Here is a 65,093-nt window from a genome sequence, read left to right as displayed (position 1 = left end):
TGATATGAACAACTATAGGAACAGATAAACATATAAACTAAAATTGTTCTGTGCCTTAAAACAAACAAATCACTATTTTTAAGAATTTGAACTAGAAACTACTCTACGGAAGTAGATGAGGACTAACCAATAAATTGTTCTACATTAATAAAAATACTCTAATAGGAAAGGATGATCCAAAATATCACCCTCCAATTTCTGAAGTTCCACGATCCAAATTGGATTCCAATTCTCCATAGAAATTCTCAAGTATCAGGTTATGAGCAGTTAGTTGCAATGTTACAACATTGGCACAGCATGTGTTAGGTGATTTAGTTTTGGTTGATTTGTGGAAATCATAAAACAATTAAAATAAAACGAAATGGTAATCATTCAAATTCAAATTAACACAAGATTCATGTACATTCGTAAATTATACTATCTTATCATGAAATATGATCTGAAAATGTACCATTGTAATATCATAAAAATAACTTATTTCCAATCATTAACTAGAAATAAGCTATGCCACACGTTTGGCACTATAAAAGCATGGAAATTTTCTTTCTTTATACATTCATGTAACTTTTTTCATATGCTGACAACAAATTTCCAACATTGCATAGAAGTATTAATATAGTTCAAAAGTCATATTATACCAATCCTATCAAATTGTTGCAACTCAGTAATTACACTGATTGAAGCAATAGGGATTTAAGCCTATGCAATAGTAATCCTATTGTTTCTGATAGTAATCCTATTATTACAACAAACTAGAGCCAAAAAAAAAAAATTAATATACTTGCGCTAGATTTGCCAACGTTTAAGATTTAATCACAGCCTTTCCTTCCAGGAGTTCAAGGGTAGAAAAATGCATTATCATTTCCTTCAAAATGTGTCTTGTGCTTTTCAAAGAGCTCCTCTAGCAACCATCACAACCAAGGCACCTTAAAAAAAGAAAAGAAAAAAAGGAGGATGATCACTTAAATTGCAAATATCATTATAGAGAGAGAGAGAGAGAGAGAGAGAGAGAGAGAGAGAGAGAGAATAGACGCATAAAAAAAAGGGTAAGAACAAATTAGTCACTGATCATCATTTGCATGATATGAAAAATATCCAGCATAGATACATCATTTAAAGAATTGATTGGAGATCTTTTACTTACTAGTTGCCAATTTAATGTACTGAATATCTTCATATTTGAAGACATCACCATTCGCTATAACGGGAATAGATAGTGCGGCTACAACATTAGCAATCTCACTCCATTTGGCAGGATCTCTTGGCCTATCTGCAACTCTTCTGCAATTCACTCATACAAAAAACATGCAGCAATTACTTAAGTAGTTAAAACAAAAGTCTTGATGAAAGTAAACTCTAGTCCGAAACTTATGCAATTCACTCAACAAAAAACATGCAGCCATCACAATATGCAATAACTATTGTGCATACCCATATCCAATTTTTGGATACATATCCCAATATTTTAAAATTTATTTAAGTTTATGAAGGTATGATATTTGGACATACACCTACACCTGATACTTGTACTCAAATCTATGTAACATAGAACTTTAAGTTGAAAAGTAAATATTATGTATTATGAGACATTTGAATGACCATATATATGCAATCCAACACATAGTTTCAGTTCATGGACTGTTTATTATTGTTACAATTTGTTATTAATACTCAACATGCACCTTAGAAGAGAACAATAGCTTATTTATTTCTATTTCCTAATACAACGAGCACAGGTAATAACATGAAATAATGAGGCAAAACAAAAACCAATAGCATGTAAATTAGTTGTAAAGTTGAGCGACTTACAGTGACTACTACACTAACCATAGGCTTGTATGGAACATTATTCACGTCTAGACAATAGAATCGTATCCTACATCAACACATACTATAAAATGGTTAATAATTATGGCGTCACCAAGTGAGATTTGAAAAATTTTAATGCTATACATCAAAATCTTAATGGAAGAATTAAATATGCCAAGAGAAAGAATGCACGTGGCAGTTCTAGAGATAAACTACCTTTTCATCACCCCTATAGGTAAAGTACTGATACATTACAACTACTTAAATAGAAAGACTCAAACGGCAAGTAATAACACGCTTTCTTGCATAAAGCTCACACAAGTTTTTGATAACCAGCATGAGAAAATTAGATCTCGGATGGTTATAAACAAAAATTCAATCTAACCTCGGATGCCAATTTTTCCAATTTTGGTTTTAAATATACACATTTCCTACACCAGCTTGCCATCCTACAAATCCAAGTAAATTCACATGACAACCCAACTCAATTCAATATAAGAGGAATCATAATCCTACGAATAAAAAGCATGGGAAAAAATTCCACAAAAAAATAAATAGTAAAGAAACAAAACAAAAACTGAAAAAAAAAAAAACTGTCATCACATCATAGCATGACCTTTCCACCAACAATCAATGGAACTTTTGTCTCAAATTTTTTTGCTGACCATACTTGTTATTCGTAGTTGACAATCAATAAAACTTTTGTCTCGTGGCATAACCTATCAACCCTAGTTGTTGTTCCATCAAATGTTCATATTTTATCTTTAAACCAATAAAAGAGAAATCCATTGCAAAAAAAAGAAAAAGAAAAAAAGTGGCCGCATGTCGGGATTTTGTTGATATTTCATCAAATTAAGAGGTAGCGCATATGACCATCGCCGAAACCCTAACCCTAGTTCTAGAAACCCTAACCCTCTCCCCCTCATCGTCTCTTTTGTCTTCTTCTTCTTCTTCTTCTTCTTCTTCTCCTGAAACCCTAACCTTAGATCTAGATATAACACTGTCGCAAACCCACATCACCGCCTACCACCCACCGCCACTGCCATCACCACCCACTATCCATTGTTGCCCTTCTCTCATCTTTATTTCCTTTTTCTCATTCTTCTTCTTCTTCCAAAACTTTAGATTGACCCACCACCATCGCCAAATTGCAACCCATTGCCGTTGCCATTACCTCTCACCTTTGCCACGAAATCGTGACCTACTGCCACCGCTCTTTGAAAACCCTAGATCTAGGGTTAGGGTTTTAGGAGAGGTAGAGAAAAAGAAGAAGGGACAGAGAGAGAGAGACAGACAAATAAGAAGAGGAGACGGAGACTAGAGAGGCGACCAGCGAGGATGGTTGTGATGGTGGGTGCCAATGATTGTGGCCAAAGAAGGAAAGAAAGTTGAGGCAGGCGGTAGGTGGTGGAGTCCAAAACAGTAATTTTCAAAGGGATATAAGTGTAATAAAAAAAATGGTAAATTACAAATACACCCCCTGAGGTTTATTAAATTACAACAAAACTAATTATTTACAGCTTCAACTTTACGGCATACATTAAATGCATGTCGTAATTAGTACATTCTACGACATTTTTTTTTTCTTTTGCAAGCCGTTAATGGTTTTTCAATAACGACATACATACCATGTAAGCCGTTAATTCATATATTTATGGCATACAAAAGTATGCTGTAAAAAATGTATATTTTCACAACTTAAAAAATATGTCCTAAAATATTTGCACTTAAGACGACATACATTTCATGTTGTAAAATATTATAACTTTACACGGCATGCATTAACATGTCGTGAAAACTTCTACAAAAAAATAAAAATAAATTCAATTCGACTTGTTTTATGACATGCAAAAGCATGTCATAAAAAATTGCATATTTTCACAGCATACAAAAATATGTCGTAAAATCTTTACACTTAAGACGACATACATTTCATGTCGTAAAATATTATAACTTTACATGGCATGCATTAGCATGTCGTGAAAACTTTTATTTAAAAAAATTTCAATCCGATTTTTTTTGTTTGATTTAAAAAAACTAACAATTTCCAAGCCAAGCTTCTCACATTAAATTTTCCTAATTGAGGACAATGTAAAAAATAATTTATACATTATTTTATAATTTAGAGTCTTCTTTTAAGGAATAATTGAACCCAGTGAAATTTTGGAAAAAAAATTATATATTCATGAAAAAGTTTATAATTATAATTATTAGTATTTATATTGCTTTTCACTAATTTGTAATTATTTTTTTTTATAAATTACCTTGATTTGATATTTTCCCTTCTTTTAATAGTTTATTTATTTTTTACTTTTTAGATATACCTAATCTGGATACAGCTAAAAATAAAAATATTTATAAAAAAATATAATACATATGAAATGTATTAAATTATATATATTTTTGAATTTAGTGCTTTTTAAAAAAATTAAAAAAATATTTTCTTTCTAAATATATGTAAATTATTTGAATTTAAAAATAAAAAAAATTATTTAAAATATTTAAAAACTTACAATAACTAAAAATAATAATAAAAAAAACCCAAAAACATTAATTTAAGCCCGTTCACTGCTCTCCATCCCATTCTATTTATACATGTTTTTGCCATCAACCCCCCGAATTAGGATCCTGCCCTTGCACTTCCTTTTTGAAGGGCTTTCGGACCCACTTTTAGACTCAATTTTGATAATTCTAATAGTTTATATTTTAAAATTTATTTAATATATCATATTTATAAAAAATCAAATTAATTAAATATCAAAAAACATATGTTCGAAAAATTATTTATTAAATTTTTTAAAATAATAATTTTTAATTCAATTTTTTCGAACATATATTTTTTAATATTCAATTAATTTAACTTTTTACAGATTATATACTGAATAAATCTTAAAATATAAACGAGCCCGAAGGCGAGTGCAAGGGGCTCCCCCCCCTATCTCTCTCTCTCACTCTCTCGGCGTGCGTGCTCTCGTGCTCTCTTCGTTCTAGTCTGTTTGAGGTATGTTCTGTGCGCATTGCCTTGATCGATCGGGCCTTTGAGGTAGGTTTTGATCAAAAGTCAGATATTTTTCTTCTTCTTATCTTCGGTTCTTCAAAGTTACAGTCAAATCTCTGTATATGCGTATATTTGTATATATTAGTCTTGATTGATCGATTTGTGATCGGTAGATCTGATGAGTTTTGAAGCATATGATCGATTCTTTGCTGTGGAAATGAATTTTGGACTGTTTGAATATGATCGAATCAGGATAAATATGTGCTTATATGTTGTGTTTATTGATGGATTTGTTTGAAGTTCATCATCAAAGCTGGTTATCAATTGGTCTGATTGTATATTCAGCAAAAAGGATCTCTGTTTTTGTAGTTTTTTTTTTCTCGAATTGTTACTTTTAATGCCTTCACGGTTTAGGTATGGATACACAATGGTGCACATCTGTTTAAGGTGTCTTTAGGAACTTTAACCAAATAACCAATTTTGTTTATTTCGCTGAGGTGCAACCCACCCTAACTTTTTTTTCCACCTCAGAATTTTTGAAGGCCAAGTGTTTGATGAATTGTGAAGTTTCGTTTTTTGCTTTAATTTATTGGAAAGTTCTTTCGTGATTTTCATATTAACTTTTAGATGAATTGGAGTGTTAAAAATGATCTGTTGGTAAAATTTCTTCTTGCATAAAACTCTGTTTTGGTCAAGTTGTTTGTAGTTCATTTGTTTTAGTTTTATTTTCTATTGTTTTCTTCTTCTTCTTCTTCCTTCATTTTTTTTTTTTTTTACACCCAAGATCAAATCTGTATCGCAACTTGTGTGATGCCATTTATTTCCTCAACACTTCTGTAACATATGCTGTAGGTAGTCAATCATTTACACGTAAATTCAAAGTGGAGAAGTTCAGTATGGGAAAAACTGGGAAGTTTGAGAAGCAGTAATTTCTTTATATTTAACGTCTTTAAACTCTTATTTTCAAATATTTTTCTTGTATTTGCCTTTGGCACACTTTCTAAAGGCCAAGGATGATAAAGTTTTTGTCCCTTGCATTTTTCAAGTTGTTATTTCACTTCTTTCAATTTAACAGCTATCCCGCATTGCCTATTTATATCTCTTTATGTTCATGCCCTTGTTCTTGGGTCTTTTTGTCTGCATTATTGTTTCTTTTTCTTTTTATTTTTCCCAACTCTTTATGTTAAACTTCCACTCTTTGTTCCTTTATATGTTTTATTGCTAAATATAATTATCTTTTGGTTCTGACTGACATCATCATTGAAATTCCCATTTGTAACCTCTTTCAAATTCAATGAGATATTGAGATCCAACTAGCACTTAGTGTTATCTCATTTTCGCCTGAACATTGATTGTTGTTGAAATTCATTTTCGATTTTTGTTTCCTTTAAATCCATTGGGAGTTTATATTCTGCTTAGGACATCATTCTCCACACAACTTGTGGCTTGGAAAATGGAATTGCATTATTTTCTGCAGATGGCATTGATGCTTATTTGTCATTTCAATTTTTTTCTGTCTGTCTTGGTTCTTCTAGTCCTGCCTTTTTATCCTCACTACAAGAGCCTTTTAGTTTTAAATTAGCTGCCTTGGTTATTTCCTCTCTGTAATTGATAATTCTAGATAGTTAGGAGTAGCACGCAGCTTATGTTTAACTCATAGATAATAACATGGTTTGAAGCTGTAGGTGCATTTATTGCTGTCATGTTTGTGATCTAAATGTGTCATTATCTTCATTTAGGGCATTTTCCCATTAAATTTTGTTGGATAGAAGAGGATATTTTCTCATATCTTCAAAGTATCTTGGCTTGACGTGCATGTCCCTTTTCAGGTGGTTCACTTTTTCTTTTTGATCGGAAGGTATTGAGATACTTCGGAAGGTATTGAGATACTTCGGAAAAGATGGCCATAACTGGAGGAAGAAGAAAGATGGAAAGACAGTGAAGGAAGCTCATGAGAGGCTCAAGGTTTGTGCGAAAGGATGATGCTTGTTGAAGGCAATTTTTATTTTTTAAGTTGATTTTGTCTACACCAGACAGAAGTTTGTGACTTTCAGGAATTTTGCACTATATGATATAATGAATAGTTCATGCTGTATATTTTTATTACACTTCCAAGGTAATTTGCTTGTATAATGTCCTTTCAGGCTGGGAGTGTTGATGTGCTGCATTGCTACTATGCCCATGGAGAAGAAAATGAAAATTTCCAAAGGCAAAGCTATTGGTTGCTTGAAGAGCTATGTTACATGGACTCGGGTACGGGTGTCGGGTGCGGGTATGTATCTAGAGGTCGGACTCATCAAATCATAAATTTAAGGATACGCGGACTCGGCAAAAAAATGTCATATTTTTATATTTTTAATCTAATGTGTGAGATAAAATAGTATTATATTTAACTTATAGTGTCAAAATGACATTTATAGCAATTATACAACAATATGTACATATAATAATAGTGTTATATACAATTATGTAAGAAGTATCCGTTGAAAAGTATCCGACACATATCTCATACCCTTGTCCGAGTGTCGGGTGTCCGACACGGGTATTTGATTTATTTTGAAGAGTCCATGTAACATAGTTGAAGAGTGAGTGTCTAAAAGTTTGCCTTGCTTTTATCAAAGTTTGTGTTTATTTTGTCAAATCTTTGCACTTCTCTCTCTCTCTCTCTCTCTCTCTCTATGTATATATATATATACACATATATATAAATCTGTCTGTATTATGGACCACCTCTGGGCAATTGCTTTTAATATGAAGTTTATCTGTTAATTAGTATTAGCATATAAAAGTTGATTGAATGTAAATGCCTACTTGCAGCTTCTTGTGCATGTACAGGCATAAGTCCAGTCCTCTGATACTATTTAGCATTGAACAGACATCAATTGCTGAGTAGAATCTGGTTCGTTAGTTATATCTGCTTCTGGAACAGTTTTGCTGCTTTGGAAATCCCATTACCTTTTTCTGTGAGGGAAAAAAGATGAAATATGGTTTAAAGTTTCACCCCTTTTCTTTGTCATACTAATCATTTTAATGTTTGGAATTACAGCCATGTCTATAGTTGTAAACTCATGTTAACTTGTATTAACTTCCATGAAATTGACTACACCTTGAAAATTGAATCAATTTATGGAAGTTACTGAAAATCTGACCATTTTTGTTTCCTTAGTTGTTATTTTGGAAGGGCTTTTGCTGCACATTCTCATTTGCTTCTTATTTGGATGACACCTGCTGCAGGGAGCGCTTGAACATTGTTCTTGTCCACTACTGCGAAGTAAAGGTTAGAAATTTATTCTATTATTCCTTTGTTTCTTCATTATTGAAGAAATTCACAATTGATAATTGTATACCGTATCAGATGATTCTTGAGCCAATATATATTATACATAATGCTGGCTATTTTAGAATAACATCGCTTTCTAACTTTACCACCACTTTTGTTTCAAGGTTTCTTGTGTATGTATAACTTCCACGTATTGGAATCTTGCTACAAAATATAATCTAATGTGTTTTGTTGCCCAACTTTTCACATCCGTGCTAGTTTCTTTTTGGACTAATGGTCATTACAATGTTCATGTTACTCGTAAGATTCCTGACTCAGTGGCACTTCTATGATCTGGAAAGCTCCTCCATGGGTTTTAGTACGTTACATTGTTTTGTTTCTTGTTGGTGCTTAATGGATATTGTTTTGGCCATGGCTATTCCCAGAGTACGTAACGTTACAAATTTTATTTATTTATTTATTTTTTATTTTTTAATTTTTTTTCGACAGTAACAAGATGGTCACTAATACATTGTAGGCATTTTTTGAACTGGATTGGAAGTGGGAGTCTTCCTTCTTCTAGCTCTTAGAATCAGTGTGCCAAAGGTTGATTCTTGGGATGTAGTTTTGGTGGTAAAACAAAAACCAAAATTCATGTTTTGTGTATTTAAGAATCTGATGCATCTATCTGCTTTTCTTTTCTTCTGTACTCTTTTTGTTTCCCATTCAAATTTTCTGGAGCAATGCATGTTTTCTTTGAAGGATGCAACTTTTTATTTTACTTGGTTTTGTGATCTATAAGTTTTTGAACCATTAAGAACAAAACTAACTATTTACGGCTTCAACTTTGCGGCACACATCAAATGCATGTTGTAATTAGTACATTCTATGACATTTTTTTTTTGCAAGCCATTAGTAGTTTTTCAATAATGACATACATACCATATAAGTCGTTAATTCATATATTTATGGCATGTAAAAGCATGCCGTAAAAAATCTATATTTTCACGACTTAAAAAATATGTTGTAAAATATTTGCATTTAAAACGACATACATTTTATGTTGTAAAATATTATAACTTTACACGGCATGCATTAACATGTTGTGAAAACTTTTGCAAAAAAAAAAAAAAAAATTCGATTTGAATTTTTTTTATGGCATGCCAAAATGCATATTTTCATGGCATACAAAAATATGATATAAAATATTTGCACTTAAAGACGACATACAATTCATGTTGTGAAATATTATAACTTTACACGGCATACATTAACATGTGAAAACTTTTATTAAAAAAAATTTCAAGCCAATTTTTTTTTCTTTTTTTATTATTTAAAAAAGCTAACAATTTCCAACCAAGCTTCTCACTTTAGATTTTCCTAATTGAGGACAACGTAAAAAATAATTTATACATTATTTTATAATTTAGGGTCTCTTTTAAGTGAGAATTGCACCCAGTGGGATTTTGAGAAAAAAATTACATATTCATGAAAAAGTTTGTAATTTTAATGATTAATATTTATATGGCTTCTCACTAATTTGTAATTATTATTTTTTTAAAATTACCTTGATTTGATATTTTCCCTTAATTTAATAATTTATTTATTTTTTACTTTTTAGATGTGCCTAATTTGAATACAACTAAAAAGTAAGGTATTTGTAAAAAAAATATAATATATATGAAATGTATTAAATTTTATATTTTTTTGAATTGAGTGATTTTTTTAAAAAATTAAAAAATATTTTTCTTTTGAATATATGTAAATTATTTGAATTTAAAAAGTTAAAAAAATTATTTAAAATATTTAAAAACTTACAATAACTATATAAAAAAAAAAAGACTCAAAAAAATTATTTTAGCCCTGTTCACCACTCTCACAAACTCCTCTCATTCTATCTGTACATGTTTTTGCCCCAAACCCTCTCTCTCTCTCTCGACGTGCGAGCTTTCGAGTGCGAGCTCTCGAGCTCTTTTCTAGCATTGCCTTGATTGATCGCGCGACTTCGCATGACCTCCCAATGTATGTCATTCACTTTCTCTCCCAATTGATAAATTTTTCTCTGTCTCTATCATATTTTCCCAAAAGCTTCGAATTCATCATTTTATTTGAAGTTAGGGTTTGGTGAGAGCCATGAAAACGTAGACTACAAGCCAAATGCATTCTCAATCAATTGATCTCAAACCCTAACTGATCTCTACAAGCTCCTTTGTATCGAACGATTCAGTGAGTTTGAAACTCGTCATACTTCGTATTTTTTCTTGTGCGTGTGTACTGGATCAATTGAAGTTTGTATTGATAATTCAGTTTTTTCGGAGGTCTGGCAGATCACTAGACAAGTCAATTTCAATGCTTCAGATGGAGCTGGCTGCTACTCGAAGTTCTCAAGAGATGAGGAGATCTGATGAGTTCACTCACATCTCGAATTGATGAGGGCTTGGCAAGGAAGAAGGCTTTCATAGTTATTGGAATTAATACTGCTTTTAGTAGTAGGAAGAGGCATGATTTGGTTAGACAAACTTGGATGCCTCAAGGTGATAATTTGATATTGTCTTTGTGTGTATGTCCTACTATATCTTAATTTCATGGCTTTCCTTGACTAGCTTTTTGGGTTTGATTAGGAGAGAGACTTCTTCAATTGGAACAAGAGAAGGGAATTATCATTTGGTTCATGATCGGCCATAGGTAAATCTCTTGTCTGCATTTTCTCAATAGTTGGTTAGTTTAGTATTATTTGAAAACAATAGGAATTCTTTAGGCAATATGATCTCATTATTAATTTTTTGAAGTTGGATCCATCGCTTTTCCTTGATGTAGATTTGTCAAAAGTCAGCTCCTGCTTGTGTAACAAAACACATTGTTAAGCAAATAACTGTATCATTATCACATGAATTGCCTTTAAAAATTAAAATAGAATATCCAGGAAGTTTTGAGATGTTCACTTGTTATGAGAATGAACAAGTTTTAGATTATTCTTTGTTTACTGTATTTCCATTCCATTGGTGGTCAACAACCATAGTCATGGCACAAGCACAAATAATCTTTACCACATGCTGCAGGGTAATTTACTTTTATGTGGTGTGATGTTCTTTGATGAGACTAGAAAAAGACAAACTAAATTACCATGAAGATGTTTGTTTGTATATCTAAGAACTGCAGAACTATTTGGCCAATGAATCAATTGGTCAGGTGAACTAAATCTTAATTGATCTGCATTCCACATTGGTGTTGGTGGACAAGTACAAGAAGCACTCTCCCGTGGATTTTGATGTCAAATTTATGTAAAGCTGCACTAGGAAGGAAACTTTGATCGCTGCTCCATATGGTTGAAATCACGGTTGGTTTGAATAAGGTGAGCTTGTAGTTCTAGGATTTAAGAAGGTTAGGGAAAGTTTGGAGGTTTTTGTAGACAGAAACGAGTTGGAATTAACTTGATTTTTAGAATTATAAGTTGTAGAAACTTAAAAGTGTAATAAAATTTATAGGCAGCAATTATTTTGTCTTATGTAGATGCTGTAAATTATAGTCCATGAAAATTAATTAAAACATACTTGACCAAACAAGGTTCCAAGGTTGCTTCGTTTAAAATTCTAAAGTTGTCTCCTCTCTTCTGGTTGTGTTCCGCATCTGTTTCTTAACTGGTATGTAGATGCAGTAAATTATTGTCTTAGGAGCCTTAGCATAATCATTTGTAAGAAGACAGTAGTTGAAGAGGATTTTCTCAAAGGGTATGAGGTGGACAATTAAAGTTTGATTTTGCACCTTAAGGGAGGATATTCCTCTGGATTTTAGGTGGATAGTTAAAGTTTGATTTTCACCTTAAGTGCTTTAATAATGATAAAAGCAGCAAATTTAAAGAGAATTATACTTACCAGAAAACAAGAAAATTTATGTTGAATAGTGACAGAATGACCTAAATGCCATAGAGCAAATGTTGGAAAGCCGAGAAACATTGGTGTTAGATGAGATATAATGAAATGAGTTGTAGCTGAAAGAGAATAAAAAATGGAAAAGAGTGAAAGGGATTTATGAGGATATTTGATCGAATGAGCATAAAAAATTGGAAAGACTAGAATCAACATGGGTATTTTTATAAAAATATTGGAGTAGCTTAATGGGTGATACATTGATTGAAATAATTCATGCATTATCATGCCCTATAGAAACTTTGATTATTGAACATAATTGATCATGTGACTTTCTGAGTAACTGCTATGAGAAAAGGACACAGTTGGGACCAATATATTCTTTTTATACAATGAAAGCTTCAATGTGTGAATAATAGACTACTATTGTCTTACTACCATGCTTTAAATAATGTTATTAGATCTTTTATAGAGTCGTTATTAGTTCTAAAATATTTTAGTTGGTTAAAAATTTTTACTTTCCAAATTTTGAAGTCATTGTTTTTTGTAGAATTTGGAGAATGTAGCATCCTATGGATTTGCAAATAATCTTCACTTTTTAGTGGAGAGTTGAGTTATGAGGATTTGAGGTTGTGGTTGTATGAATTTTACTAAACCTTGTGACGAGGGTGAGACACTTCTTCCCCCCTTCTTCTCCTCCACTGTCTGAATTACCCCAAGTACTATTTGCAGCCTATTGTTCATAATGCCCTCAAATTGTACATTTTAGCCCCAAAGCCTACCAATCTAAGTTTAAATTAACCTTAACCCTTTCTCCGACGTATTGGTTTTCAATCTAACCATTAATACCCAAAAATTATTTGTTTTCAAGATTTCAAAAAGTCTAATTCATTTGAGAAATAGAGGTCTTTTTAATTTGGGGTTTAGAAAAAGCAGGTCCTAACTCAAACCAACGCAGATCCATTCGAATAGGATAATATTACTAAATGGAAGATACATAACTTTTGCTCTTGCTACAATATATTTGCATCATATAGGGCACCTATGTGTATAATTGAGAATTATGCTGAATGCCAATTGTTTTGATTGGTGCAGTGCAACATCTAACAGCATACTAGATCGAGCTATTGATTCAAAAGATTCTCAGCATAAGGACTTCCTCAGGCTGGTGAGGATGCACAGAGCTTGTATGTACAAAAAATATTGTGGACAATTCACCAAATTTTCTCAATTTTTGGTGCTCATGAGTCATGTTGTCTTGCAGGAGCATGTTGAAGGGTATCATGAATTGCCTGCAAAAACCAAAATTTTCTTCTCCACTACTGTTGCAAAATGGGATGTTGATTTCTGTCAAAGTGGATGATGATGTCCATGTCAATTTCGGTACACACTGTCTCTTTTCATTTTCTTTTCTTGTTATATTCTTCATTTTTTCCTAATTTTGGGTAGCTTTTGTCAATTTTGAATTTGCTGAGTGATGCAGAGTGCATAAAACTGTTATGACCCTACCACTATTATATATTTTCCAAAAAAATTCATAAGTTTGCAAGCTTTGAAGTAGAGATTTCCTCTTAAGATGGATTTATTTTTCTACAGGTTGTTGAGTTTGCCGTGGCTTTGCAGGAAGCTGGGTGCTTTTCTGTTGTTCTGGAATGTGTGCTTTCGAATCCTTCCAATTGGTATTGGCATAGGGCCTTTCTGTATTGGCCAAGTTAATTGATTCTTTAGCTCTCTCTGTTGCTCCTAATAATGAATTAGACTTGACTGGCTTGTGTTGTGTATAATCTTTTTCCTTTCATTTGTACATATAATTTGCTATCTGATCTTGTAATTTGTTTTTCAAGTACTAAAGTGGGCATTTTAGTGATATCATGTGTTCAGATATTGAGTTTACTCATGTAATGAACTTTGAATTTGCTTTTCTTCTCTCTCTCTCTCTATATATATATATTAAAAATAACCTTTTACGACATACAAAATTATGCTGTGTAAAGTGTAATAATTTATGACATGTAAGAAAATACTGTAAAAGATTATATACGGCATATAGAGTATGCCAAAAATATACTAAAAATAACTTTTTACGACATACAAAATTATGTCGTGAAAAGTGTAATGATTTATGACATGCAAGAAAATGTCGTAAAAGATTATATACGGTATACATAGTATGCCATAAATATATTAAAACTAATCTTCTACGGCATGCAAAATTATGCCATGGAAAGTATGATGATTTATGGCATAACAAAAATGTCGTAAAAAATTATATTCGACATACAAAGTATGTCATTAATGTTTAATTTATTACTTTTTACAACTTTACTTGCATACCGTAAATGACACTCAACTTTCCACGGCATGTCATATAACGGCATTTGTGTGCATGCCGTGAAAGAGTTTTTACGGCATGCATTGCAAGTCGTAAAAATTCAATTTTGTTGTAGTGCAAACAACCTTTTTCCTTAATTTTTCCATCTTCTCCACCAATCACTCAGTGACTTAATTGATATAGGAGCCACTCATGACAAACCCCATCATCTTAGGATAGATGCCTAAACTTTCCAAACAGCATGGCAATCAATTAGGGGATGGTTTGATGTTTCCAGCTTATCATTACAGAAAAGACATAACCTAGAATTAGAAGCTATAGAGACACCAATCCTTAGGAGCCATTAACTCTTCAAAGCCAAGCTAGCCATCCAAAATATTGGACTTTAAAGAGGGAAACACTTGACCACCATTCAATTCAGCTAGGGAATAGAGGGATCGAACTGAAAATTTTCCTGAGGGTTCTGCCATCCAGCGCTTCAAGTCCTGTTTTTTTATTATTATCGGTTGAGAGAAGTTGGATAGAAGGCTATAAAAGACACCATCTTTTCCTTTTTTTGCTCGTTCAAAGACACCATTTTTGGGGGGGTCTAAGTTAATGACACAATAGCAATTTAATTGAAAATGACTCAAAAGAAGATGTTAGGTTGAACTAGTGTGTACTAGTCTTTGTAAAGTAATTATATATATATTTATATATAATTTGTATAGCATTATTCAACTACTAAGCTTAAGATTGACTGTAGCGTGGAGATAAAACTTGACACAAAATTCAACAGCCCAAAGGAGGGATGATACCTCCCCTTCTAACCAGAGAGAGAGAGAGAGTCCCAAGAGTGTCTCTATTTGCCTATTGATTTGTCTTTCTTGGCATAGTGTTATTTTTGATCATTCATTTTCCTAGTGCATTGGTTTAGATGATTTTTATTAGAGGCATATACTTGTACTGTGGCTGCAGCCCTTGGATGAGTCGCTTGGGCTTTAGTGGCTGTGGCTGTGGCTGCAGCTGTGTTTTCTGCTGGTGCTTCAGCTGTGATTGTTGTGTTTTCATGACACTTGGACACAGTTGGATGCATAGACTTGATACTCTTATTAGTTTTGTTAATATAAATTTTATTGGTGGCATTGACTAACAATTGCAGACACAAATGAAGGAGCTCGAAGCACAATCCAGTGCTACAGATGAGGAGATCTTCACACAGGTTCTAGGGCTTGATCAACCTGGTTGTGTTCGAACATATGGATTGGGTCCTTCTCTGACAAATGTCTTTGGAGGTGGATTTAGGCAGTCACAAGAGCAGGCTCATCTCATTGAGACGCAAGTCCAAGAGCAACTTAACCAACATAAAGTACAAATGGAGATGCAAGTGAAGGAGTGATGGATGCTATGTTTAGTCAGATGCAAGGTACAATCCAAGCTCAACAAGCACGAATAGAGTAGTTGGAGTCTCAACAGGCTATGGGTGGGCCTATTGCACCAACTACTACACGTGTGCATTCACAACAACAATCCCATGCATACCTCATCGTTTAATTGCCATCATTCATCCGAGGAAGCGAGTACATAGTTAATCATGAAATTTGCAATATGGCATTTTATTCATGTTATTTGTTCTTGTCAAATGCAGGTTCAAATATCAGAGGAAGAAGAAGAAGAAGAAGAAGAAGAAGAAGATAGGACAAACTCAATGTCGGAGGGACTCTTTTTCGTAGTAAGTTTGCTTATCTGTCTACTTGGCTATTTATTTACTAATATTGATACTAATATCTTCTGTATAGTTGCATAAGGCTTAGTTGCTAGAATTATGGTTTAAAAGTTGCATTGGTACTGATCATAGGGTTCTTACTGTTTGCTAGTTTAAAAGTAGTAACTCAAGAACATTACTTCATGTTTCATTTTTATCTATTATCAGTTTAGTTCAATAATATATTTCCCTTCTTGATTTGGACACCTATAGTCTATATGTATATTAGTCACATAGATAGAGTGAGTAATCTTAACTATGTAGATGAAGGCCTCTGGATGTCCAAAATCTAAATTCTCAAAGGCTTGTTTTTGCAGTCATTTTTTTGGAATAACTGTCTAGGTATCATGAATTCTCTTGCTGGAACCTTATTTAATTTCTAGTGTTCATGTAACATAGCCCATCTTTACCTCAAGTATATGCAATATCAATAGGCGAATCACGGTTATGATGCTCCATAGCTTAACATAAAGGTTAAATTCATAAGCAACAAGTAGAAAGGTGAATATGTCAGCTGATCACATCAGACAAGCATAGTTAACCTAGAACGTCATATCCTAAAGTAATGACGAGGAATAATTGGAAACTTTGATCATAAATATAAAGATTGGAGATTGAAAGCCTACTTTCAACCTAGGACATATAGGAACAATGAAATTTGGGGATGCTGCACAATTTTTTAAGTTTCTAAACCAGGTAACTTCAGATTTTTTTGCGGATCCAAATCCTAGGGTTTGGATTGTTCATTATTGAAAGTTGTATCTTTATTGAATTGGGTTGGTAGAATTAGTAGTTTTTTCATATCAGAGAGGTTAGGTAATTATTTTTTTTGGTGACTTCAAATTTTATTCCACACAAAACACAAAGAAAACAAGAAACAAGGACCTACTCCTGCACACTAGAAACAAAAAAACACAGATCAACACCAAAACAAAACAACAAAACAAAAAAAAAGCTAGAAAATCTATTTATCAGGTATGTAGAATGGAACAAGGCAGCCCCCAGTCCATACAGATTTGCCAATTTTGCAAAGAATTCTCAACTCTCTTGAAAGAACAAGCTCTAGCTCTAACTTCCTTAACTATTCCAGCCACTATCACTTGCTTGTGACTAACAGACTGAGTACAAATTCTCCTATTCCTCTCCAATCATACATGATATAAAGTGCAAGCCAAGGAAAGTTTGAACATAGTATTTCCCAGTAAAAGGACAAGAGCAGAACAAATGCTCATGAGATTCATTTACAGATCAACACAAACTGCACGCAGGATCCACCTCCATTCCCCAATGCAATAAACCATCATTGGTAGCTAATTTTTTTAAACAAATCGGCCAATTCACAAAAGCCCATTTAGACACATTTCCTTTAAACCAAACAATAGAACACCATGGGACCACTGCTCTAGATGGCCTTAGAGCTTCCCAAGCAGATTTAGAGGAGTAGCTACCACTCTTTGAAGGTAACCAAACAGCTTTATCAGATCTGTGCAGATTAGGAATATGGGTATGAGGTGTTAAAGCAATAACTTGCCGAATTGCTTTATTTCTTAATCTAGGCCAATGCCAGCATCTTACATTCACATAAAGAGCTCTACCAATATTCTGCATAATTCTACTTCCAAAATGTTGATAAAGAGGCCCCACGGGATGCCAGTTATCAAGCCATAAGAAGGTGAGACTGCCATCCCCTATTCTGTAATGAATAAGAGGCTGCCCAATCTCTCTAAAGCTTGAATATCTTCCTTATAGTCCATGAGGAATCATTTGGACATTAATAAACCAAAAGCATTGAACCTTTAAAATATAGGTATGTATCCATTCAACTCAAAGTGAATCAGCCTTCATACTTATATCCCAAAGGTGTTTAATCATATTGACTTTATTCCAAATTTTCAGCGATCTAAAACCTAACCCTCCTCCTTGTTTAGGAACACAAATACTCTCCCACTTAACTTTGGCCCCTGTTTGCTTGAGCTCAGAACCAGACCATAAAAAGGCTCTAATCAAACTTTCCACCTCCTTTAGAGTTCTTTGAGGTAAAATAAAAAGGGAACTCCAATAGATCTATACACTAAAGAATACTATTTGAATAAATTGCATGCTTCCCCCATATGACGAGCTTATTTGCCCACAATTGAATCCTAGAGCGTATTCTGTCCTTCAGTTGAAGATAATCCCCATACCTCAATCTTGTGGAAATAAGAGGCACACCCAAGTACTTGACAGTTAATAGACCCTCTGGAATTGGAAGAACAATCAGTAAATCAGCTTTTAAAACAGAAGAAATTCAGCAAAGAAGACAGCACTCTTCTGTAGATTAGGTTGAAGTCTAGACCATAAATGGAACTGATGTAAAATGTCATTTATAATTCTGAATAACTGAATATCAGCCCCACACAGAACAAAAAGATCATCCGCAAAGGCTAAGTGACTGATACCCAAAGATTGGCACCTAGGATGGAAAGTAAACTGACCGTGAGTCAAATTATACTTAAGAAGAGCACATAACTAAAAGAAAAGGGTAAGGGGAAATTGGATCCCTTTGCCTTAAACCTTTTTCTCCCTTGAAATAACCTTCCAATTCTCCATTCAACACAATGGAATAACTAACACACTGGAATAACTAACTGTGGACACACACTGAATAACCTGAGAAATAAACCTAATTGGAAACTCCATAGCAGCCATTATTTTGAACAAAAAATCCCACCTTACAGAGAGGTTAGGTTATCATTTGTATTTGCTTCTTCTATTCAATTGAACCATCAAATCTATATGTATTATGTTTTATGAATCCTTACATGTTTAGGTGTATTGCAAGTATTAGTTATTTGATTCTCCTTTTTGATACTGCCTTATCTACAGATCCTATTTTTGTTTCTGTCTATTGTAATAATCGTGACTATAATGCTTGTATTTATTGTTATGCGATCGTTACTTTGTTTTTCTTTTTATTTTAAAATTTTATTTACTGGCGCAGGAAACATTTGAATGAATCTTTGTTAGGGTACTAGTCTATCTCTGATCTTCCACGATGATGGCGAAAATCGGGCAGTGGTGACATCACTGATGCATTTTGCACTAATAGATGGGAATGTAATTTTTAATGGCACAATTTTGTTCTAGAATTGGGCCCTCTTGCAGATTTTTGAAAAGCAAAGTTCTAGGCTTGTTTCTTATTTTTGATTGCACATTTCTAAAGCAAGGATTGAATACACTATATATTTTTATTTTGATGAAGCACATAATAAAAACACCCATCAATTGTAAACAAACAGCACGAAACAAATTGGCCCTTTTTTTAATCAGCCAAAAGGAAATATATTGATTAATAAAAATGTACAAGTACAGTGAAATTACATCAATAACCTTACTAAGAAGGTACATGCAGTTGGCCTTATTATAGCAATAGTTGTGTGTGGTATTTTACTTAGTTATTGCACAGGAATAATGAAGTCATTTCTTATGTTTACATTTTTTACTGATCATCAGAGGGGTTGGTTTTGTAACTATTGACTATCATATATGTTTGGAGGAGTTTAGGAACAGAGGAAGTGTACAAGTGCTCCCATTTGCAAGCGTATTTATGACATTGAATATATCTAAGTCTAACTAACTTCTAGAAACTCGATGTCCTGACTATTGTTATAACTATTCAACATAGTGATTGGAAAGATGCCCTATGATTTACTTTGAGTAAGAAGCACAACTTAAGATAAATTAGGTGGCATGCTTTCCAATTCTTATGTTGCATAGTTATAACGGCAGTCAGGGCATTGAGTATTTCTAGTTAGCCAAGTCTGGATACAATCAATATGATAAATATGCCTGCAAGCAGGGAGCATTCGTACATTGTCTCCTTGGAGGAACTCCTCCAAGCATATGTGACAGTCAGTGATATCAAAACCAACCTCTCCATCAGTAGGAAAGGTAAGCACAGGAAATGACTCCACTATCTGTGGATCAAGTCCTTGTGCAATAACTGGTGATGTTATTCCTAAACCAGCTAAACCAGCTGCATGCACATGTCTTAACCAAATAATAAAAAAAACTACAACTAAAATTAAAACAATACATACAATAATTATTATTACAAGAGGACTATTTATTCCTTTTATTTTCCAAAAATCTTTTTCATCAAACGAATCAGGCTTTTGCAGTTTTGGATCTGTACCTTGGGCTGCTACGGACTTGAAACTTATGAAGATGATGATGACCCAAATAATAACCGTAGAAACTTCAACCTGATTTCAAAAATTGATAAAAAGAAAAAAGAGAAAAGAAATGAACAAATTAAATAAAAAATTGATAAAAAATAAAAAAATATTTATTTATAATATAAATAAATAATTAGAGTTATCTTTATAGGTTGTTATCTAACTATAATAGAAAACGAGTTGTCTTTTCATTATATGTTCACATGAAATTTAAGAACACCACACCCATACGCGACTTAATGTAAAATGATAAAATTTCATACGTGACTTAGGTGATGGCCCACTTACATTTAATTAATTTAGACCACACCCATACCACTCTCTCATTGCCGGCCCCTCTATTGTTAGTTTAGTACACTTCTATTGTTTGGTTCGGTTCGGTTTACGTTTCTAAAAATTTTTTGCAATAATAAATATGATATATATTTGATGTTACTAAATAAATTAATAATAATTAGTTTAGTTATGTTGGTTAAAGCTTATAAATTTCACAATGATAGCTAGTCTTCAAATCTTATAAGAAACATTTCATATTTTAAATTTTTTATATAAAAATATAAAAAATAATAAATGTGTTACAGTCCAATTCGGTTTGGAACCATAATCAAAGCCTTGGGAGCGGGAACTGTATCGATTTGAACGGTTCCACCATTTTCAAAACCAGAACCAACTTAACTAAACCGATGATTTAGACGAGATTGAATTGATTTATCGATTCTACCGATTTTTTTGAACACCTCTAACTAACAACTATTGACCACCATCACTACAACAAATATCAAACCCAAGAAACCTATTACCCCAAGATCGTGAATGCCTCCAAAAACCACCACAAACACCACCCAATTGTTGTCAACAAACCACTACAAATGAGAACTTGGTGTACTAAACTAACAAGGACAATCTCCTCACTTGGATTTATTGATATGGCTTGAAGAAGCCATTTGCCATTAAGCACAAGGGAGTGCTCCTCATCATCCAAGGTCGTGAGGCTGTCTTGATTTTATGGAGGCTCTAAGCAAAATTTAAGATGGAAACTTTTATTTTAAGTGTTTGAGTGATTTCAGTAATTTCATACTAATCAATTAAAGTGATTTTTTTGTCTAAGAGACTCTAAATGCTTGAAAACTTTAAACTCAATTTTTTAATTTTTTTGATTTTTATAGAATTTTAAAAACACCTATTGGCTATCCTTAGACATTAAAAATCAAAATTTAGAAATATTTAATGTAATTCAAAAGCTTGCATCAACACTTACAAAAGGGAAAAAAATGTGATGACTGGGTACGTAAACCACCTCGTTCCTCTTTGATTTATGTTGGGTTCACTTTTGTTAGAGTGACGGGTTTAACTTGAAGCCTTGTCAACTGTTTGGGTTTGTTGTTTTTGAAAACTTTTCTCAAAAATCTCGTTCTTATTTATTTTGGTGTCGAGTTTCACATGTTTCGGGAGAGATGATGTTGGATCTGGGAGTTTTCAGTTTAGCTGGTAAAATTTTTGGCTGAGAGGCAAAGTCGCACGTGCGGGGGCTTGGGCCGCACGTGCAGGAGGTGAGGCTGCAAGCGCAGAAAGTAGGGGTGGTCAGGGTGCAACATTGAAATAATTGCACGTGAAACTGCAGGTGTGGGTAAGGGAGGGCCACACGTGCGGGGGTGGAGGCTGCACGTGCGGGGAAAGGCACACACGTGTGGGAGTCGCTGAGTTCAAAAATTTCCTCATTTTCTTCTTCTTGGGCTATGTGTATATCACTTTTTCATCATCTCTCTCTCTAAAAATACATTTCTACTCCTCTCTACTTTTCCTACACCAAACCTCACTAAATCCTTGATTTCTCTAAATTTATTAACATTTTGACCTTAGTTCCTCTACCAAAGTTGGAGAACTCTTCGAGGGCTACATTGTGTACGATGGAGATCGAGTTTCGACACCGTTGATTTTGGAGCTTTCTTCTCTTTTTCCTTCAAGAACTTGAGGTAGAGATTTTTCTTTGAGTTATATATACATTTTTACAAATTATTTAGTTTTTGGGACTCCTTCTTGTGGTGTTAAACTCGGTTTTTGATTCATGAGTTGTGGGTGATTTTAAAAGTGGGTTTACATAATATTTTCTAAAAACCCTTGAGATTTTGGAGCTTTGTTGTTGTAGAGAAGTGTTATCTTGAAATGATTTCTTTCAAAATGAAGAGGAAACCTAGTTTATGGAAACCCTAGAAACTTGGAGATTTTTGAGAAAATGTGGTGATGTTATGAAATTGATATTTGACCAATAGTATGACAAATGTTGAAATGAGAAATTCCATGGTGCATGAGAATTAGTTGGTTTTGAAGTTGTTGTTCAAAATGGTGGTGTTTGGGAAGCAAGTTCCCAAATTAATCATTTTTTCCACTAAAAGACAAAAGTTTTGCAAAACCAAAAAAAACACATCCAAACAAAATATCACATCCAACCCTATAATCATTTCACTTTTTCTCTCACAAACATCACATCCAACCACATAAAAACCCAACTATCTTCCCAAACACCAAAAATTTTTTATCTCATAAAAACCTACATCTAATAAAATCTACATAAAAACTCACTTCCCAAACACCATCGATGTTAATATAGTCATGAAATGATAAAGTTGATGAAAATACATGAAATATGGAAATGTTGTTGCTTCTCGATAGAGATTGATAAGTATATGTTTATCCTGTGAAATTGCAATGGAAAGAGAAATGGGAATTGTGATCACAATGGAAAAATTGTGTGGAAGAATATTATAATGCATTGATATATGTTGCGTTGGCATCAATTCATTTGGTTATTATGAGTTTTGAATTAAAAATTGAAAAGTTTGCATTGAAAGGGGAAATGTTTGTGAAACAAGATTGTCATTCAGTTGTTTTGGGGTAAATACGTTGGTAAGTTCGGATAGGGGGTGTAGATGAAATTGATTAAGTTGGCCTGAGTGTTCAAGGTGAAAGACTGAAAACACGCACGGAGGAGGTACCACGTGCCTTCCGGTTAGCTACCGGTAAAGTAGGGATTTGGTAGTGCTAGTTATGCCTACTTGCAGACACCAACCTAGGGATTACCTGAGTTGTATTTATCGCCCTTTGAACTTGATTTAAGATTATTGAATTGTTGAAATTTCAAGATTTCATTGTGCATGATGGCTTTTAAAAGATGAAGATGCGACTTTTTTAAAAAAGCCATAGCATGCTATGTGCATTTCAGTTCATGAGACTTGTATAAAACGTATATACTTTGTTAAGAAGTTCCTACTGAGCTTTATGCTCACCCTATGGGATTTTGTGCAGGAAAAGATGTGGTGATTCCGCCAAACTAAGGGCGTGGATGTGTATGTTGAGAACACAAGACTCTTGTTTTGTTGTGATTATATTTTGCAAGCCAAGAGCTATATTTGTGTGGTTTCGAGCAACCATTTTGTGTAACCGGACTTAAACCTTGGACTTTGTAGCCTTTGAGGGCATTTATTTACTTCTGACTGGATGTTTTACATGTTATAGATTCTTGTACTAAAGTTGTTGAATGTATAGTTGCATGTAAAACTATTTTGTAAATCTCTTATGATTATTTATAGTGTTGGAGATTATTTCGGTTTATCGTAAGGAGTGAAAGTTGGTGTACTTCTATTGTGTATATTTTTTTGGGGCGTTACAAAAATAAATCCAGAGTCTATCCTAAAACAAAAATCTACACCTTTTAAAAAGGATATAAATACCATGAAATGATAGCTCGTTATTCCCTAAAATAAATCTAATAAAAAGTAAACATCTTCCATCTCACATAAATTTTTGTTAAAAAAAAAAAAAAACTCACATAAAATCTATATTATAAGAAATACATGGTAAAAAAAATACCATAAATATCATGATTCAATAAATTTTAATTGGTATAATAAAGATAATTAAGCTAATTCAACATCCTTTCTACAACTGATGAGTTACAACTTATGCCGAACATAAAATGAAAAATAAAACCTTATATTAGCTTCTCTCTACTCTATAATTAAGCATATTATCTCTTATTCAGGTTTAAGCATGTTTAATCACTCACTTCTATTCTCTTCCTTTTTATTACTGTTTTTCCAATCTTCTCAATTATTGTCTTTTTTCCTTTGAGTTTAAGCATGATTCAAAAGAGAGTTCTCTCACTAAGTTTAGTGCCAAGCATAAATCATACATTCATCAAATTGTAAGCAATGTTCTCTCACCTTCATACTTTGTTGGTTGTAATCTTATTTTGCTGTTTACGAAAATCACATGTTCATCAAACGTTTATCTATACTAAGTTTGGTTTGTTACAATGAAAGTAGAATGGAATCAAATGTTCATTTCTTAATCTCCGTATGAATTATTTCATTTGTATTATAGTTTTCATCATTTCTTTTGCTCAAAAATCTATGGACATTCTAATGAAATTATAATTTGATTCAAACCAAATTCAAATGAATCAAACAATACTTGAGAGAGGTTTGGGCTATTTCCATAAAACACATTGTTTGGCAAGCCTTTTTTTTTTTTTAAAAAATACTTCAATCATGTTATCTATATTGATTTGTGAGAACTGACAAATAAAAATATAATAAAAATAAATAAATAAAAATAGATGGGTGCCCAAACAACAAAACTTCAAATGCAACCTGGGGGTAGAACCAAAAAAAAGAAGTTATGTTATCTATATTGATTTGTGAGAATTGAAAAATAAGGATATAATAAAAATAAATAAATAAAAATAGATGGGTGTCCAAACAAAAGAATTTCAAATATTTATTCATAAATTCTCATAATTTTAAAACTCTCTCTTTCCTACGTGACAACCTTTTTTGATTGCCTTTCATGTTTTCTATTTTTCTTCATTTTCTATTTGTTTGATTTATCAAAATTAAAATTAACTTCATTGCTTATGGATAAAGATTTGAATTTCAAAATTCCTCTATATAGATAAACATATAAAAACTGAAAACTAATTTTTTAGTCTACAAACAAAGATAAAAATTAAACAATTAATTTAAAAAAATTAATTACATAACTTATAGATAATTTAAAATTTCTTCCCTTAAAAAAACATATAAAAGTTGATAAATAACTTATAAAAATTAATTTCATGGCCTACAAATAAAGATAAAGATTAAATAATTGATTTAAAAAAAAATGAAATTACATTCTCATAATTTTAAAACTCTCTTTCTTCTACGTAGCAACCTTCTTTGATTGCCTTTCATGTTTCTATTTCGCTTCATTTTCTATTTCTTTGATTAATTAAAATTAAAATTAATTTCTTATGGATAAAGATTTGAATTTCAAAATTCCTCCATATAGATAAACATATAAGAACTGAAAATTAATTTTATAGTCTACAGAAAAAGATAAAAATTAAACAATTAATTTAAAAAAATTAATTTCATAACTTATAGATAATTTAAAATTTCTTCTCATAAATAAACATATAAAAGTTGATAAATAACTTAGAAAAATTAATTTCATGGCCTACAAAGAAAGATAAAGATTAAATAATTGAATTTAAAAAAAAAAATGAAATTACTCCTTTTCCCCCTCTTCATTTTGTACTCTAATTAATTTTATTATAGATAAACATATAACAATTCATAAATAATTTATGAAAATTTATTTCATGACCTATAGATAAAGATAAAAATTAAAAAAAAAATTATTTAAAAACGTTAATTTCATGACTTATAGATAAATAAACATATAAAAATTGATAAATAATTTATAAAGATTAATTGCCTTTAGATAAATATAAAGATTAAATAATTGATTTACAAAAAATTAAAATAAAGATATGATTTGTTAATCTATATATCTAAATCTTTATTTTGATTTACTCATATTTTTTTCTCTTTCTATTACATATTATCTTTTTTTATTTTAATTTTTTCATTTTATAAAATGCTCTTATCTATAACTTCTTATCTCCTATTAAATTCTTAACCTTCTCTTGATAATTTTTATTCTTCATTATTATCTACCAAGTGATAAAGGTTAAAAAAAAATAAAAAATAAAAAATAAAAATTTATTGACTCTGAATGAAAAGAGTATTAATAATGAAATTAGTTCGCTTTGAATCAGAAGAGTATTAATAATGAAATAATGAAGGCTGCATAGGAGAAGGCAGCACAAAAATCTCACAAAATTAATTTTCGTCACTATATTTATCTAAGATAATAATTTAATATTCTTTCTATTAGTTATTAAAAATAGTTTTCATTAGATCATTGTTATATTTATTTATTTATTTATTATTATTTTTATAAGGTTGTCATTCGTTATAGTATGCAGTTGTTTTGTTAAAAGCCTCCAAATATTTATTTCTAAATTCTCATAATTTTAAAACTCTCTCTTTCCTACGTGGCAACCTTCTTTGATTACCGTTTTCTATTTTTCTTCATATTTTATTTGTTTGATTAATTAAAATTAAAATTAACTTCATTGCTTATGGATAAATATTTGAATTTCAAAATTCCTCCATGTAGATAAACATATAAAAACTGAAAATTAATTTTATAGTCTACAGATAAAGATAAAAATTAAACAATTAATTTAAAAAAATTAATTTAACAACTTGTAGATAATTTAAAATTTCTTCCCATAAATAAACATATAAAAGTTGATAAATAACTTATAAAAATTAATTTTATGGCCAACAAAGAAAGATAAAGATTAAATAATTGAATTTAAAAAAAAAACAAAATTACATTATCATAATTTTAAAAGTCTTTCTTTCCTACGTGGCAACCTTCTTTGATTGCCTTTCATGTTTTCTATTTTGCTTAATTTTCTATTTGTTTGATTAATTAAAATTAAAATTAATTTCATTGCTACGGATAAAGATTTGAATTTCAAAATTCCTCCATATAGATAAACATATAAAAATTAGAAATTAATTTTATAGTCTAAAGATAAAGATAAAAATTAAACAATTAATTTAAAAAAATTAATTTCATAACTTATAGATAATTTAAAATTTCTTCCAATAAATAAACATATAAAAATTAATTTCATGACCTACAAATAATGATAAAGATTAAATAATTGATTTAACAAAAAAATGAAATTACTCCTCCCCCCCTTCATTTTGTACTTTAATTAATTTTATTATAGATAAACGTATAAAAACTTATAAATAATTTATGAAAATTTATTTCATGACCTATAGATAAAGATAATTTTTTTTTTAAAAAAATAGTTAAAAAAATTAATTTCATAACTAATAGATAAATAAACATATAAAAATTGATAAATAATTTATAAAGATTAATTTCATGACCTATAGATAAAAATAAAGATTAAATAATTGGTTTACAAAAAAAATAAAATAATAAAATATAGATAAAGATATGATTTGTTAATCTATATATCTATCAAAAACATATATATTTAAATCTTTATTTTGACTTACTCATATTTTTTCTCCCCTTCTATCACATATTATCTTCTTTTTTTCTTTTTTTTTTAAATTTTTTTATTTTATGAAATGCCCTTATCTATAACTTCTTATCTCCTATTAAATTCTTAACCTTCTCTTGATATTTTTTATTATTCGTTATTATCTACCAAGTGATAAAAATAAAAATAAAAAAAATTTATTGGCTCTGAATGAGAAGATTACTAATAATGAAATAATGAAGGCTGCATGAGAGAAGGCAGCATAAAAATCTTACAAAATTAATTTTCGTCACTATATTTATCCAAGGTAATAATTTGATATTCTTTCTATTAGTTATTAAAAATAGTTTGTATTAGATCATTGTCGTGTTTTTTTTTGTAAGGCTGTCATTCGTTATAGTATTTCTTCAATCCCATCTCTAAATTCTCTCTTTGAAATTTTGTTTTTTCAATAATAAAGTTTAAAATCAATTACTTATCATTTTTGTTTTCTTAGTCCTTATTTTATTGAAGGATTGAGACGAGTAAAACTTTCATATGATATATGAAATTAATGAATGTAATACAAAGATGATAGAGAAGTACTACATATTTGTCAATATCTATATGTTATTATTAGCTGATTCACTAGATTATACTATCAATTTAGAGCCCATATGATTTAATTCATTGTCTATGACTTTATTTGTATTCGACCATTTTTTCGTTGAGTAACCTATATAATTTTTTTTTTGTTATATAATGATTAAAGCTATCATTTGTTATATTTCTTCAAGTGCAATTCAAATAATTTTTCATCATTTTTTTTTTATAAATAAAATGGATTAAAACTATTTTCTTATATAATTTTTATAATCCTACGAAATTCTTATTTTGATTAATTTTTTTTAAAATGATGTAGGAACTATACAAGTTTTATTCAAACTATGGAGAATGATTTATATTTTGATATGATATGCGTGTGTCATTAATAGAGGAAATCAAAGATAAAGATTTGCTAACATAATCAATTAATGATTTGTTTGAAAAGTTCTTTTTATGAGCAAGGCAACAAACTCAGATTAAATTTTTTTAAAAACTATTTATAAATTATAATTAAAAGTTGATATTTATTCATAATTTGATCCCACAATAATAATATACACCACTGATTTAAAAGTCTAAGTAAATTTATGATAATTTTTCTGAGTTTATAAAATTTCTCTCTTTTAATGTTTTGTTTAGTTTGATACAAGTTATTTATGTTATCAAGCAATTGTGATACTATTATTCTCAACAATTTTTATAATTAATAATTTTTTATGCATATCAAATTTTATTGTGAAATTTTGTGGCTTAATTATTGTTAACATCTACCTAGATGGCTTAACATCATGGCTTGTCACTATTAAGACATAATTTAAGATTAAAATGATTTATTTATCACACAAAATATATGTAGTCTATATATCTCTAATGTGTTCTGGATCCTTCTTATTTCTTTTGTCTTTACATGAAATCTATCATCTTCCATTATTATTAGGGTAAATTATATATTAAGAAAAATAAGGTTTTTAACTTTAAGAACTCTAAAAGCTTTAAATTTTCAATCCAATTATATTGATTTTTATTTATTTATTTATTTTTAAAAATCATTGGCTACTAAAAATCGAAATTTTAAGTTTAAAATTTAAAATTATAGTTAACAAAGAATTTATTCAATTCACATATCATTTAGGGGTTCAAATTTCAAAATACACATGATTTAAGGAATACTGAAAATTGAAATTTAAAGTTTAAAATTTAAATTATAGTCAACAAAGAATTTATTGACTTCTATCATTTAGGGATTTAAATTTCAAAATACACATGATTTAAGGAATTGTTTTCTATAATAAAAACATACTATATATTTTACCTAGCTAATTAGCATGAATTTACTATTAACAAAAAAAAACTAACACAAGAAACATCTTTCACTGCTTTCAAAATAAAAGGAAGTTTACACAAGAAACATCTTCATCTCTATCAGAATAAATATTCTTTACACCTCTCTCTCTCTCTCTCTCTCTCTCAAAATGGTGATTTTTAAGATTTCATTGTTTAAATTTTTTTTTTTTTGCCTTTTCTTCAAGTTTAATCTCCACGCCCATCCGGCCTCTGTTAATAACGGAACAACAATAAACCAGACTCATATGTGAACATGACCATGAATGCCTCTTTCAAATTCTGAAGCAACTACAAATAGTTGGTGGTCTCGGTGCTAATATTAGGTATGAGATTTTTTATATGTTTGTTATTTTTTAAGACATGTAATGGATCAATATATAATCTTTTTTAAATTGTTCATGTTATTAAAAAAATTAGAATTTGTGATTGATTATACCTCTATCATATAGATTACAAATTAAAAAAAAAGAAGAATTGTATCTTTTATTGATTTTATATATGTAGTCCTTAAAAGCCAATAATTATATTTTTCATAATTTTCAATTTCAATTCTACTAAGTGAATATTTAGTTTATCAATTAGTGTGTTTCTTAGGTGTAGAGTATACTCTGATCCATATCTATATGTATACTACTTCCGAGCAAAAGAAACTTTTGATCTAAGAGACTCTAAGAATTTCAAAACATTAATATAAAATTTTAAAAGTTAAGAAATATAAGTGACATACAACTATTGGTGGATTAAACCGTATCTATAATTTTAAATTTAAAAACAAAATATTTATATATAGAAAGTCAAATAAATAACTTTAATCGTATCTAAGCCACATCTAATTTGATATTTGAAAATCCTTAAAAGGAAATTCTAAATTTAAATTTATTATATAATTTAAAATTATAAAAATATATACTTCAAAATATTATTCATTTTTTAAAAAATATTTGAAACTAAAAAATAAATATAATTTAAAATTACTAACTTATCTGACCATATCTAATTTTCAAATTCAAATTCAATAAAAAAAAAATGGACATAAAATGTCAAAAAATAATTTTAGCTATATCTTTTTTTGTTAGATAGTAATATTTTTAGCTATGTCTAAACTATATTTAATTTTAAATTTAAAAAGAAAGACCAAAGAAAATTTGAATTATATATAATTTTAAAATATTTAAATTATTTTTAACTGTTAATCATAATTTATCAAATGGTCAATAATGTCAAGTAGGCATGTCATAATCTTATTGAAAAAATATTATATTGAATAGTTTAAAATTTTTAAGTATTAACTTCAAATTAATGAATTTGATATAAAATTTCACTTGACTACCAAACAAAATATTCAAAAAATGAAAACGATGGTTTACATCTATTGTGAGTGCAACCCACGTCTTACTAACTTTAAATTTATAGCATACACTCACTTACGGGATAAATTTTTATGATCCATTGCATTTTTAGGCTAAAACATAGTTCATGAGTTAGCCCAATCTAACCTTTGATAATTTTTTTTAAGATTTAAATATACTTTAATACTGATATAATGGACATTAGTCAATTTGAATTGATTATTATAAAATATTCTACTTATCAATGATATAATTTATACATAAATATTTAAATTTATAATTATCAGACGTTTTTACAAATTAACTTATCAATTTTATAGATTAAGTGTAAGATTAAGACTAGAATATGACCTATAATTTAATGTGATTCTATCTTAGATAACTTTTTATTTTTTATTTTTTTTATACATAAATATAAATAACTATTCATTTCATAGTGTTAACATAAATATATAATTTTTTACTTAAGTTCAAAATTTTTAATAAATATGCATAAAATATGTTCATATGATTTATTATAAAAAAATAATTACAAATATTTATTTACCAATTTAATAAATAAATAGGTCAAATGATTCATAAGTTAGATATAGATGAAAACAATTTTTAATAATTAGATGAATGTCACATTGACATAAATATTGAGTCAACTAACTTCTAACAATTTTGAGTAGAGAATTTTTTAGTCTTTACAAAATAAGAAAAAATTAGTATATTAACAAATGTAATTTACTATTATCATATGGCAAATTAAAATTACAGAACATTTAAAATAAAATGTATTTTTTATCATAAATATAACTTTTGTAATTTATTTTTGGATTTTTATTAATTAAATTATGACATGCATTTTTTATTAAGAATCTAGAACACAAAATTGTTGATATCAGAATAAAAACTCTCTTATGTGTAACTTTGATAAAAATAAATAAAATTTAATTGATTATGAACCATTTTACTACATATTTAGATAAATTTTATATTATTATTTAAATTTAAAAACTAATTTTTGATTATTTATTTATACTTGTTCATACGTGTAATATGTTAGACAAAATGTGACATTATGATTATGAGTTCTACAACAACAACAATATTGCTCTTCCTCTTAGCAAGAGGATTTCAAATTTTGATTTCACAAAATTTGAGATTTTATACAAATTAAACATTCTAGGTTCCAGTTCCGAGGTCGTAAATGTCAGCCCCTCAATAAAGTTTCAAATTCCGGAATTACAATATTCAAACATTCAACAAAGTCTTATTTTCTTTTTTTACAGAAAAGCAGTGAGCAACAATTAGCAGATCAAGATTCACACATACAAAAAAACAAAAAAAAAAAAAAAAGAAAAAGAAGGAAAAGAATGCTTACCCTCGGATTCATAGAAGAATGAAGAAGAATGGAAAGATGGGTAATGGCGGCTGAGGCCACACCGCGTGGGTTGAGAAGCCACGCGCGTAGGCAAGATCCGAGATAGGGAAACGGCGCCGGCCAAACACAGTGGTGGTTTGAAGACGCAAGAGCAAGAGCAATGGCTTTACACAGTGGTGGTTTCAAGTGAAGTGTGTGTTCTTCAATCGGCAACAGGTTTTGCCATGGATTTGCAGGAAGACACAGCAACGTGGACCCTCATTATAGATGGATCATGGCGGGCGAAGGGATTGCGAGCAGGTGCGGCATGGATCTGTTTCGATGCTAATGGCGGCTGAGGCCACACCGCGTGGGTTGAGAAGCCACGCGCGTAGGCCAGATCCGAGATAGGGAATCGGCGCCGGCCAAACACAGTGGTGGTTTGAAGACGCAAGAGCAAGAGCAATGGCTTTACACAGTGGTGGTTTCAAGTGAAGTGTGTGTTTTTCAATCGGCAACAGGTTTTGCCATGGATTTGCAGGAAGACACAGCAATGTGGACCCTCATTATAGACGGATCATGGCGGGCGAAGGGATTGCGAGCAGGTGCGGCATGGATCTGTTTCGATGCTAATGGCGGCTGAGGCCACACCGCGTGGGTTGAGAAGCCACGCGCGTAGGCCAGATCCGAGATAGGGAATCGGCGCCGGCCAAACACAGTGGTGGTTTGAAGACGCAAGAGCAAGAGCAATGGCTTTACACAGTGGTGGTTTCAAGTGAAGTGTGTGTTCTTCAATCGGCAACAGGATTTGCCATGGATTTGCAGGAAGACACAGCAACGTGGATCATGGCGGGCGAAGGGATTGCGAGCAGGTGCGGCATGGATCTGTTTCGATATTTGGTATACTTGTTGCCTTGTGTGTCTCTGTCTACTTGTTGCCATTGTAGATTCACAGAGATGTGAGCGTAGATGGCAAATTTCTACTTGTTGCTATTGTAGATTTACAGAGATGTCAGCGTAGAGGTCTATTATTCATAGAGATATCAGGTTTTTGGTTTTCTTATAGTATTATCAAGGTCGGGAAGGCATGTAATTTTCGCAACCCATATGCTACTTATTAATGATATTTGTTTGTTGCTTTCGTTCGTAAAAAAAAGGAAAAAAAAAATTTATGGCTCACCCACTTGATTATGATATGTTGCCTTGTAGGAAAGGTCAGGCACAGTTTGAATGGTAAAATGATAAAATTATACGGAAAAAAATGTAATTTAAATAGGTGTTGAAAAAGTTGATCTATTGACTAAAAAAATTATCTCTTTTTTTAAATTTTATCTTTAGACGGTTAAATTCAAATATAAATTTCGACCAAACACCATTAAATTTTTTTTTAAAACCAATAAACTGAAATATTAACATGTAAGTACTATCAAATAGAGCATATATATTATATAATATCATTTTATTTCTCTCACACACACATATATATATATATATATATATATATATTTGTGAACTCTTATTATTTGATTAATTAGAATGAGATGACTTGAACGATTATTTCTTAGGCGTTCAAACATAGGGTTTAAATTGACTAAATAAAAAATTCAAGATTTATTTTGTTTTAAAGTTTTTTTTGGGGGGGGGGGATAACTATATGCCTTTATTAGACTTTAATTATGCATTTGAATTCTCTAAAATAATTTTGGAGTTTTTTTTTTTAAAAGATGAATGGTATTTAATTATACAAAAATTGAAGATACAATAGTCAAAAGTTAAAGACATGTTTGATTAATAGAATTATAATATTGGATTGGGATGGTTAGTCTCTATGAACTCACAATCCCATGTTTGATTGCAAATTTTATTAACTAGATTATGTGGGTATTTGGGAAGTGAGTTTTTTTGTAGATTTTTTTAGTTGTAGGATATTATTGGAGAAATTTTTTTTTGTGTTTGGGAAGATAGTTGGGTTTTTTTGTAGTTGAATGTAATGTTTGTAAGAGAAAAAATGAAATGATTATGAGGTTTGATGTGATATTTTGTTTGAGTTGGTTTTTTTTGGTTTTGTAAAACATTTGTCTTGTAGTGAAAAAAAATCAAAAAAAAAAAAAAAAAAATCAAAAACCAAAAACCTAGTTGCCAAACACCACCATATGGCGAATATTCAATCCAACAAAATTGACAAAATTTTAATATTGAGAGAAGTTAGGAATCATAATTTCAAGTATGAAAGAAAAAAAAATGAATACACAATAAATAATTATCTCTCTAATTTAATTTGATAATTAATTGCAAACTAACTCATGAGATTATTAATCATTTCACTATTAATCATGTTAATCAAATAAGACCTAAGAGTATAGCAACCGTATAACATCACTACTGAAAAAAAAAAATTCCTCAAAAATCTCAACTTTTGGAGTATTAGGCTAATTACTCAAACCCAACTTTTGGGCTATTAATCAAATTCTACATTGTAGATTTGTCACAATTAACCCAATATTCTTACATAATTTTTAAATATTGTGTTATTATATAATCTTAAATACGGTGAATTTTCCATTATTAATGTGAAAAAAAGTTGTAGAAGTTCAAATTGATGGATTAAATTTCTAACTTCACTCATTATGCATAAATTTAAAATATGTTGCAATAATTAGTTGCTAATGTATGTACCTTTTTATCTTACAGTTAGAAATTATTCTACTAATAATATTTGAAAATTAAAAATTCATTTTTTAAAGTTTTGAGTAGTCTTGTCCTTATAATAATGCAGTGGTGTCAGTGTAATTTAATTATATATTAATAAAAAAAATTATAATTATAATTATTAATATTTATAATATTTTTCATTTAGTTGCAAATATTTTTTTAACTGACACATGTCAGTGTAATTCTCTAAAAACAAAAAAAAAAACTTGTCATTAATTTTTATTTTATAAATGTAATGATGTACTTTTGATTATTTCATCTGATTTTTATTTTTTATTTTTTTACCAACTCTAGTTTATTTCATTAATTTTTTTTTTCTTTACCAACTCTAGTTTGAAGACATTTGTTCATCCATTTTAGATAGGTCTTTCCTTTTTTATTTTTTATTTATGATTATTTAAAATTCACCTAAAGATAATTGTGAGATTTTTTGTGTATCGTTTGTAATTGTTTGTAAACTCTTAGTTAGTAGTAGAATCGGATAATCGTCTCATAGATGTACTGCACATTAAGGAAATCATGTAAAAAATTCTTGTGTCGTTGATTTAATTTTTTGCGTATTATTATTATTTTTATTTCCTTTGATTGATTTACAGTACTTGTACGAAAACCATATTTTTCCCTAATGCATCCATGCAATCCGTTTTGTTGTTAATTTGATCTTGAACAATGTTGAAATGTACAATTCTCCAATTATAAATTATGATCATTGAAAAAAGGGTCTGCGAAAATGCTTCATATTTTTCCCTAACACATCAATGCAATCCATTTTATTGTTAATTTGATCTTGAACAATGTTGAAATGTACAATTCTCCAATTATAAATTATGATCTTTGAAAAAGGGTTTGTGAAAATGCTTAAGTAAATCCAATAATGATGAAAAAACATAGAATAGCAAGAGGTATAGTTAGTGAGATTAATAGCGAAACATAATAACAAAAATTTTACTATTTTTTTCTTTACCACTATTATTTCTTTTCATTTTGTTATTTTTTTTTTCCTCCCAAAGTCCAACTAACAAATTAATTTTTTTGTTTGTTTGTTTGTCTTTTAGGGTTTAGGGTCTTTAATATCCATTATAATTACTAGCATCTAATAGACAAGGACCACACCTTTAAGAAGAAAAAAAACTAAAATATAGACAAAGCTAAATAGGGAAAACCACCATAAAAAGAAATAGGTACTTGAAAGAAGAAACAAAGAAAAGGACCAATCAACAACTAAAATAAGAACAATTGGCAATGGCACATTGATTACCACTTGCCAAAACAACCATACTCAGCAACTGAAATAAGAGCAAAGCTTCTCCAATAGGAGAGAAGTGTAGGGATTTTTTTTTTTTTTTTTTCTTAATCCTATTATTCATTAATTGAATATATGAAAATCAAAGATTCAAAATTATTGATGTAATAGACGAAAGTTGAAAAAGGACAATGTGAATGGATGTAAATGACTCTTTTATTATTATTATTTATTTATTTATTTATTTATTTGAATTACGGCTAATGTTTCATAAAACTAAATTAACATACTTTTTGTGAAACTTATGGAATTATTAATCCAATCAAATTTTTTTTTTTTTTGGTTGTTGAGAAGGTAGTAATATTATAAAGCATTATATAGGGTTAATTAATGTTTACAAACCTAACTAATTTTGGGCTGATTTAATTACAGACTTGATACTTTAGAAATACATGGAGTCTCCAAATATTTATTTTAATATCTATAATAATTGTAGCTACATTCCATTCTAGATCACATTCATCATTTAGAGTGTTTATCAAAATTTGACAATTTGTGAGTATTAACACCATAATTAGTGGATGGCGAGTGACACTGTTTTTGTTGGTGAGTGGCATATCATTTAAAATTATCAAGATTCTCTACGTACATGTAGCACTTGTACCCTTTTTAAAACTTTGGGAAGTGTATTTGAATCATTATTATGTTTTGGAAAACCTTTGGTGTTGTTATGGATTGGTTTTGGAGGAGCATGATCCGATTTAATCTTGTTGGGTTTGATTATTCATGTTTGTTCTTGTCAAAAGTTCCTTGGAGACTTAAAAATTCCATTCTAGGGTCAACACCAGCCTTCCTAGGGTCGACCCTTACCTGTTGGTGAAGTTATGGAGGAGTTGCTGGAAAATAGGGTAGACACCAGACCGGGAGAGGGTCGACCCTCTTCTGTCTGTGTGTTGGTTGTTGGAACATAGGGTAGGCACCAGACTGGGAGAGGGTCGACCCTCTTCTGTCTGTGTGTTGGTTGTTGAAACATAGGGTAGACACCAGTTTGGGGTAGGGTCGACACCAGCAGTGCAGTCAAGCTTAGTTTTCCCAGATTTTCCTCTTTGGTGTTGACACCACTGTTGCAGGGGTCGACCCCTGCAGAGTTTTTTCAGATTTTAGTCCGACTTTTGGCCCTACTTTTTGGGGGTTTTGACTTAATATTTTGGGTTGACTTTGGGGCTTATTTCTAATTTTACCTAGTGCTATAAATAGGCCCTCACTTGACCCTTTTCTTTATTTTCTCTCTCTTTTCTCCCTCTAAACCGTGGGTCTCTCTCTCTCTCTCCAAAACCACTTTTTGCTCAAAAGTCTTTAGATCTACTCTCTTGGAAGCATCTTCTTGCCTTACTCCTTTGAGAAAGATTGTAGATCTCCTCAAGAGCTTCGTTTTGATCCAAGTAGAAGTTGGTTTCGACAACTTTGGGGTTTCAACCTTTTTGCTCATCTTCTCTTCCAAGCTTGAGGTAGGGACATTCTTGAGTTATATATACAAGTTTTGCTACCTTTATGTTGGTTTTAAGAGTTTTAATATAGTTCCTTGTTGATTTCAATCTTGTGTTTTGAAAATGTAGAGATGTTTTAAATGTGGGTTGTATTCCAACTCTTTTATAAATCCTAGAGGGTTTTCTTTTGAGTTATATATATTTATGTAAGTTTTTAGTTGATTTAGTAACTCTCCTTAAAAATTTCGAAAATGGGTTTGGTGACTCAAGGGATTGATGATTTTTGTAAAACAAACTCTATATTGTGTTCATTTAGAGATTTTCTTGAAATTTTAGACAACATGAGTTGAGATTGAAGTGTATGATTAGATTTTATAAAAGAGATGAATAATGTTGGATTTTTTTGTGAAAACCTAGAAGATTGGGGCTTTTTGAAAACATGGACAATTCATGGAATAAACTTATTTCCTTGTGCTAAAATGGGTGAGTGAGTGTGGAATTTACGTCTTGATAAGAGAAGTGGTAATCTCCTTGATGTAAGCAAATGGAGGATTTATTTTCTTAAAGTTGTTGTTAGATGCATGAAAAATATTTAATTGAGAAATGTTAATTGTTGTGCATACTGGATTGTGAGAATTTTGAATGGTGGAGGTTAGTATTTGAAAACCTCATATGTGGCTTGAGAAGGGTAAATTGATGAAAAATTGATGGTGTATTGAAGACACATGGTTATCTTGGGAATGAGTAATGAAAGGAGGAAATGGAAAATGTGATTGTTGACATTGTTGTGACAACTTGGAAATGGGAAATGTTTTTAGTTATGAGGAATCACTGCATTGCATATGCATTCAGTTATTATTTTTGCATTGTAAATTTTGATTGAAGATATTTATTTCATGAAAGAAAGTGATGTTGTATTAAGAACTATGGCAATGTATATGGGGTAAATACGGTGGTAAGTCCGGATAGGGGGTGTAGATGATCTGATAAGTTGGCCTGAGTGTCCTTGGTGAAAGACCAGAAAACCGCGCGGATAGGTGTCGAGCCTTCCGGTTAATCCTGGTAAAAATAACAATTTGGTAGTGCTTGTAGAGCCTACTTGCAGACACCAGCCTAACAATTACCAGTGTCGTATTTACCGCCCCTATTGATTAAAATGGAAAGTTTTTGAAATGTGTTGAGATTGCAAGCTTTTGTTGAAAAATGGAAATCTTTAAGAAAAGCATGAAATGAAATTTCTTTAAAGGAGCATGGCATAGCATTGGCATTTGCAGTATTTTTATTGAGAATCGCATAACTGTATATATACTTTGTTAGAATTCTCTACTAGGCGTTATGCTCACCCCTATGGGATTTGGTGCAGGTTAAGATGTGGTGGTTCCGCCGGGCTAAGGGCGTGGATATGTTCTGATGAAGAGTAGTCTTGCTCTTCCATTTGTTGTGATGTTTTTGTAAGCCAAGGGCTAATGTGTAAGGGTCCGAGAGACCATTTTGTGTAACCGGGCTATTGGCTTGGAAGATGTAAGCCCTTAGGGGCATTTTATTTGTGTTGAGATTAGATGCTTTACATGCTGTAGATTCATGTATTTCTATATTCTTGAACGTTTAAACATTGATGGTATATTATGTAAAGGTTGGAGTTATGACATTATTGATTGGGTGAATGTTGATTAACGTGGGTGGTTCTTGTGGTATTATTTCGCGGCATTAAAGTACACATTGACCTAAAAAAGTTTAGAGGTGGTTGGGGAGTATATGGACTGATTTAGTAAAATTTATTATAAATTAAAAATTGATAATAAAAAAAGTAAAAATTAATTTTTTTTTTCATTTAGTTTTTAAATAATCCTTTTTTGAAAAAAATTTAAATTATTTTTAGATAATAAATTATAAACAAAAATTACACTAAATAATTTAACACAAATTCTAAAATAAAAATAAAATATAAATAATTCATCAAACTCTACCAAACAACCTTGTAATATCTGGAGTAGGATATTGCTTACAACACACTTGATTAGGGGTGTGTATCAGTCCGTTGGCCCACCAAGTCTGGTCTTATGTTTTTAAGGTTTGAGAAGGTCGTTTTAGTGTGATGCCCGGGTAAGTAACTTGTCTTGTTTTCTTTAATTGTGTTTATCTTATTTATGTTGGGAGTGTCGGGATTTAATATGAGGTCCTGTCGACCATTTGACTTCACCGTTCATGAAACTTTCCTCGGATTCTCATCTTTATTTCATTCCGGAGTTGAGTCCTGCTTGTTTCAGAAAGCATGAAATTGGATCAGGGGTGTCTCGGTTTCAGCAAGTGCAATTTCTTGGTGGAGGGTAGGAACGCACGTGCGGAAGTGAGGTCGTACGTGTGAGTGGTGAGGCTGCACGTGTGGTGAGGTGAGGCCGTCGATGGTTCAACACTGCTTTAATTGTACACGCGAAGGCAAGTGCGGGAAACAGGCTGCACATGTGGGGGAAGGGGCCCTACGTGCAGATAGGTATGCCCTGCACGTACTGTAACGCCCTCAAAAATAATAACATTAAACCCATCAATCAAGACATGCGTTGACGTATAAACAAATCCACCTTCTATTATTCATTAGCGTCACATTACATAAGTATTACATGTTAACATCATAACAAAATGCCCTACGGGCTTACAGCTTTCCAAGTTAACACTTGGTTACAACAAAGAGTACTAACTCGATACATATTAAGCCCTTGGCTTGAAGTTACATGTAATACATCAAAAGTAAAACAACAAAACATGTCCGCCTCTAGCCTCCCAGCTATGTCCTTGGAGGTGGCATGCTTCCTGTACCTGAAAATGATATTCCCATATAGGGTGAGCCACAGCCCAGTAGAAATACACTAAACCAACCATGGACAATGACTAAAAGATTAGCAATTGATAGTTGGTCAACACTGATACAATCACATAAATTACATATTTATGTCAACGACTTACAAGTCCCAATTACTTTTCATTTTCCCTTTTTCAACAGATCAGCATGCTAGCTCTATCATCATTTCCACAGATATGTATAAAAACTATATCTCACATTCAGATAAGCATAAAAGCTATATCCACATTCTCAACAGATATGTGTATCAACAATATCCACAGATAAGCATACAAGCTGTATCCACATTCTACAACAGATATGTATATCAACAATATCCACAGATAAGCATACAAGCTGTATCCACACTTCACAAAGATAAGCATATGAGCTCTATCTTCACTTCTCTAGACAAGCATATGAGCTCTGTCTACGGAGTTCATCCCCTATCTCCTCCCAATACCTATCCGATTTAGAGGTACATCCCCTATCTTCCCCTAAACCGCGGAGTACATCCCCTATCTCCTCCTCTACACATAACGTATATAAACACATTGGTTCTATATACAATCACACAATACACACAATTAATGTATTCTATCAACCGTCAAGTTCCATGACACATTCCATTGATTAGTTTCCGTTTACCTAATCATCATGCATTGTCTACAACAATCTCGACTATCCTCCACCGATAGCCCAAAGCAGTTATTTCTAAAACAGAAAATAAATGCACAAATGGATATTCAATCAACATTTCATTTCTCCATTCTTTTCAATTAATTATCTCAATTAATTAAACAATGTAATTAGGTCAATTCCCATAATTAACGTTTCAACCCTTAGGTCCCATTTTCATCAATGATTCAACATTTATTTCATTTCTCTATGCCAAACATGCATCTAGGTTTATTATGAATAAAACCCCGACTTTTGTAAAATTGCACAAAAGCCCCAAACTTTCACAAAATTACCAAACCAACCCCAACATCTCAAAATACCAAAATTTAAAGACAAAATCCATAGAGAGGAGTAGGATATCCCTACCTCAAATTCGGAGTCCCAAAGGAGAAGACGACAAAACCCAACGTGCTCCAAAACCCGAGATTTTCAGATTAAAATGAAGCCCTCGACGATCAACAACTTTTTTGTAAAGGCCAAAGGTGAGTAAATCACTCCTACTAGATCAAAACCTAGAGAGAAGGTAGAGTCTAGAGTGAGAGGCTCAACAATGGTGATTTTGGAAAAGTAAGAGAGAGAAGAGAAAGTGAAAAAGTGATTTAAAGAGTCACAAATTCGGGACTTTAACCCAGTCTTCCGCTCGAGCGTAAAACACCCCGCTCGAGCGGCCACTCACAGACTTCCGCTCGAGCGGCCAACCTCCCGCTCGAGCGTAGAATGCTCTCGCCCAGCACTTTTGCAGAACCCGGCCTCCGCTCGAGCTCCCAACCCTACGCTCGAGCTCACAACACTGCACAACAAGATACTGGATGGATGTAATCTACGCTCGAGCGCCAACACCTACGCTCGAGCGTACAGGCCAAAAATCTGGGCAACTAGTTTTGGTTTCTAAACTCAACCAACCTGTAACAAACCCGCTCAACACATCCTATAACTCAAATTCAAAGTAAGAAAGGATGTAAACAAGATAATAAACAACTATCAACATCCACGGTCACATGTCCGGATCACTATATAACAAGGGTAAACCCGGGATCGCTATAACCTCCCCCCCTTAAAGAATTTCGTCCCCGAAATTAAACACAAGTTGCAAAACAAGCTTTCCTCCATTTTAAACAGTGTTACACTTGAACAGTCAACAATTCGACCCATTACCGGTCATCCCATCCCTTAAACAGGAGACATATCACAATATGTAAACAACATATGTACTTTCAACATGCATCAACATTATGCACTATCCTTCCAATTTCAACAATATATTCAACAGATATAATGTTACATTCAACTTCCATATGAGGCAAGTTCCAAAACATACTTTCAATAAACCAAACATTTTCAATGTTTCACAACTTAAGACATATATAAAAGCTCTTAAGTTCAACAAAACGTAAAATTTAAATACAAGATCACACCTCAACAAACAAGTCCGGATATTTCTCACGGACTTCCAACTCACGTTCCCAAGTGGCTTCCTCCACTCCGTGATGTTTCCACAAGACTTTCACCAAAGGAATGGTCTTGCCACGCAGGACCTGATCCCGCCTATCCAAGACCCGAACCGGTCTCTCCTCATACGAGGCATCCTCATCTACCTCTAAATCGGTCCAATCCAGCACATGTGATGGATCTGGCTCATACTTCCGAAGCATACTCACATGAAACACGTCATGCACTCCGGACAACTGCGGCGGTAAGGCTAACCGATAAGCAACCTCGCCTATCTTCTCAAAGATCTCAAAAGGACCAATAAACCGAGGGGATAATTTCCCACTCTTCCCAAACCTCATCAGACCTCGCCGAGGTGATATCTTCAGAAAGACATGATCACCTACCTCAAACGCCAAAGGCCTCCTCCTATAGTCGGCATAACTCTTTTGTCGACTCTGGGCTATAACAAGCCTCCTACGGATAAGCTCAACTTTCTCCGTCGTCTCCCTAACCAACTCCGGACCCAACAAAGGTGCATCACCCACCTCGGCCCAACAAACTGGAGACCTACACGGTCGACCATACAAGGCCTCAAACGGTGCCATACCGATGCTAGACTGAAAACTGTTGTTGTAGGCAAACTCTACCAATGGCAAGTGCCTCTCCCACGTCCCACTGAAATCAAGGACACAACCCCGAAGCATATCCTCGAGGATCTGAATAGTACGCTCGGACTGCCCGTCAGTCTGAGGATGATAAGCTGTACTAAAGGTCAACTTAGTGCCCAAGGCACTCTGCAAACTCTGCCACAACCTAGCAGTAAAACGAGGATCTCTATCTGAGACGATCGTCACTGGGACCCCGTGCAATCTCACTACATCCCGAATGTACAAATCGGCAAGATGATCTACCGAATCTCTCACGCGCATAGGAATAAAGTGCGCCGACTTAGTCAACCGGTCTACAACCACCCAAATAGCATCACTACCCCGCTGAGTCCTCGGAAGACCTACAACGAAGTCCATAGTAACATGCTCCCACTTCCACTCGGCAATAGGCAAGGGTTGCAACAAACCCGCTGGCCTCTGATGCTCGGCCTTCACTTGCTGGCAAGTAAGGCACTTCGATACAAAAACAGCCACATCTCTTTTCATACCCCGCCACCAAAACTGGCGACCCAAATCCTGATACATCTTAGTACCTCCCGGATGCACCGCAAGGCGCGAATGATGAAACTCTCGGAGTACCTCCTCTCGGCAAGACTCCGGTACAAACAAACGGTCTCGGTATCTCACACTCAGATCGGGATACACCGTCAAACCCTTCTCAACTGTCCCACTGGAGATCTTCTCTCGGAGGGATTCTACCTCAAGGTCACCTCTCTGTGCCTCTAACACTCGCGTCACAAGTGTAGGCTGCGCAACAACAGAAAACAAGGCCGCAGCCTCGACAGATTCGCCCAGTAGTAACTCAAACTCGCCAAGTGCTCCCAACATCTCCCATTCCCGGATGGCTATACAAGCTACATCACTAATGGTTTTCCTACTAAGGGCATCGGCCACAACATTGGCCTTTCCCGGATGATAATGCAACTCAAAATCATAATCCTCGATGAACTCCATCCATCTCCTCTGCCTCAGATTCAAGTCTCTCTGTGTAAACAGATACTTCAAACTCTTGTGATCCGAGAATACCTCGAACCTCTCACCATAAAGGTAGTGCCTCCAGATTTTCAAGGCAAAGATCACAGCTGCTAACTCTAGGTCGTGTGTGGGGTAATTTTTCTCGTGTATTTTCAACTGACGTGAGCCATAAGCTACCACTTTCCCCTCTTGCATCAACACACAACCCAAACCCTCTCGTGAGGCATCACAATAAACCGCATAACCCAACCCTCTCTCCGGAATAATCAACACCGGAGCGGTGGTCAATCTAACTTTCAACTCTTGGAACGACTTTTCACAAGTCTCACTCCACACAAACTTGACTCCCTTCCGAGTCAGTCTAGTCAACGGTGATGCTAACCTGGAGAAATCTTTCACAAACCGACGGTAATACCCAGCCAATCCCAGAAAACTGCGGATCTCAAACACACTCTTAGGCTGTGCCCAATCTTGCACTGCCTCAACCTTGGATGTATCAACAGACACCCCTTCCCCGGATACCATGTGGCCTAAGAATTTGACTTCCCCCAGCCAGAACTCACACTTCCCAAACTTGGCATACAGCCTATGGGCTCTAAGTAACTCAAGCACCACTCTCAAGTGTGCCTCGTGCTCCTCCTCAGAAGACGAATAGATAAGGATATCGTCCACGAAAACAACCACAAAGCGGTCTAAGAACTCCCGGAAAATCCGGTTCATCAAGTCCATAAAGACTGCCGGTGCATTGGTAAGTCCGAATGGCATCACCAAAAACTCGTAATGGCCATACCGCGTACGGAATGCCGTCTTAGGAATATCTTCCTCCCTGACCCTCAACTGATGGTAACCCGATCTCAAGTCTATCTTAGAGAAACAACGGGAACCCTTCAACTGGTCAAACAAATCATCTATACGGGGCATAGGGTACTTATTCTTAACCGTAGCCCGATTCAACTTCCGGTAGTCGATACACAATCTCAAGGCACCATCTTTCTTTTTAACAAAGAGGGCCGGTGCTCCCCACGGTGAAACACTAGGGCGAACAAAGCCCTTATCGAGCAATTCCTGGAGCTGAACTTTCAACTCAACCAACTCTGCCGGAGCAAAACGGTAAGGTGCCATAGAAATCGGCGCCGTACCCGGCACTAAATCAATAGAGAATTCTATCTCTCGGTGAGGTGGCAAACTAACAAGTTCTTCGGGAAAAACATCCGAATACTCACAAACCACCCTCGGCAACACAATCCGAGTCTCAACACACTCGCTACTCTCAAAGCTAGCAAGTAAACCACTAAGCTCACTTCGCTCTCGCGAATCATACCCCGGTGGCAAAACACTACCAACCCGGTCTCCCAAGAAATGGAACCACTCCCCGCTCAAGGTACACAATGTAACCCTCTGGCGGTAGCAATCAATAACAGCCCGGTATGACGATAACCAGTCCATACCCAAAATAACATCAAAACCCTTCATGGGCATGACAACAAACGGAAAAGGAAGCCTATAGTCGGCGACCTCTATATCACATCCTCTAACACCCTGTTTCAGAATCAACTCACCACCCAAAGGCGATACCACACAAATAGGAGATGCTAACTGTGCTAACTCCAATTCCAAAACAGATGCAAATGCAGCAGATACAAAAGAATGAGATGCACCCGTGTCTATCAACACATTAGCAACCGAGTTGCATAACAGAAAAGTACCTCTCACCACAGATGGAGCTGGTACTAAATCCTGCGCGGTAACAGCATACACGCGCCCCGTAGGCCCCTGGTCTACCTGCTCACCTCTCGGAGCAAAAGACTGCTGCACAGACTGGGATGACGAAACTCCCGGATTGGCCCTCGAGGCCTGCACAGACTGAGCTGGCTGAAAACCCTGCGTCTGCCTAGAACCAGACGCTCCCGAAGTGGCACTCAGCTGTGGGCAAAACCTCTTCATGTGCCCAGGTTGTCCACACTGATAACAAGTCAAGAGCTGCCCCCTGCCCAAACTCTGACTCTGCGGTCTAGCTGAAGAAGAAGCAGCTTTCTGACCCCCACCCTTCTGCGGGCAAACAGATACCTTGTGACCCAGCTGGCCACACTTGTAACAAGTGAATTCCCCCTGACCACCTCTCCCAGAGCCTGCACTCGGGACTGGGAAGGTCGATCTAGCAACACCACCCTGCGACTGCTGAGGGTTAGAACCCCTCTGCCTCCTGCCATCACTCTGACTATCTTGGCTCCTCTTGGAGCCTCTCTGCCCCTCATCCTCCTCCTGCATCATAAGCTCCATATGAGCTGCAGCATCTACCAGGTGTCTGTACTCTCGGATATAAGACCCTCCAATTCTCAACTTGAGACCCCGCCTCAACTTCCGCTCAAACTCATAGCAACGGCGTTCCTCAGACGCCACCAGTTCAGGTGCAAACCTAGACAGACTGGTAAAAGTAGCCTCAAACTCGGCCACTGACAAGCCCTGCTGATTAAGCCGGCTAAACTGATCCCTCAGCTTTTCCCTAGCTGCTGCTGATAAAAACCTCTCCTGAAAAGCATTCACAAACGCCTCCCAAGTACCACCAACACGAGCTTTCTCGTACTTCCACCATTGACCCGCATCTCCCTTCAGCTGGAAGGATGCCAAGGTCACTTTCAGTGCTCCGTCCTCGATGCCAAGCATCTCAAACGTCTTCGTTGTCTGTTCGAGCCATTCATCTGCCTTAAGCGGCTCTTTAGGATCCCCGATAAACTCGTCCGGATTACACCGAAAGAACTCCCTCTTCAAGAAGGAAGGCCCTGCCTCAACTGCCTGATTCCCAGCTCTAAGAATACCCAAAGCTCCTGCTATCTCTCTGGCCAAGGCACCCATAGCCTGCTGACCTACTGGCTCGGCCACATTGGCCTGCCCAACTCCCTCCTGCACTGCCGGAATCTCACCCTGTAACGGTACTTCCTGCCTCGCAGGTCTACCACGCCTAGCACCTCTTCCTCGTCCTGACATCCTAATAAAGGCAACACAGAACGTTAACACATTCATAAGTGTGCCAAAACTAAACACTCACGTCCTAATGCATGGACAACTGTAATTCACTCCATATAAGCACATAGACACATAAGCACTTACGAATTTCATTTCCGGATAATGATAGTCCCGAGACGTTACTAGAGTTCCGGTTAGAAATAGCATTGATCAAGTGCTTTTCCAACAAGACTCCCAGAAACTCAAGGATCCAATCAACATCCCAGAAATTAAATCCCATACCCACATAGTCACATAAGCATGTTATCAAGTAAGCACATAGCATGTGATACTACATCTAAGTCTCTATCAAGCGAGACAAACCCATTGTGATCCTAATCACTTCCCACGTACCCAAAGTATTCGAACCCGGTACGCTCTGATACCAAGTTGTAACGCCCTCAAAAATAATAACATTAAACCCATCAATCAAGACATGCGTTGACGTATAAACAAATCCACCTTCTATTATTCATTAGCGTCACATTACATAAGTATTACATGTTAACATCATAACAAAATGCCCTACGGGCTTACAGCTTTCCAAGTTAACACTTGGTTACAACAAAGAGTACTAACTCGATACATATTAAGCCCTTGGCTTGAAGTTACATGTAATACATCAAAAGTAAAACAACAAAACATGTCCGCCTCTAGCCTCCCAGCTATGTCCTTGGAGGTGGCATGCTTCCTGTACCTGAAAATGATATTCCCATATAGGGTGAGCCACAGCCCAGTAGAAATACACTAAACCAACCATGGACAATGACTAAAAGATTAGCAATTGATAGTTGGTCAACACTGATACAATCACATAAATTACATATTTATGTCAACGACTTACAAGTCCCAATTACTTTTCATTTTCCCTTTTTCAACAGATCAGCATGCTAGCTCTATCATCATTTCCACAGATATGTATAAAAACTATATCTCACATTCAGATAAGCATAAAAGCTATATCCACATTCTCAACAGATATGTGTATCAACAATATCCACAGATAAGCATACAAGCTGTATCTACATTCTACAACAGATATGTATATCAACAATATCCACAGATAAGCATACAAGCTGTATCCACACTTCACAAAGATAAGCATATGAGCTCTATCTTCACTTCTCTAGACAAGCATATGAGCTCTGTCTACGGAGTTCATCCCCTATCTCCTCCCAATACCTATCCGATTTAGAGGTACATCCCCTATCTTCCCCTAAACCGCGGAGTACATCCCCTATCTCCTCCTCTACACATAACGTATATAAACACATTGGTTCTATATACAATCACACAATACACACAATTAATGTATTCTATCAACCGTCAAGTTCCATGACACATTCCATTGATTAGTTTCCGTTTACCTAATCATCATGCATTGTCTACAACAATCTCGACTATCCTCCACCGATAGCCCAAAGCAGTTATTTCTAAAACAGAAAATAAATGCACAAATGGATATTCAATCAACATTTCATTTCTCCATTCTTTTCAATTAATTATCTCAATTAATTAAACAATGTAATTAGGTCAATTCCCATAATTAACGTTTCAACCCTTAGGTCCCATTTTCATCAATGATTCAACATTTATTTCATTTCTCTATGCCAAACATGCATCTAGGTTTATTATGAATAAAACCCCGACTTTTGTAAAATTGCACAAAAGCCCCAAACTTTCACAAAATTACCAAACCAACCCCAACATCTCAAAATACCAAAATTTAAAGACAAAATCCATAGAGAGGAGTAGGATATCCCTACCTCAAATTCGGAGTCCCAAAGGAGAAGACGACAAAACCCAACGTGCTCCAAAACCCGAGATTTTCAGATTAAAATGAAGCCCTCGACGATCAACAACTTTTTTGTAAAGGCCAAAGGTGAGTAAATCACTCCTACTAGATCAAAACCTAGAGAGAAGGTAGAGTCTAGAGTGAGAGGCTCAACAATGGTGATTTTGGAAAAGTAAGAGAGAGAAGAGAAAGTGAAAAAGTGATTTAAAGAGTCACAAATTCGGGACTTTAACCCAGTCTTCCGCTCGAGCGTAAAACACCCCGCTCGAGCGGCCACTCACAGACTTCCGCTCGAGCGGCCAACCTCCCGCTCGAGCGTAGAATGCTCTCGCCCAGCACTTTTGCAGAACCCGGCCTCCGCTCGAGCTCCCAACCCTACGCTCGAGCTCACAACATTGCACAACAAGATACTGGATGGATGTAATCTACGCTCGAGCGCCAACACCTACGCTCGAGCGTACAGGCCAAAAATCTGGGCAACTAGTTTTGGTTTCTAAACTCAACCAACCTGTAACAAACCCGCTCAACACATCCTATAACTCAAATTCAAAGTAAGAAAGGATGTAAACAAGATAATAAACAACTATCAACATCCACGGTCACATGTCCGGATCACTATATAACAAGGGTAAACCCGGGATCGCTATACGTACGGAAGAAGGTGCGCACGTGTGGAAAAGCCCTACATATAATGGTTATAAATTGTAAGTAAAATTTTAAATTATTAACCTAAAATAAGTTGTATTTGGTGCAATATAGCTTTCGATAATCTATATAACATTTTAATTGTGTAAATATTCATAATGCCTCAAAAGTTATTAGTAAGACGAAAGATATGAGACTCTTATGTTCATATGTATTCAAGGGTTTCAAATAAGTTTTTATTTTTTATTTTTTTTTAAAAATAAAATAAATTACAAATTATAGTTTAAAAAGCCTCTATTTTTTAGCCAAATAAACTATAAAAATATCAAATAAATTATAATTTAAAATTACAACCAAATAACCTTAGTCACACAATAAAATAAAATATAAAAATATAAAAAGTATAACATTATTCAAGAAAAAAAATGCACTACTATGAAATCTAAAAATTAAAAGCAAACCTTATAGAATTTTTAAAATATGAAATCATGGAAATTACAAAACATAAATGCATAAGTAATATTATAATCATATGCATCCTCCAGAAGAAGAAAAAACTTACAATGAAAATTTATTATTGGCTATATTGAGAATAAATATACACATTTTTTCAATAGCCTATGTCATCCATATTATACACTTAATAAATATAGATTTTAAACCATTGAACCGCAACTGAAGATATTGGAAATTTATTTTGTAAAAGTACATTTAAATTACATAAGCATGCAATAAATTTTTAGAAATTAACATAATTGTTAGATGCATAATAGAAATAAGGATGCGGGAGATTAAATATTAGAAATTGATCTTTATAAAAAAGCATAAACTTACAGTGAAAAAATTTATTAATTTAATTCTTCATAATTGCTCCCATCACCAACAATTACAACACGTGATTAGGGGTGTTCAGCAAATATTCTGATCCACCCAAACTTACCAAACCAAATCGATCTGCCACATTTTGGATGGATGTGTGATGACAAACGGACAGTTACGGATTGATTTTTTCCAAGCTGTCCAGTTTTGGACGGATGGTAGATTTGAGGTTCATTTGGCCAAAACCGAACCGCCAAATCGCGAGAATCCCTAGTAATTTGTAAGACTTAGTGTTTTCAATTTGTTTAGATATTTTGTTTATGTTTTCAATTGAAAAAGAGTTTAAATATTCTGTTGTGTTTTTAATTTGGAAATCCTTTTATCAAATCGTGAGAACCCCTAGATAATAATAATAATAATAATAATAACAATAATAATAATAATAATAATAATAATAATAATAATATCAATTGAGGGCGACTGTTGCCGACACCCTCTTTTGATTTCTTTTTTTCTTTTTAATTTATTTGATAATAAATATAATATAATATAATATCTAAAATATATTAATTTATATACAAATACTCAAAATATATAAAAACACCTAAAAATATATAAAATTATAAAATAGTAAAAATAAATGGACTAATAAAATATATATTTAGCGGGCCAAATATGTAACATTTAAGTTCCAATCACTATTTTTATACATTTTTTTTTATTTCTTGAATAATTAAAAAAATAACTTCGATTGCTTAGCTTTTATTGAATCATTTTAAAAAACAATCTTATTATGTCTTGATTTACACATTTCAAAAGGAAAATTAATTAATGTATTTAAAATTTGAAATTTGAAATTTTGAAAATGAAAGTTTTTTTGATAAGGGAAATATCAAATAAGTGGGTATAGAAAAAATAATTATAATCAGTGAAACTTTATAAATATTAATAATTAAAATTATAAATTTTTTCATAGATTTGTGTTTTTTTTCGCAGTCATCATTGTGATGTAATTATCCCTATTTTATATGTCTACAAAGGTTCTTCACTTTACTTGAAAAAAATATGGCGAAGAGATTGTCTCCCATCCACAAAGTGAGCTGTACGGTATTGTTGAAGAAGTGAGGCCCACTACGGGTCCTATTTCAATAATCTAAATCATTCAATGTATAGAACTCGTCGAATAATTTATTCGTGTAAAAAATCACGTTGATGAGATCAGTTTTTTGTCAACAATTTATTTTGAAAATTATATTTACTATTGACAGAAATCTGATCCGATCAAGTAGCTATCGATATCCGATCAACGTGATTTTTTACCTAAATAAATTACTTAACGAACTCTACATAATAAATGGTTCGGATCATCAAAAAAAAAAAAGACTCGTGGTGGGCCTAACAGCACGCTCCAGTTCGATTTCAGACTGGAGAGAAGCCTGACCCAAAAATATATATATATATACAGAGCTATTACAGGGCTCGAAATTTTCGAGCTCGAATTTGCCCCGAATCCAAAACGACGTCGTTTTGGATTATCTTACTGGTAAGAGAATTTTATTACATGTTACCGGTAAGAGAACCCAAAACGACGTCGTTTTGGGTTTCGAGCCAATTTCGAGCCAAATGATTTCGGGCCCTCAAACATTTTTCTATATATATATACAAGTTAATTTTTTAAAGTAAATAAAATATAAGGAAACCATGAGAACAAGATATGACTTAAATATTTTTAAAAAATGATTTAATTTAAAAATTATCTAATTTTTTAATTTAAATAACATTACTCATCAAAATTATCAAAATCCAACTTGAAAACAACTTTAGTGGGGACCATTTTAATTTAAACAAAACAAACACAAAAAAATAAAATAAAACAAACCCTACTACAATCAAATGATTACTGAGTACTCGTTTGACAATGACTTTTTTAGTTGGTTTTTTGGCTTTTTTTGACTTTTTTTAGCCCGAGACTTTTTTGGTTGTTTGGTATTCTTGTTTGGATTTTTTGGCTTTTTAGCTTTGTTTTGGCAATTTTTTTTTGTCCTTTTGTGATTTTTGGCTTTTTTGACTTTTTTTTTTGTCCTTTTGTGATTTTTTAGCCTAACTCAAAAACCAAACGACCCCTGATATACAAAATTTTCCATCCAACATCATAGCAGAGAGAATGTGGCATTGATAAGTAGTATTGATAAAAAATAAAGAAAATAAAATCTTCAGATACTTAGTTTATCCATAAATTATTAGATCCCTTTAAAATATCACATGTCTATTTTTTTTTTTACCAATTATCATTTATTATGCCTCATCATATTTCTCAATCACTCAACACAAAATCATAATATCTCACTTTTTTCACCAATCACAATAGAGTAGCCAATAATAAATTTCCACCCTAAAATCCACCTTTAATGACGTGTCTAATAAGTATCAAATTTTGATCTATCAAATTATGTGTTTGAAAATAAATTTTAAATTGTATTGAAAATCATAAATTACTTAGATAGTGTTTGGTTCACTAAAATGAATTAGAATGAAATTATCATTTTATCAAAATATTTATTTCCATGTTTGGTTAGAATTTCAAAAATAATGATAACTACATTACAAATAAAATCATCTTTTACCATTTTAAAGAAATGATAATTCCTTAAGAAAGCCTAAAGAATCATCATTCCATCGCATCTCATTCTAATCAATCAAATAGATGTTCAATTTTTTTTTTCTTTTTTTATTGGATTTATTTATTTATTTATTGTTTTAATGACTCTAAGCCCTTTTACTGTTTTTTGGTCAAAACGTTAAATTATCAAATTAGGCTTGGCCTTGTTTGGGGAATTTGAGTTTTAGTTTATGTTAGGTCCCTTATGTTGCCAATTTCGTGAACAAACACTTTTTTCCATGAAATTTGTAGACTGTTTTTGTCATACACCGCACAAGCGAAGTAATGATAGCTCGAGCGAAGAATCTTTAGTTCTAGAAGTTTGAACTGTCTGCAAAATTACTGAGAAGATTTAACGTTCGCTTGAGCGAACCTTTTGGTGGTTCAAGCGAAGGCACTGAAGGAAAACATGCGTTTGAGTCACACTGCTCGAGCGACCATTCCATGGCTCAAGTGGTCTTCGCGGCCCTATTTGCTATAAAGCTGCGAACAAGACTAATTCCAGGGTACGGTTTCCAGATCTTCTTCTTGAGAGTTAGGGTTTGCATCAAGGAGTTTATATCATGGTTTAAGTGGATTATATTAAAGGGATTGTTTGATCATTCAATACAAAGAGTTTTTTCTTTGGTGGATCCCGAATATTCGAGCATGAAGGTTTTGAAGGAGTTTGAAGCAGCTTGTGGTCGTGGATTCGACTTGGATGTTGTGGATTCAACATCAAGCTGATCAATTCCAAGACGAAGATGTTGGTGAAAGAGGCATGAGTTGTTGAAGACAATTTTACAGAGTGTTGGGTAAATTGTCTAGTAAGCTTGTGTAATTTCATTCTTCATAGTGCATTGATTAGCGGCATTTCGCCTGTGACTTTTTAATCACAATTGGAGGTACTCAAATTGTGGGTTTTCCATGTAAAAATCATTTGTGTTGATTTATTAATTGTGAAATAACAATCTAAATCACGTTCATACGTGCTAGATGATTTAGATTGTTAGTTTTGATTGTTTGGGAATTGTTGCAATTAAATCTATTGCGAATCACGAATCACGAATCACTTAGGTTTTTCAGTTTAAAAATCAAAAAGTCATTAAAAATATCAAAAAATTATTAAATTATTTTATTCTCTACTTTTTGCACGCTTTTCTCATAAAAGGTCAAAAAGTCTTCCCAAACATACTAGTTTTTTGAGTAAATTACAAATACACTCTTTGAGATTTGTTTAAAATACGAATTATCCCTATAGTTTGAAAAATTACGAATATCCCTTTGTTAGAATTCTTTATTTAACAAAATTATAAGAAAAAATAAAATTAATAACTACTCTCCTATTCAATAATAAAATCATCTACATTATTAATTGAAATATGTTTCTGACATCATTAAAAATTATTAATTGTCTTAATGATTTATTAATAAAAATAGATATTTGTTATACGATCATAAACTAAGGGGCGTGATATAATTTCTAAAACTTTGGCAGGAAAACCATATTTTAAATAAATCTCAAGAGATGTAATTGTAATTTATCATAATTTTTTTACCTCATATTTTAACCAAAAACTATAAATTACTAAAATACGAGAATCTATTTATATCATAATATAAACCTAATCTTCTTCGAGATATAACCAAACGTACATTTCAAACTATCCAAAATGTTGAAAGTCTCTTGAAGCAATTAAGGATAAGGTTTTTCTAATAACAATCTTACGGATTATTACTAATAAATATAAAATATCAAAATATTTATAATTTAATATATTTTTAGTTTTTTTTTTTAAATATAGGATAAAATATATTTAATAGTTCTTAAAATATGTATTTCTTGTCATTTTGAACTATTAAATTTAAATTGTCAATTTGCTTCTTAAATTTTTAAAATTGAGTCAATTGGTTCAATTCCAAACAGACCGCTTAAATAGTTAATAGAATGATAATAAAATACATACATGGTTCTTAAAATATGTATTTTGTATCACTTTAGTTCTTAAATTTTATATTTTGTGAATTCGATCTTGAAACATTGATGGATAAATAAAACGTAACCTTACAATATTAAATGAAAAAAATTGACAAAAGTAATATTTTAGAGATCAAAATGATACAAAAAATATATGTTAGGGACCATGGTGGAAATTTATAATTTTTCCATTAACGATGTAAACAACTGCTTGAAATTCAACCAATTTAAATCAAATTGAAAATTTTGAGGACAAAATGCAAAAATTAAAACTTCAAATGAATAAAAAAAAAAACACATACTTTAGAGACTAAAATTATATTTTATCCTTTAATTCTTTTATGTATTATTTAACACTAAAAACAATTCTACTATTTATTTTAAACAATTTCCTTTATACCTAATATGGGTGCTCAGCGGATATTTCGATCCGTGCAAACCCACCAAACCGAACCGATTTGTCGCATTTTGGATGGATGCCTGATGATGAGTGGACGGCTGCGGATTGATTTTTTTTTCCAATTCACCTAGTTTTAGACGGATGGTGGATTTGAGGTTCCTTTGACCACAACTAAACCGTCAAATCGCAAGCACCCCTAGTAATTTGTAAGACTTTCTGTTTTTAATTCGTTTAGTTATTTTGTTTGTGTTTTCAATTTAAAAAGATTTTAGATATTCTGTTGTATTTTCAATTTAGAAATCCCCTTATCAAATGGAAAGTATTGATATTTGGTATTTTTGTATGAAAAATATAAGACTTAATTTTGTCATTTAAAAAAAAATCAAATTAAATAGTTTTTAAATAAAAAAAGTAATGAAATAGTTTTGATAATACATAGTTTTCTTATATGTATTTATTATTAGTATTTAACAATTTACTTGATAATCTTTTGGTTATTATAGCGATTCCGGTTTTGACCCGTCACTTGTTATAACTGTACTATCAATGTAGGACTTGTGTATCGAGTCGGTGAAAATGGATGACCGGAAAATGGATAATGGTGTTGAACTTGCGATAATGTCATTGTTGGGAGTGATCTAATTATGATTTTTAAACTTGATTTGTAATTTTGGGGATGAAATTTCTTAAGGGGGGAGGTTATAGCGATTCCGGTTTTGACCCGTCGCTTGTACTCTGGACTCGGGTTGGTATGGTCTTGAATGGTTACTCATATTTCGTTTTCCTTGTCTTCCATTTGTTTTGGTTACCGGGTTGTAGTTGTGTGTTTGGAACAGGTTGGTTGCTTGTGTTTCTAATCTTCTGTTGCCCAGATTTTGGCTCTTCAGCTCGAGTGGGCATTCTTGCGCTTGAGTGGGCTTCACAAATTTTCTCCCCCATTCGAGCAGCCATTCTTGCGCTGAGCGGGATTTGTCAACTCCCAATATTTTTGCAGACCTGCAAATATTGGGAGAGTGTGTTCGACGCTCGAGAGACGTGTCTTACACTCGAGCAGGTGGGTGCTTGAGCGTCCCGTTTCACGCTCGAGTAGGATCCTCCATCTGCAAAACTTCTGGAAGTGTGTATTTTACGCTCGAGCGTCACTTCTCTTGCTCGAGCGGACTTTTGTGTCTGACGCTCGAGTGTCACTTTCCACGCTCCAGCGGACTGTGTGTAACAGTCCGTGAAGATGATGTTTTAGATCACTTTTTCATTCTCCTCTCTCTCTAAAACTTTCCAAAAACCTAAATTTTGACCCTCTCTCTCTAAAATACTCTCTCTCTACATTTTCCCCTAGATTCGTTGATCTCTCCACCCTAGTGTCTTTGGAAAAAGGGTAGAGCATCTTGGGAGCTTCGTTTTGATTTGAATAAAGTTGGATTTGAGCACCTTTGGGATTTCACTCTTGCTTGGCTCGTCTTCTCTCTTTGAGGCAGGGATTTTCTACACTTTCATACGGTTTTTAGCTTAGTTATTTGTTGTTGTGTAACAATGGTGAGATTTGGGGACGTTTTGAGCAAACCTAGGGTTTGGATTTCAAGTTTGAAAAGAGGGGTTTCTATATGGGCGTATATAAATGATTATGGGGTTTAGATGTGAGGCCTTCTTATGTTAGAATAGTTGACTTTGGCCTTTGTGTTAATATTTGGAGAATGGGTAGCTTTGCGCTAAAATGTCTTGAATAACTATTTTATATAAATAATGAAATTGGTATGGAAAATGAGAAATTGGGAGGATGTATATATGAATGGTGTTGTTTGATTTGTTTAATCACTCACCTATGGAAGTTTGACGATTTATCTGTTATAAAGATTGAATATCTGTTTAAAAATAACTGTATTAGGCTATCGGTGGAGGATAGTTATGATTGTTGTAGAAAACACATGAGGATTAGGTAAATTGAAACCAATCTCTTACTGATTGTCATTGAATATGACTATGTTTAAATACATTGCATATGTATAATGTTTAGGAGGAGAAATAGGATGTACTCCATTGTTTGAGAGGAAATAGGGGATGAACACTATTGAAATTAAGTTGGCCAGAGTGTCCAGAGTGAAAGTCCCGAAATTTTGTGTATACATGGGTGCCGATCCCGCTTATGAAATATCCGTAAAATGGCAAGTTGAAGTGTTTATGGGTTAATTGTATGATTGGAAAATCATTGAGTTGTAGCCTCAATTGGGTTATTGAAAGATAATGATTTTGACTCGTGAATTGAAAAGAATAACTGAACTTGATATAAATTGAAGAAAACGGGATTAAGACATGAATTTGGTATTTTATGAATATTTTTGAAATTGGAGATTGTTTTACCCTCGGCACTGTATATGCGCATTGTACTTATATCTTTGTTAAATCTCATATACTATGTTAGATTATTACTACTGCGCTTTGGCTCACCCTATTTGGGAAAACCATTTTTAGGTGCAAGTGATATACCTCCACCAAGGCAATAGTGTGGAGAGACTAAAGAGGGAAGCAAGAGCTTCTTTATTTTGTTTTGTATCTGTATAGCCAAGGGTGTTGATTGTAATGAGTTGAGCTCACTTTTGTGTAACCAAGCAAAGACTTGGAAAGGTGTAAGCCCATAGGGCATTTGTGTTTTTGTTAAACTCTTTTGTATCATTAACTCTGTAATGCCCTCAAAATAAACCCATAAATTATACATTCAAGATAACCATAAACTTAAGAGAATAAAGCATGATTCTATTTATCAAAGTATTCATTACAAAAGTATTACATGTTGACATCAAAAGTAAATGTCCTACGGGCTTACAACTTTCCAAGCCAACACTTGGTTACAAATAAAGAGTACTAACCCAAAACACCAATAAGCCCTTGGCTTGATTTACATATAATACACAAAATAATCACAAAAAGGAAGCCTTCAGCTTCTATAACCTCCCAAGCTACATCCTTGGAGGCGGCATATCACATGTACTTGAAAATGATGTCCTATATAGGGTGAACCAACGCCCAGTAGAGATATGCTAAACATAATATGAACAATAACTAAAATATTAGCATTTGATAAATGTTTAACTCATACAAACCAACGTACAACACAATCCAATTCCATGACAGATATGTCCATATTTCATTCCACTTTCCTTTACTTATCAAATTTTCAATTCACAACATGGCTCAGAACCTGGCTAACAATTTTTAAATAAGATAACAACTCATATCAAAACACTTCCATACTTCACAATAGATACACATATTTGCTGTATCAATATCACATTAAAACACTTCCATACTTCACAATAGATACACATATTTACTGTATCAATGGAGTCCATCCCCTATCTCCTCCCAAATAATATCCGGTTTAGGAGTCCATCCCCTATCTCCTCCCAAACCGTGGAGTACATCCCCTATCTCCTCCCACACAATACAATGTATATAAACACTCATCATATACAATAATCAATCAATACACATATTCGATGTATTATTCCAACTGTCATATTCAATGACATAATCAATTGATTAGTTTTAATTCGCCTAATCATTATGCATTGTCTACAACAATCAAGACTATCCTCCACCGATAGCCCAAAGCAATTATTTCTAAACAGATAATAATTACCTCTAACAGATAAATTAGGGCTGAGCAAGGAATCCGTGAAATCCATAATCCGATCCAGTCCAGTCCAATCCGATAGGTTTGGATTGGTTTTTTGAATCCGCGGTTCGGTTCCGGATTGAAGAATTAAAAATCCGTAGTCCACGGATTGGTTTCGGATTGAACCCCACGGTTCCGGATTGGAATCGATCCGAACCGTATACAAATAGTTTATATTTTTATTATACATCCTCCCCATAGTATATTCTCTTATTCTATATAAAATCTAAACTCAAACCTAAAATCGTATAATGTCTTCTTTTATTACTTTTGTTTGTTAGTTTTTAGTTTTAATTTGTAATGGTCTAAATACTTATGATGAAACCAGTTTTCTTATGGTTATTTAAATTCTAGAGCAGTATGTCACTATTATAAAAAAGCATGTTGTTATTGTGGAACTAATATAGCGCTATATTTATATTTTTATGAAATTAAAGTGTTATATATATATATATATATTTTTGTTATTTAATTATGTGAATCCGTGGTTCTAAACCGATCCAATCTGTATTTAAATGGATTGGTTCGGATTGGTTCCATGATTTAAACGGATTGGATTGGTTCCAATTTTTCAGAAACCGTAGATAACGGATTGGTCCTGGTTTTACCCCAATCCGATCCAATCCGGACCATGCTTACCCCTAAGATAAATTGTCAACAATCTCAAGGTATGTGATTTATATATCCAACTCCACCATTCACTCTCATAATAAGTCAATTTCATTATTCCCAACTCAATTTCATGTTTCCATAACGTTCCAAATTAATTATACAAATTAATTAATCACGAAAATTAGGGCCTTTCTCCCCCTTTTTCCAATATTGACCCAAAGCTCAAATACTAACAACAAACATTAATAATCTCATTTTAAGACCCAAAATACACATGTATTGGTCAAAATAACAAAACCCCTCTTTATTCATTTTGAACCCTAACTATAGCGATCCCGGGTTTACCCTTGTTATACCATGATCCGGACATGTGTCCGTGGATGTTAGTAGTTGTTTATTATCTTGTTTACATCCGTTCTTACTTTGTATGTGAGTTATAGGATGTGTTGGGCAGGTTTATTTCAGGTTGGTTGAGTTTAGAAACCAAAACTAGTTGCCCAGATTTTGGCCTGTCCGCTCGAGCGGGGGTTTGGGCGCTCGAGCGGAGAATACACCAATCCAGTATTTCCTGTGTAGTGTTGGACGCTCGAGCGGGGGATTGACCGCTCGAGCGGGAGTGTTGTGTGTGACGCTCGAGCAGGGGAGTTGGCGCTCGAGCGGAGACCTGATTCTGTAAAAGTGCTGGGAGTGTGTATCCGGCGCTCGAGCGGGAGTTTGGTCGCTCGAGCGGGAGTCTGTGAGTGACGCTCGAGCGGGGGTTTTGACGCTCGAGCGGAGAGACTTTTATATAAATCCGAGCTCCGACTTTTGGATCACTTTTTCAAGATCTTCTCTCTTTCTTACTTTTCCAAAAAGCCATTTTCAGAGCTTCTCACTCTAAACCGGCCCTTCTCTCTTAGATTTGATCTAGTAAGGATCGTTTGCTCACCTTTTGTCTTCACGAAAGTTGTGTTGATCGTCGAGAGCTCCCTTTTGATCTGAAAATTTCGAGATTTGGAGCGTTTTGGTTTTGGTCTTCATCTCCTTTGGGGGCTCCGGGTTTGAGGTAGGGATATCCTACTCCTCTCTATGGATTTTGTCTTTAAATTTTGGTATTTTGAGATGTTGGGGTTGGTTTCGTAATTTGGTAAAAGTTTGGGGCTTTTGTGCAATTTTACAAAAGTTGGGGTTTTATTCATAATAAACCTAGAGGCATGTTTGGCTTAGAGAAATGGAATGAATGTTAAATCATTGATGAAAATGGGACCTAAGGGTTGAAATGTTAATTATGGGAATTGACCTAATTACATTGTTTAATTAATTGGGATAATTAATTGTGAGGAATGAAGAAATGAAATGTTGATTGAATATCCATTGTGCATTTATTTTTATGTTTAGAAATAACTGCTTTGGGCTATCGGTGGAGGATAGTCGTGATTGTTGTAGACAATGCATGATGATTAGGCAAATTGAAACTAATCAATGAAGTGTGTCATGGAACTTGACGGTTGATAGAATACATTAATTATATGTATTGAGGGATTGTATATAGAACCATTGTGTTTATATACGTTATGTGTAGAGGAGGAGATGGGGGATGTACTCCGCGGTTTAGGGGAAGATAGGGGATGTACCTCTAAACCGGATAGTGTTGGGAGAAGATAGGGGATGAACTCCGTAGACATAGCTCATATGCTTGTCTAGAGAAGTGAAGATAGAGCTTATATGCTTATCTCTGTGAAGTGTGGATATAGCTTATATGCTTATCTGTGGATATTGTGATTATACATATCTGTTGTAGAATGTGGATATAGCTTATATGCTTATCTGTGGATATTGTGATTATACATATCTGATGTAGAATGTGGATATAGCTTAATTGCTTATCTGAGAATGTGGATATTGTTATTATACATATCTGTGAGAGTGTGGTTAGTGCTTATATGCCTATCTGTTGAAAAAGGGAAAATGAAAGGAAACTTGGACTCATAAGTCGTATGACATAAATATGTGATTTATGTGAATGCATAAGTGTTGGCCATCTATCAATTACTAATATTTTAGTCATTGTTCATGGTTGGTTTAGTGTATTTCTTCTGGGCTGTGGCTCACCCTATATGGGAATATCATTTTCAGGTACAGGAAGCATGCCACCTCCAAGGACATAGCTTGGGAGGCTAGAGGCGAACATAGTTTTGTGTTGTTTTACTTTTGATGTATTACATGTAAATCCAAGCCAAGGGCTTAATGTGTATGAGTTAGTACTCTTTTTGTTGTAACCAAGTGTTAACTTGGAAAGCTGTAAGCCCGTAGGGCATTTTGCTTTTGTTGTTAACATGTAATACTTTTGTAAAGAAACACTGATGAATAGAAGAATGTTGTTATTTCATATGTTAATGAATGTTTTATTTGATGGGTTTATTGTCATTATTTTGAGGGCGTTACACTAACACCCAAAATTACCCAGCTTCAACATTAAATCAAAATGACCATAAGTTTATGTCAAAGATCATAAAAATGAGTAGTTATCCCTACCTCAAATGGAGAGACCAAATGGAGAAGTTGAAGAAAACTCGAAGTGCTCCAAACCAAGAGATTTTCGAATCAAAGTGAAGCCCACACCAAGCACAACCTTTTTTACAAAGGGACTAGGCTAGAAACACACTAGAACTAGATCAAACCTTAGAGAGAAGGTATGTAGAGAGAGAGAGAGAGAGTCGGATCTAGGGGTTATGTAAAAGAGGAGATGAAAAAGTGAAGTGTAATCCCGCTGCTGTCAACTGATATACGTATGACCCGCTCGAGTGGAGAATAAAAACTTAACCCGCTTGAGCGTAGATTACACTCATCCAGTATTTTTACAGACTTCAAACACCCGCTCGAGCGCAAAGATACCCGCTAGAGTGCGACCCTGCTCGAGCGTAAGGAACTCCGCTCGAGCGTGAAAAACACACCTGCAGTATTTTTGCAGACGCACAAAATGCTGAAAGGATGCAAACTCCGCTCGAGCGCAAGAAGACCCGCTCGAGCGGATCACTAAAAATCTGGGCAACAAGAATAGAGACCAAAGCTCAACCAACCTGCTCGAAACACGCCCAAGACAATTCTAAACTCAAATACAAAAAGTTAAATAACGGAAACGGGAATAAGACAACAACACATCCACGGAACTGAGTCCGGGATACAATAAACAAGGCAAGAAAAATCGGGATCGCTATAAACTCTATGAAATGAAAGGACAATTTACTCTGAATTATGCAGTTATTTATATATGTTTTGAGTTGTATTTATTGTGTTATTTTGGGGGTGTTACAGTTATGTTGAGTTAGATTATTATCCAAAAAAATGTTGACAAGTTATTGTATTATGTTCAAAATTTGTAAAAATTTAAACCGCTAAATCGATTTATATCCATCTACCAATCCGCTCAATTCGCAAACGCCAATCTGGCGGACAGATACAGATTGATTTTTTTCAATCCGTCAATCCGGCAGACGGATGGGGGATTAGAAGTTCTCCAGCCACAACTGGACCACAAGCTCTCCTAATACATAGCCAAATTTACCATTCTCACATCAAGTCTATAGAATAATTTATAACTAAGTAGTGAATTCAAATAATATTCCTTGATAATGAAATATACCTATGTAACCTGAGCTCTCTGCAAACTATAACTTCATATTCTTAGCTAATTTCCTCACACAGACAAAATTTGCATTCAATTAGAATAATTCATAGCTAAAAGGTAAATTCCAATAATGCTCTTTAATAATGAAATATAACTAGATGAGTTCAGTTTTGCTGCGGTCAAGAGTAGTGCTGTTGGTCCTGTTGATGGGTTGTCCCAATAAAGACCAGCCACGTAGCAGAGGTATACCACACTGAAAACATTGCATTTTAATAGAGTTTAGGCCACGTTTGTTTCTTTCGCTTATAGGATTGAGAGGATTAAAAGTATCGTAAAATTAAGTGAGGAAATTATTAGTATGATGGTATTAGGTTAAAGATATTGAATAAAGAGTGTTTGTTGGTACACCACTGGATTAATAATACTATAGATAGTGTTATTATATAAAATTATTTTTTAAAATTTTTAGTTTTTTTTAATAATATAATTATTTTTTATTATAAAAAATATAATTTTTGCTTAAAAATTATTTAAAAATTTACTAATCCCCTCATTCAATTTCTAATCCTAGCCCTCCCATGACTTTGTTAGTCCTACCACGTGAGAAGATTACTAGTCTAAGCAAATATTTAATTCCCTCACTCATTTTCCAAACTAAACACTCGTTAGATGAGTCTTACAGACTATTAGTCTAATCCTCCCTTAAAGAGGCAAAAAAACATGACCTTAGTGTTTCTTTCCATTTCACTCTCTTTGTTTCCCACTTTCCATGTTTAACTCTTTTTTTTTTTGAATTGCACTGATACTACCCTAAAAAGTATTTAAAAAAATAAAAATATATTAAAAATATTAATAATTAATATTATAAAAATTTTCATTAATATAAAATAATTTTTTTTTTTAAATTTAGGAGTTGTTTAGGGTTTGTTTATTTAATGCAGTTTTTAACTTTTTATAAAAAGATGTACATAAAAATATAGAGGTGATATGACCCAAATAAATACAATTATTAATAAGTGCATTTATTTAGATCATCTCCAAACAGCCCCTTACACTTTATAATAATTCTCCTTTTTTCCACTCATTCTCGCTGAGATGATCTCTAACTATTTTTATTTTAATAAATTACATTGATAATTCTTATCTTTTACTCTTTATATTATTTTGGTCCTTGTATTTTTAATTAGTTTAAATTTGATCATTAATTTTAAAATTTATGTCTATTTGATATAATTGATAACGTCGATTAGAATTTTAAAAAATAAATAAATAATTGGGTTGGTTGAGATTAACTCACAAAATTTAATAAATTTACAATTTTACTAATAAAAGCCTAATACATATATACCACTTATGTGTTTATTTTTCATTAAAAAATATTAATAATTGTAATTAATTAGATCAAATTGAAACAAAATAAAAAATTTAACATCAAAATTAAGCTAATTGAAATTATAGAGACTAAAATAATACAAGAATCGAAATTAAAAAAAAAAATTATTAGTGTAATTTATTTACCCTTTTTTTTTCTTCTTCTTCTTCTTGTTTTTTTTTTCTTCCCTTCAATCTCTCTAACAGATAACTCTCTCTTTCTTTTTATATGCAACATTTGAATATTACTGTGT

General features: G+C 33.0%; 1 protein-coding gene across 34 annotated transcripts; it reads left to right on the top strand.

Moving 5' to 3' along the window:
- Nucleotides 1-4,715: 4,715 nt before the first annotated feature.
- Nucleotides 4,716-19,283, top strand: LOC114268676 (beta-1,3-galactosyltransferase 7). Of its 34 annotated transcripts, none has more exons than XM_082865924.1 (13): nucleotides 4,716-4,810; nucleotides 6,637-6,772; nucleotides 6,952-7,040; nucleotides 8,042-8,084; nucleotides 8,393-8,513; nucleotides 8,605-10,292; nucleotides 10,394-10,600; nucleotides 10,688-10,751; nucleotides 13,028-13,100; nucleotides 13,197-13,315; nucleotides 13,529-15,669; nucleotides 15,892-15,975; nucleotides 18,989-19,283. In XM_082865924.1, exons 7-10 carry the CDS (start codon nucleotides 10,471-10,473, stop codon nucleotides 13,293-13,295), a joined length of 366 nt encoding a protein of 121 aa, XP_082722050.1. In that variant the 5' UTR covers nucleotides 4,716-4,810; nucleotides 6,637-6,772; nucleotides 6,952-7,040; nucleotides 8,042-8,084; nucleotides 8,393-8,513; nucleotides 8,605-10,292; nucleotides 10,394-10,470; the 3' UTR covers nucleotides 13,296-13,315; nucleotides 13,529-15,669; nucleotides 15,892-15,975; nucleotides 18,989-19,283. The 34 variants fall into 34 exon arrangements, 26 of the variants coding, with proteins under 26 accessions (XP_082722050.1, XP_082722046.1, XP_082722037.1 ...); XM_082865920.1 differs by having other exon boundaries at nucleotides 4,716-4,852; XM_082865911.1 differs by having other exon boundaries at nucleotides 4,716-4,852; nucleotides 6,952-7,079.
- The last annotated feature ends 45,810 nt before the right edge of the window (nucleotides 19,284-65,093 follow it).

This window comes from Camellia sinensis, chromosome 4, assembly GCF_055761805.1.
Source record: "Camellia sinensis isolate YWXY chromosome 4, ASM5576180v1, whole genome shotgun sequence".
NCBI classification, from domain to species: domain Eukaryota; kingdom Viridiplantae; phylum Streptophyta; class Magnoliopsida; order Ericales; family Theaceae; genus Camellia; species Camellia sinensis.
Note: the sequence above shows the minus strand (reverse complement) of the source record. Positions and strands in the feature narration are given on the sequence as shown.

What these genes read in the sequence shown, in the direction of transcription:
- LOC114268676 (XM_082865924.1), top strand. Translation starts at nt 10,471, where the DNA reads ATGAGTTCACTCACATCTCGAATTGATGAGGGCTTGGCAAGGAAGAAG. An exon ending in TGGTTCATGATCGGCCATAG is followed by an intron (nt 10,752 to 13,027) that starts GTAAATCTCTTG and finishes TGATTGGTGCAG; the next exon opens with TGCAACATCTAACAGCATAC. An exon ending in ATAAGGACTTCCTCAGGCTG is followed by an intron (nt 13,101 to 13,196) that starts GTGAGGATGCAC and finishes GTTGTCTTGCAG; the next exon opens with GAGCATGTTGAAGGGTATCA.